Genomic DNA, 64,199 nt, shown 5'->3' on the forward strand with positions numbered 1-64,199 from the left:
CCCCTCCCCCCCGCCCCTTCTCATTTTGTTAAAGGGTTTATTACTGAAATGGTTCCTCAACTATTGCGAAATTAATAATTTGGTCCTCGACAATTTTTCGTACCCGATTAAGTCCTCCGACTTTGAAAATTTTAACCAATTTAATCATCCGTTTATTTTGTCGTTAAAATTGGGACCAAATTGGTAATTAATTTTTCACTGAAATGGTCTCTTGACTATAGCAAAACTACCAATTTTGTCCCTTGACTATAGCAAAATTACCAATTTGGTCCCGATTTTAACGGCAAAATAAACGGAGGACCAAATTGGATAAAATTTTCAAAGTCGATGGACTTAATTGGGCACGAAAAATTGTCGAGGACCAAATTGGTAATTTCGCAATAGTCGAGAGACCATTTTGGCAATAAACTCTTTTGTTAAAATATAATGGTTAAAAGATGTATGTTGGAAAAGGTTATGGGTTCTTAAAGAAGTTGAGGTTTTACATTCCTAAAAAAATTTCTATTCTTAAAAGAGGTTTCTCATTCCTTTTGAAAGAGACTTTCATCATATCTAAAAACATAATAAATGTGAATGAAGGTTATACCCCTCATTTATGTCCATTTTTTCCGTTAAGTTTTTTTTGTACATTATGCTATAAAAGTTGTACTACATAATATTTTGGACAAATATACCCCTACCGTTATAACTTCCGTTATCTTTTCCACTATTATTACTAAGCAAATGCATCCACCATATATTTTCTTATCTTCTTCAATAATAATAATAATATATGCACATTAAATATTAGAGTTATATGTTAGTTATTTTTTAAAATATAAATTAAATATCTAATTTATAAAAATATTTTACATTATTATTATTATTTACAATTTACAATATTAAAATTTAAATAAATTTAAAATTTGAATACAAAATACTAATATTGGGCACTTATATTTTGCGCATCGCGCATAAGAAAAACTAGTCTTATAAATACATAGGAAAACTCTAGGGATTTCTAAGGTTTTTCAGTCTCTAAGTTTTCTAGTTTCGAATACCATCAGGAGGTGATTAATGTATATAGATCAAGTGAAGCATTCTTGATTATTCAAGTTAGAAATTACTTCTCCAATGGAATCAAGTTATAAGTCTATATCTTTATTCTTGTTTTAATTAAAAATCCATGATCATGAACATTGTTTAGTTGATTGATTTGATTAAATGCAGTTTATTGTTATTTGTGCTTTCGCATTCAAGTTATAGTGCATAAAAGTTGTGATTAACATTTATCACTTTCAAAAGTTGTTCACTTTCACATTACATTATAATATAATAACAAATTAATAAAAAACCAAATTAATGATAAAAAAAAAAAAAGAATAGTACACAAGTACAAAAGGCTGTCGCATACTGCCCTGCGGTAGAAAACTTGCAAGCCGCATGACTTACAAAATACGGAGTAAAAGAAACAAAAACCACACAAACTTCTCCCCTGGAAAATTGGCAATTCTTCTCTGGTACATATATTCCGTGAACGAAACACTGTTACGGATTTTTTAACAAAACATGGGTGTAGTTCTAGGGAGACCAGGACTTTTTTTTTTTTTTTTTTTTTTTTGAAATAAGAGAGTGAAGGGAGAGGTAAAGGAAAACAAAAATAGAGAGAAAAAAATTTAGCATAAAACACACTTGCTAGGTGTTTGGTGGTGTGCCTAACTCACACCAATCAAATTTTTTTTCTATCTCCTTTAAGATCTTACGAAAAATTCAATTCTTGCAAAAGTTTTTATTTCTTCTTTTTCTTACTCTCTCTTTCCTCAAACTCACTTCTTTGTTAGAAAAAACTCCACAAAAAATATTATTAGCCATGCTCTAAACTAATTTGGGCATTAATAAGCTTGCGGCCGGTTGAGTTCCCCTTGATTGAATCTGGGCCTTTAAAAAAAATCTAATTTGGGCATTTGTTTAGTTTCAGACATGGGCTTTGAGTTCCCCTTGATTGATTCTTCAGACTTATCAATCCGGCAAATTATGCTATGGATCCAGGTTCACCTTGCAATGTGGACCCAGATGCATGTTTACAATTTAAAAATTTTATGTGAATATAGAATTATGAAATTGTAAATATAGAGTTATGAAATTGTGAACATAAAATTCTGAAATTGTGAATATAGAGTTTTGAAATTGTGAACATAGAATTCTGTGATTGTGAATGTAGAGTTAAAAAATTGTGAATGTAGAGTTCTAAAATTGTGAACATAAAGTACTAAAATTGTGAACATGGATCTGAGTCCACCTTCGGATCCATGCATAACAACTCACTAATGTTGATTTATTTTCAATACATTAAATGCTCATTTTTTAAATATTGTAGGTTTATTTTCACAATACTAATGCAAATACGTCATTATATTGATAGACATCATATAAGTTTATTAACCACAAGATTCATTTTCAAAATACTAATGGTTCATTTGTACAATACTAAAATAGATTCATATACATACATACATACATATATATATATATATATATATATATATATATATATATATATATATATATATATATATATATACTAGTTATCAAACGCGCGTTGCGCGATTAAACTAATGCCAATGCGTATTTTTAAATTAGTGTTCCTTAATTGGTTAAAGTAGTCATATAATAATGAGAGAGAAAAAATGCTAAATTAATAAAAATAAAAGAAATAGTCTCTGATAAGCTTAATTTCTAGACATTTTTAGAGTAATTTTAGTAAGTGTTTTGCATTAATAAATTAAGTTTTAGTGTCGATCTTATTATAAATATTATATTTATTTATAAGTTACTAGTTTAGATTGGTTTTAATAAATATTAGGCTAATGTTGCATTTTTATTAATATAAATAGAGATTTTATTTTAACTTTAGGATTAATATTATTTGGTAGCTTTATGAATTCAATTTTAAACTAGTGTTTTAATTATTAAGTTTATCTAAATTGGGTCATTAGGCTATAGTAATCTTTCTTTTAACTTTATTTTATTTTATTTGATTTGCTTGATTTCTTTTAGGGTTTCTACGCAACAGACTAAAGCAACTATAAAAAAAAAGGAGGAAAATTAATTTGGGTCTTTGGGTTCACAGTTACGGACGAAAGAAAAGGGACGAAAAAAAGATAAAAGAAACCAATTTCAATTGGTATTTATTTGGGGACGGCAGAACACGGACGGAAGACAGATGCGAAGAAGGCAGAAGCAGACGAACCAGCCAGGGTGCGTAGCAGCGGCGTCAGCGAGGAAGCGAAGGAATTTCCGAGCTTTCAATCGAGGCTATTAATTCTCTAGGCTTGAATTACTTTCTTCTGTCTCTATTTTATTCTTGTTCCTTGTTAGGTTAAATTTTCAGATTAATATTTTCTTGAACAATTTATGCATTGAATTATGATTATTGGTTAAAACTTTAATTAGGGATTTGGATTAGCCTTATATTAGATTAATTGACTACTCCCTAGGTTTGATTCTTCTAATTTCAATTAAATAATTGAGAGTGATTATATTTACCTTATGTATTTTAGTTGTGGATCATGTGATTGGCCATTGCATATTTTCCATTATTAGGGTTCATAAGAAGAACTGACAGGTGAATTATGAACCTGGACCTCGTAAGATAGAGATAATTGACCTAAATTAGACATAGCTTTAGGTATTTGTGGTGAGTTTTGATTGTTGCTTAATGGGTTCAATTAATGTTGGTGAGATATCGACGGATGATCACAGTTAATTGGATACAACCTAGTAGCTCGACGGAGTATTAGGATATAAATGGAGCAATCATCACTATAATCGCACGAATCAGTACTTAGGATGGTTAGTTAATTATCTAATAGGTGAACCCAAATCCCTAGTCTTTTCTCAATTAGAAGTTTTCTTAATTTTAAATTCACAAATATTTATTTTAATACATGAATTTCTTTTATTTGCGTTTTTCCTATCTACAAAATTAGTTATTAAGAATAGCAGTTAATTGTGTTCTTCGTGGGATCGACCCTGGAATACTCCAGGAATTTATACTGTGATTGTCTCTGTGCGCTTGCTGAAAATATCAATCAGTCTCGATACTTATATATTTTAATAAAACATAACGAAATTGTAAATAGCTAAATTACAACTAAAGTAAGTAGAAACAAATAAACCACTTGCATGTGAGCAAATGGCGTGTCATCATTGTCACTTATTTGGACACCGGTCCGATCATTTAAAGTCCATGTGTAATTGTATTTGTGATCAAGTACTTTATAGTTCGCCCGGACAGGTTTGACAATGACATTTGAGATGATGTACCATTTGTTGGTTTGTAAAGTGATATCATACATTCTAATGTCATTATCAAACACTATTGATTGAACCTAAATTCCTAGAATTTAGATATAGCATTTACAATGATGTTGGTGGTGAATGAGAGCATCTTCTTAATAATAATAATACTAATAATGATAAAAATAAAATAATAATAATAATAATAATAATAATAATAATGAGAAATTTTTTACTATTTACTTACCGTTTCATCCTCAAGGACGATGAGCATATACTTTGAGAAATATGTTCATAAAGGATGTTATGAAATAATATATTGGGAACCACAACATTACATGCAATGATACAAGTATATATGAACAGAGTATACAATAGATATATTTACATAACGATATGAGAACCACAACATTACATACAAGGATACAAGTATAGATGAACAAATTATACAATAGATATATTTACATAACGATATTGAAGTTATACTAATTAATGAGTATACCATCATTGTTTTTTTTTTTTTTAAAAAAACTGTAATCATTATGAGTACAAATACAAATAATAGAATTAGCATGATAGTATGTTGACAATCATACCTATACAATGTCAAGTAGATGGTGTGTTTGCAGAATATGTTAGGTTTAGTTTTGGTGAATACCAGTGAGAAGGGGAGGGGTTTATATACTGTTATTTTGGATAGAATAATGATTTAGTTAGGAATCTATACAAAATTGTATTATAGAATCCTATTAAGACTTCAATATTCTAATTTTAAGTTAGGAATCTATACAGAATTGTATTATAGAATATTGCCAATTTGTTTGAAAACTGCAATAAAGAAACAAATTGTCTAAAGAATTTAATGTTAAACTTCCGTTAACTTTAACGGAAAGAATTTGGTAAAATTATAAATGATTAGGATATATTAGGAATTTAATTGGAGGTTGCACAATAAGAAGAACACAAAGTAAAATATGTTATAGCAGACTATTACACCGACATTTTTTAGTTCCAGTTAGAGGTCTAACATTATTAGCTCTTATTATTATCTATACTATATACTATATATATACTAATAAGAGCCAAAGAGAGTTAGACCTAAAATGGGTAGAAAAAATGGTAGTCAAATTATTTAATCAAATGGATGGTTCAGATGAATTATTTAATCAAATAGATGGTTAAGATAATTCAGATTAATATTATTAATAGAGATTACCTAATTTAACCTTACTTTTATGATTATCCGTTAAGTTTTCCGTTAAATATTCTCTTCTCCGTTAACATTCCGTTAACTTTTAACTTACCGATTAATTTCTATAAGAAAGGTCTTAGGTTCGAACCTCATCTCAATCAAATTTGACATATAATTAAGTTTCTCACTCTATTTTACTCTTATTAAATTAAATAAATTAGTAGTTACAACAAAAAAATGATACATATGTATTTTTTAATTTAAAATTATGTGTCTTCAATACCTTTATTTGAAAAAATTATTCATTATCAAAAAATTAAATTAAATGAGAGAAATAATTTCATTAGTTATATTGTCTTTATTTTCTCTCATGCAAGGATTCTTTACATTAAAATTTATCAATTGATATTCATTACATTGTCCATTATCTTATTTTTACAATATCTTGTAATTAAATATCAAAGTTATAGTACAAAATAATGTTATATATTTAGTTACCAAGTATTTTATTAATACTATGAAAAAAAATTTTACAATAATTTGAAACTAATTATATTAACTACTTGGGGATTGATTGACAAAGAGAGTACTCAAATAATTACCCAAAAAATTGAAGCTGAATCACTCTATTTTTACTCTTATTGAATTAAATAAATTAGTAGTTACACCAAAAAATGATACATATGTATTTCTTTAATACCATGAAAAAAATAAAAAAGAATAGTTTGAAACCAATCATATTAACTACTTGGGGGATTTGTTGACAATGAAAGTACTCAAATAACCCATTACCCAGCAAATTGAAGCGAGAAACTACCTTTTAATATCTTTGAAATACATAATATTTTAAATTTTCAAATTTTTATTAATTTATTTAATCTTTTTTCTTAAACTAGGGATTTCTTTATCCACAATAACTCGTTCAATGGTTGAACCAAATGAACCCCAAGCAGAATACCTAAAGGAAAATCCATAGCTCCTATATCATAATCTCATTGCATGACGTTGTCATCTATGCTACCAACAATAACCGAATTGCAAATAACACACTACCAACAAAAAGGAAGAGAACAAATAGTAAAGATGAAGACAATGATAATGTTACTCAAAAGAGAATTAAGAACACTTAGAAAAATTCAAATTAAAAGTAGTATTTTATTTAGACTATCATTTTTAGACCAAATATTTAGACTATCGATTTTACAAGGTTGCAAACATTTATTTTAGTAATAATTATAATGAATTTTCTATATTATCTTGGATTCATATACTTTGAGTTAGATATTTAAATAAAAAAATTCGACATTCAATTACACATGTATAAACTTCTCCTATATAATCTTGCATTGATATACTTTCAAATATTTATTTAAATATAAACATTGGGCATTAACCCATTCGCGCAATGCGCGTATAAAACTAGTATTATTATAAGTGTAGATAATACTGACAGTTCATCTTTACAATAATAATACAACTATAACATAATACTAATGGACGTAAAATATGATCATGTAGAGAATTGAATATTGGAGATTTATTTTCACAATACAACAAGTTCATTTTAATGATTATGTAAATCTAATTAGTAAACAACTAATAATTAATGCTCAAATGAAAAACAAGCTAATTTCTGAGTAATCACCAATTAAATATCATCATAATCAAGATTATAGATTCATTAAATCAATACTATAACTTTATCACACAAATATTGAAAAAATATATTAATATGAGTTTCATGTTAACCATCCCAATGAGGTATTTTTAATAATATAGTTTTTAACATTAATTTTATTTATACAAAATGTAGTAACTAATATGTTTAAGTGATAAGAGCAACCCCATCAACGCATAAAAGGTAGTTTTTGGAACAGTGTTTTGCTTAATTGGAAGAAAGAGAGTGTAGGAGAGAGAATGGGGTGAAGCATCTGCTAATTTAGAGATATTAGAACAGTAAAAGGTTTGCGAAAATCGAAGGAGGAGCTGTGCTGTGCGCGTATCGCGCACAGCACAAGCGCCCAGCGGGCGCGTGCAGTCAGTTTCTTTGTTTAATTTTTTTTTAATCAAATTTGCTTTCTTTATTTTTTTTTCCCCATTTTCTCTTTCCTAATCATATTCACAAAAACTACTCAATTACCGCGAAAAAACTCCATTGATAAGGATGCTCTAATTGACAAATTGATATTATTTTAAAGAACCTACTAGATTATTATATTGAATCAACACTCATTGATCCATCCATTTAAATTTTTAATGAAATTACAATATTATAATAATATAATGGACCATGGTCCATGATATAATTTGTGGATTTAATTGTAGGTGTTAGGTGATGGATTTAATTAACCCGGGGGTCCGGACTAATAAACCCATTTAATGAATGATAATACGAACGAATAAGGAAGGATAAGCGAAATGAATGTGACAAGGCCATGGGGACCAAGTATTGTATTAAATCGTAGTCAATATGCTATTACAAGACGATGTAATGTTATTACAAGTGTAGTTTAGGACCAAGAATATAGAACCTGTCTTAATGAGACAATAACACGCCTACTTATACCCTCCAATACCCCTAACCGCCTCCCTAAGATGGGGGAACGGTTATAGATCCGATTTGACCACGCCCGCGCCGCGACCGGGCCCGTGGCCGAGCCCTCTCAGCCGAGGCCCTAGGCCGAGACCTCCTAGCCGAGGCCTCCTAGCCGAGGCTCTGGGCCGAGGCCTCCTAGCCGAGACCTCCTAGCCCGAGGCTTTGGGCCGAGGCCTTGGGCCGAGATGCTAAATGAATTAGCCTGGGTCAAGCACGGGGCTCCACCCCGGGTCCCGGATCTCCTCGACTTAGTCCGTTCCTAATATATTCATCATTAGTCCCCCACTCTCCAAGCTGCGAGAAGCCGTCAGCAAAGGAGAGTAGACACTCCGACCCGTCCTCGTACGTCCTCATATATTTACGACCATCGTGTGCAACACCATACAGCCGAGCAAGCATCCCGGGTGAGTCCCCTAGCGCGCATAACATATGATTTTATCACAAATAAACTCCTTCCCCTACAGAGGCTCTTATTGACTTCTTGATAAGGTAGAATGCCATCAAGATATGGTAGAGTCCCAAAAAGTGTGCAACTCCTCCCTATAAAAGCATAGGAAATCCCAAAAAGTGTGCAACTCCTCCCTATAAAAGCATAGGAAATCTCCCAAGCCACACCCATCAACATCCCATCACCTTTTCCTCCTCCCAAGACCCCACCCATCAACATCCCATCACCTTTTCCTCCTCCCAAGACCCATCTCTATCATCTTTTTCCCTTCCCAACACTTTTTCCAAGATTGAAAATGTGGTCCACCCCTTTTCCCCCCCTTTCTCCCCCCTTTTTCCATTCCCCACCTATCTAATCCTCCCTCAACCCCCTATTTCGGCCACCACCACCACTTCTCCCTGTAGATTTCCCCTCAAGCTCTCCTCAAGCTTACCCGTGCTGTTCCGACCTACCCGAGGTCCGAGGGGTTCCAGCGGGACGCCATGGCCTATACCCGGGGCCACCTACGCGCGCTGGCTACGGAGTGGGGTTGGTATCTCGTGATTTTGACGGGCTTCGGCCCCTTTTGAAGAGCTAGGCCTAAGCCCCGCCCTCGGCTATGTTGGCATTATGGGCCAAGCCTCTCGACCGGGAGCCCTTGGCCTCTTTCTTAGCTTTACCTGTACGCCCTTCGTCCCAAACTCGGAGTCGACTTGGGGTAGTTAACACCTTGGATCATTTTTTTTTTTTTGCATAGTCATTTGGCCGATGGTACTCTCGAACCAAACACTCTTCCGTCGGGGTTCGTGCGCGAGGACAAGCCTCGTGCCCCCTTAGGGTGATAGTTTTTCGACCCGGGTCACTCGATAACGGGCCGTTGGGCTCTTCCGTAGGGGTTAGTACGCGAGGACGGCAAGCATCCCCGAGCGCACAGGACTCAAGTTGAAGAGGAGGTCAACTCACCCCGACTGTCAGAGAGGCGGGGGGGGGGAGGGGATGTCCACCAAAACAGACGGGAATGTCGGGAGCCTGGTAAGGAGCAATCGACCAGATCCAAGTCTGCCTTGGCTTGGTTGGGTACCCGCGTACCGGCCCGAGACAAGTTATCTACGAGGCCCCCGGCAGAGGATTCGGCTGCGCCCAAGTCGGCGAGTCGTCATCCCCGACCCCAGCCGCGGCAAGATCAAGCCTCCCGAGCCGAACGGTCCGGGGAGACCAACGGTGGGGCCCCGAGCCCACACCGAGATGAGGTCGAGCAGCTCCGAAGGAGGATGGACGAGCTCCAGAAAAAGATTGACGAGAAGGACGGGTCTCTGGAGCTACAAGACGTGCTGACCACCCCGTTCACGGGGGCAGTCATGGAAGAACCCTTCCCCAAGGACTTCCGTTTCCCAACAATCAAGACGTATTCAGGGACTTTTGACCCGCGAGCGCATCTCAACAGGTACCGAGCCGCCATGTTGATGACGGGGGCTAGGGACGCTATCATGTGCCGGGGTTTCTTTTCGACCCTGGATGGCCAGGCCCAGGACTGGTTCGGATCCCTCCCGGAGGGCTCCATCTCTACCTTCGCGGCTCTTACCAATCAATTCATGTCGTATTTCGCCAGCAATGTACAAAAGAGGAAGGAGTTTGCAGACCTATATCACGTAAAACAGCGGCCCACAGATTCACTACCGGAGTTCCTCAATAAATGGAAACGTGAAGTATTGGGGGTCGCCAACTTCGACGACAGGGCAGCCATAATAATCTTCAAGAATAACTTGCGGTCCGGCCCGTTTTACCGGGACCTCATCCGGTACCCTCCCAAGACCTACAACGAGCTGATGGACCGGGCAACAAGGTTCGCAGAGGCCGAAGTAGCTGAGAAGCGGAAAGAGGAGGAGGAGGAAAGACAAAACACCCCAAGAGGAGCGCTGGGCACCAAGGCCACCCCGCCGCGAGTTTGCCGAGGGGCCTCGGTTAACCCCTACGCGTTTCCTCACCCCCTTAACACAGCCCGTAAGCACCATCTTGAACCACGCGGAAGGCCAAAGGGATCGTGCAGTACCTAGGGGAGTGCATGAAGATATCCCCCAAGGTGGACCCCAATAAATATTGCAGGTTCCACCGCCAGACAGGGCACGACACAGACGAATGCATCCACCTCAAACGTCAAATCGAGGACCTCATCCAAAGGGGGTACCTCGGCCAGTTTGTCAAGAGGCCGGGGGGCTAGGGCCAGGGCCAGAACCAAGGCAACGTATGGAAGAAAGGGGGTGGATCCGTGCCATCCACATCATCACACCGTAAACGAAAACTGGGTCAGCTCACTGAGGATGAGGAGAAGGAGCTCGACAACCCCGCACCCCAGAAGAAACAGGCCATCCACGTTATCTTTGGGGGGCCAGAAGGTGGGGACACGCCGGCAGAACGAAAGAGGTGGGCGAGAAGCCTATATGTTGGAGAGGTCGTGCGACCCCCGCACGAGAAGAAGCCGAGGCGTGAACCTATCGTGTTCACAGATGCTGACCTACCTGATGGCCCCCTCCACCATCGTGACGCCCTAGTCATCAAGGTGGAAATCAGTGATGTGATAGTGCATCGGTTGCTCGTGGACACAGGCAGCTCAGTAAATGTCATGTACTACGACACGTTCACCCAGCTGGGCCTATCGAGAAAGCAGTTGGGGCAAGTGTGGACCCCTTTAGCAGGCTTCACAGGGGACTCCATTGAGACGGAGAGGTCCATAAACCTAGAGGTGGAGATAGGCACCCCTCCCCATGTCAAGAGGTGCGAGGTCGAGTTTGTGGTGGTCAAGATCAATTGCGCTCATAACATAATACTCGGTCGGCCTGCCCTAGAAGATCTTAGGTGCTTAATCTCCATGGAGCACCTGTGCCTCAAATTCCCGACCCCAACAGGGGTCGGAACCGCCCGGGGGGATCAAAAGGTCAACCGTAGCTGTTAGGAGGTGGTCAATCTTATGCATTTCAATAAACGTAGCCAGCAATCCATTTTGCTAGGAGGCGGTCCGTCCCCTTCGTTTTAATAAACTCAAGAAAAATAACCTCACCATGGATGTCTCATTTTCATGTTCTTTTTCTTTTGAGGAGGGGGAGGGGGTACTTACCCGACCTTTCCAATCATACCCTAAGGGGGCACGAGGCCCGACCTCGCGTACTAACCCCGAGGGAGAGCCTAACGACCCGTTGTCAAGCGACCCGGGTCGAAAAGCTATCACCCTAAGGGGGCACGAGGAGACGTCCTCGCGTACTAACCCCGACGGAAGAGCCCAACGGCCCGTTGTCAAGCGACCTGGGTCGAAAAGCTATCACCCTAAGGGGGCACGAGGCCCATCCTCGCGTACTAACCCCGACGGAAGAGCCCAACGGCCCGTTGTCAAGCGACCCGGGTCTAAAAGCTATCACCCTAAGGGGGCACGAGGCCCGTCCTCGCGTACTAACCCCGACGGAAGAGCCCAACGGCCCGTTGTCGAGTGACCCGAGTCGAAAAGCTATCACCCTAAGGGGGCACGAGGCTTGTCCTCGCGCACGAACCCCGACGGAAGAGTGTTTGGTTCGAGAGTACCCTCGGCCAAATGACTATGCCGGGGGCCTCGTAGATAACTTGTCTCGGGCCGGTACGCGGGTACTCAACCGAGCCAAGGCAGACTTGGGTCTTCATCACTTGACCTTAAGTCATGGCTGGAGGCGGTAGAGTTGGGATTTAAACCCTACTTCAAACATCTTTGCACATCCACTGTAGGCTAGATTATTTTTATATATTTTTAAAGAGTTTTTTTCCCCCCAAAATGGTCCTTCAACTATTACTCAATCCAAAATTTTCATTTCGACTTTCAATTGCATCAAATCTGGTCCCTCGACTTTCAAAAACTCATCCAATTTAGTTTGTACAATGGAATGGAATGTCTTGTAGGCTAATTTAAGCTAGATTTCCAAAAATATTTTCCAATATTTTGTCATTGACTGAGAAGTGAAGTGTACTTCTCAGTTTCAAGAAGTTCCAAAGGCGGCACCTCTCTGATCGAAAAGTGCACCATCCACCTTGTGACCAAAATGTAAACTTATCTTCCGGTCACAGACAAGAGTTTACTTGTCAGCTTAGCCGAGAAGTTTACTATTAAAACTTACCTTCTAGTCCAACATTTTCTCTACATTTTGCACTCTTTGAGTGTCTAAACTCAAAAAAAAAATTATTTTCAATGATAAAAATAATATTACATATTGATTGATTGTCTATTGAACTTTTAGCATGAATATATATATATAAACACAAACACACACACACACATAAAAAGATAAAAATAAAACATACATGGGTATTTATGAAATTTGACTATTTCTCAGTGTATATTAGGCATACAATAGGCAAACAGATGAAAATACCTCTATTTTAACACCGAGTAGACGAAAAACTTAACGGGGACTAAATTGAGTGAGTTTTTGAAAGTCGAGAGACCAGATTTGATGCAATTAAAAATCAAAATGTAAATTTGAGAATGAGCAATAGTCGAGGGACCATTTGGAAAAAAACTCATTTTTAAAAATAGGCATTGTACTACAGAAAGTTTGAAAAAGAAGCATCAGAGAGACAGTGATTGTATTAGTTAAAGATACAGAAATGTAGTTGACATATTACAAATATCATATCGTTGAAGACAAAAACAGAGGTACCATTGTAGGTATTTGTCAGCTTAACTACACTAAATTCGTCTGAAATGTCAATGCTTCTGTTAACATACGGACTACCTATTCTCAATTCATGTTATATATTAATATCATGGGTTGGTTGGATAGTTGGATAGTGAAGGCTACTCCATAATGAACTACTGCAAAATTAGGTGACCCTAAAGCTTGCCATAATTTCTAATATTAATTTGGAGAGTCTACCAAATCTATTTGAAACCTTTGAGGAGAAGGTAAATCGTAAGATATTAGGATTTTTTTTTTTTTTGTGTGTAAACCTACTAGATGTTTCGGGTCTTTCTCCGTCCATTTAATTGTTGGGTCTACCCGACTAATTCATGCTCGATTCGAGAGGCACAAGAGCTTGCTTAAGGAGAATTGTCATTTGTGAAAATCGAACCCGAATTATCCTGAAGTTCTTTCTCACAAAGAAACTCCTTTATCACTTGAGCTACCCTTGGATTATTAGGATTGGTTTCAGCTGCCTATATGTAAGTTCTTTAAATTGTTTGTTTATTTGTACATTCTGCAAATGCCAATAAAATAATATGTATTAAAATTTTTAGACTTGTCAATCTGTTAAATTGTGTCTCAATCGCTAAAGCTAGTGATTTCTATCTAGATGGGGTTGGCTACTCAAATTTTAAGGTCGGGAAGTATTTTGACTTTTGAGAACACTAAGTAAGCATATATTTCATTTTTCACTCCATTCGTCCCGAATTTATTGTCACATTTAATTGTTTTTGCATGTTTGTTAACAAATTAATTAAAGTAAATGTTATGCTAGCTATTTTCTAATTATGCCCTTACTTTTCTCACTTTTGAAAATAAAAGCAATAAAGAAAACAAAACTTATAAGGGTAAATTGAAAAAAATAGAATGATGGTGATGTTCAATTTTAGAAAGAGGAAAACATTTTAAGACAAATTAAAAGAAAAATAAGACAGATAAAATGGAACGGAAAGAGTAATTTGATAATGTGTGAATAACTTGTAGTGCTTTTTTTTTTTTTATTCTAAAAAAAAACTAGTAGTGCCTTGGGATGCCTATTAGGATGTCAATTTCAATTCGCTCCGTGGATATCCATCCGAATCCACCCCACATGGATCGGATTTTTTTGAGTGATAGTGGGTGATGGGTTGGGGGTGAGTCTTAAAAATATACTTGCGGTGGGTCGGGTTGAATTCAAGTTTTATGTATAAAACCCGCCTAGAACCCCACCCGATCCACCATGTGTGCGTATACATATATATTATAATAAAATAAGTAGTATTAGTATTAGTATTAGTATTCAAAAAAAAAAAGTAGTATTAGTATCTAATTAATTATAAAAGTTTCAATAACTTTAGGTAACTTTTTACTATTTTTTATATCTAAACTACTAAGTTTATTTTTAAAAATTAACAATTTAGTTATTATATTAGAATATTTATATTATTTTATGTTTTAGTATAACTAATGAATTTTATTGTTTAATTACGTGTAAGTAATTTTGATATTATTTTTTTTTTAAAATAATAAGTTAATAAGTGGTGGGTACCCGCACCCGGTGGAGGTGGGAGTGGGGTTGGATTCTTAAAAAATTCACCCGATGTGGGTTGGGGATGGGGGTGGGTGGAGAAAATGTAAGTTAGGTCGGATGATGGGTGTAGTCCTTCCCGACCCACCCCAACGTCATCCCATTTATCTCGTATCATATCACCTAACATTTTATGTTATTCAAGAATTTAATTTGGAGAAAATCTAATACTATAGAACTACAAAATCATATAGTCAGAAATCTCATATTTTTGAAAACCAAATAAGGACATACAATATTTCTTTAGGTAATGTGATATTTTTAAATATTTAAAAGATCTTTGTGAAATGTAATTTAAGAGATGTGTTCGACGAAAATAACTTTGTTAAGAAAAAGTTACAGTACTGTTCATAACTACTTTCTCAATTTACTGAAGCACAACGAGTTAATACCGCCTTCAATGAGATTTGAACTTACAACTTTCCATACTGAGACTCAAACTTACAACTTCCCATATGAAAGAGCAATATGGTCCTCTAGACCATAAGGTTATTTGCCTGTATTTACTTCTTTAATTCCAAAAAATCACATTTCTAATTTATCTAAAGTTTCTCATATTAAAACATGCAAATGACAATAACATTCCTATTTTTTAGATTACTAGAAATTTAAAACCTCCTACTTTTTTAGATTACTAGAAACTTTAAACCTTTTTCACTACTAAATGGCACAAAAAGAAGAAACGATGAGAACTATATTTATGGAATAATAATCACAATAAGAGAATACATGATATATATACAAGTGGAGAAGTACTATTACAAGTATACTACAATTGTGCTGGTAGACTCTTAATACTCCCCCTCAAACTTAAGGTAGGTGGCCAACAAACTTGACCTTGTCCCGTAGAAAGGAAAATCGAGGAGCAGCCAGCGGTTTTGTGAAGATGTCGGCCAGCTGATCTTTAGTCGAGATGAAATTAACTTGGAGCTCCCCCTTACTGGCTTGTCACTGATAAAATGATAATCAATGTTGACATGCTTCATTCGGGCATGAAAAACGAGATTAACACACAGGTACGTCGCTCCTAAGTTGTCACGCCACAATTTAAGAGGAGTAGTAATCGACATCCCAAGCTCACGCAATAATGAAACGAGCCATGTTACTTTAGCCGAGCCATTAGACAAGGCCTTGTACACAACCTCTATAGAGGAATGGGCCACAATTCACTGTTTCCGACACACCCATGAGACTAGGTTGGTGCCAAGAAAAACAGCAAACCGATTGGTGGACTTTCTATCATCTAGACTCCCAGCCCAGTTTGAATCTGAGAAAGCATGCAAATCCATTGAGGTTGACTTTCCAAGACATAAGCCGAAGTGTAGTGTACCTTTAATGTAGCGATGTACCCGCTTCAGTGTCACCCAATGAGCCGTAGTAGGTGAATGCATATGCTGATATAACTGGTATATTGCAAAAAGATATATAAGGTCATGTAGCAATAAGGTACTACAATTGTAAATGCGTATTTCCAAAACCGAGAAGGAACATACGCCTGTGCCATTAGAGCTAGACATGTCTCAACAATGTGACGATGGTGACACTCAATGCGACAATTTTGTTAATGAGTATAGGCACATGATTGACTAAGAACAATGTCTAAAGTAGACAAGTGAGAATGTAACTTCTTGTATATATTCACCCCCCAAATCAAACTGAATAGATTTAATTTTACGGGAAAAGAGCAATCAATCATGGCATGGAAACGATAAAAAATCACAGACAGATCAATTTTAGAACGCATAGGATAATACCAAATATAACGAGGGTAATCATCCACAAAGAGCACAAAATAACGATAACCACTTGAAGACAGAAAAGGCACTGGGCCCCAAATATCCATATAAATCAAATCAAGAACACTAGAACTAGAATATTCAACATGGGGTAGGGGAAACTAAAACAACTTCCCCAATTGACACGCTGAACAAATTGACAAACTATTATTAATAGAAGATGAACTAACAGAACATGTTTGCAAAATGTGACGCAACACACACTAATGAGGGTGACCCAAGCGATTGTGCTACACAGAGGGAGACGCACGCGTAGACAGTAATGCAATAGGCCAACTTGGTTTGAGGATCCTTCACAAGAAAAAAAAAGGTGAAATTAAAAAAAAAAGACTTTATTATCTGCAACAAATTGTTAAACAGACAATAATGACGCAGAAAGACCCGAAATAGGATGACCATAAGATAATTGATAAGACTTAGAAGAGGTGGAAATTGAAGCATGACCAACACTAGCAATAGGCAAACCTAAGCTGTTACCAACACGTAACTTGTCAAACCCAGTATATCCAGAAGAAGATGACAAGGCAGAGATATCCGGTGTAGCATGATTTGTAACACCCATATCTAGGAACCAAGTGTGAGGGCCCATCGAGGTCAAGTCATCACTACCCGAAAAAACCATATGAGCCTGAGGACCTAGATTGTTAGAGTAGCAACGGTAACATGATAACACCATATGCCCCTGTACATTACAAATCTAACACCGCGGAGTAAACGATCGAGAGCGTTACCCCCAACCACAACCATCTCATTGATGCCAGCCTGCCATCGTCCACGCCCCTACTAAGAAGAAGAACTAGCACTGCCACCACCTTTGGAACTGCCAAACTCACGACCATGGTAGTGGGTTGCGTCGAACTTGCTATAACAACAAAATCTTCAGCGAAGATAAATTCTTATGAAACCAGGAAGTTTGAGAGCTCTTCAAGTGCGACAGGCTCCCCCTTTGTCATAAGCGAAGCAACCAGTGGACGATACTCCGGGCGAAGACCCCAGAAAACATATAGGTTCTAATCATCCATGGTCACCGACCGGTCAGAAAGAGCAAGGTTTTCTACCCGTACCTGTGCATGCCCAAGGTAGTCAGCGACAAACTTATCACCTTGCTAGAGTCCTTGAAGCTATCCGAGAAGGCTAAGAGCTCGAGCATGCATCAAGAAGGCTTCTTAGACTTAGCTAATTTGCCTTGGAAACTCTTGCTTATGGAATCCCTTAAGATTTCTTCTGATAGCCAAAAACCAAGCTGATACTTTGGTAACAATCAGTTGATAAGCTTGAACATACTCAAAATGATCTACAAGAAACACTAAGTATTTGGCCTGGACTAAAGATAAAAGAATTGAGGTATGTAAAGTCCTAATACAATTATAACATCATCAAAATCTAAGTAGAATGATTCCTAATAGTCAAGTGACGATACAATCTCACCCAAGTGATCCCCACAAAGTAAGTACCCAACTGTCCAAGGCTATAGAAGATTGTCGAACTCAAAGATCCATGGAATAGAAATCTAAAGAAATCCTTTTCTTGGAGAGCCACTTTGACATTGTTTGATTTGCTGACTCACTCTACACTGCACCACAACTACATGGTCTTCATGTCTAAAGATTAAACATTAGTGAATATCTTCTCTAGTTCTTCTTCTTAAATCTCCAGAACTTTTAGGTCTTGAGAAGATATGTTTATCAGAGTATAACTTTGTAAAACTAAGGGAGAGATAGTTTGTGATTCAAGTTAGAATGACTTCGATCAACCTCTCAATTCTAGAATTAACTCCCTTTATATAGACTCTGATTCTAGGTAGACACGTTAATCTTAATTTGAATGTCCATGTAAACAATTACCGTTATACCCTTTGAGGTGTCCAAAGAGTGGGGACTTTCTTCTAATATCATCTCTTGACTTGTAACTGCTCTGCCAAATCAGCGGAGATTAGTCGGTGAGCTCCAACGGATTCATTCTGGATGCTCTAGCGTAGAGCCTGATCAATCAAGTCTTCACTCTTAACATTGATAGACTCTAGACTAAAAGCCTATCTAATTTTCCATAATAATTCCACCAATTTCAAGTATGGGGTTTAGACTGAAAGCACTACCAGATTTCAACCACAGATGTTGTAGAGGTTGCATGGGATACACTTAATGACTCATTATGAAGATACATGATTTGTCAAGTTATGAAAATTACAGTTGCTCATGACCAAGTATGAAAGCCTAAGGATGGAAGAAGTTGATTCAGTCTCTCAGTTCAGTGCAAGGATAAAGAACCTGGCAAACAATGCATGAAATTTGGGTGAAACATTTGAGGAAGAAAAATTGGTTTGCGAAGTGTTAAGATCCCTGCCCCAACGATTCAAAATGTAGGCTGCTACCATTAAATAGTCAACTAATCTAAACACTCTAACTTTAAATGCTTTAATGGGAAACTTGCAGACCATTGAGTTGGGAATGGAAGAAGAAGACAAGTACCTGGAAAATTAAGTTCTAAAAACCCCAGTGGATAAACTCAAATCTATATTGGATGCTAAGGTGTCAAATGAACAATAATTGCAAAAGGAATTGGCATATTTCAAAAAACGTGTGAGAATGTTGAACACAAGCACTAATAGTCTAAATGAAATTCTTCAATCAGGAGTAAATATCCATAACAAAGCAGGTCTAGGCTTCACAAGTGGGCAAGGAAATCAGACAAAAGCATGGTGCTAGAAAGGAGGTCAAGGAAAAACACTGAAGGCAAAAGGTATGTGAACAACTTTTTTAACAAGACCTCATTTAGGTTTAACATGGGTGGAGGCGTTGTAGACAGACTAACGCACGAAAAGTATGGTGACCCAAGCAAACTTGTTTGACAACGAAGATAGAAATGTTAATGAATGTGGCATCCTCATGGTATTTTGATAGCCGGTGCTCTTGGCACATGGCATATATGACCAGTTGATGAAATATGGAATGCTGAAAAGATTTGAGTGAGATGTTTCTTGTTGTGTTTGGGTTGTTTGATCATTATATGCCAAAATGGAGAGATCGCTAGTACAAAATTAATATAAATATATTAATTTAGTTTTTAATTGGCATATATTAGTTGTTTTGATGGATTATTATAAGTATGATGGTCCAAATTAATTGTGAAACCGTTGAAGCTATTTCTGTCAAGACTTATTCTTGATGTGCAATGGAAGTAACTACCATGATGAAAGTGGCTAAATTTTCTCAACAAACATGTAGCTATTATTTACTTCACTCCGTAAATGGCGTGAGTTAATGGCAACAAAATGACCTAATATCATGGTGTCCTCACACTATAAATTTTGAGCAGTGTAATTAAGAAAATTAAAGTTTCAGATGTTGATATTCTGATAACTATACACAAAAATCGTGAAAGAAACTTTTAAAAAAATTGAGACAGATTGGAGTAGAGTATCTGGAGTAGCTGCTCCACTTAATACTTGTAGAAGCTGCAGAAAAGCTATAAGGGTAAAGAGCTTGCCTCAACAAGTGATTGGGATTGCCGACGAGGTCTAGAGCTTGAAGCTCACTTTTCACTATAAAGCAAAGCACGGTGCTAGAAAGAAGGGCAGTGGAAAGGTTTTTGGTAATACAGCCTACCCGACAGAACTAATGGGCAACATGTCTGCTCATTCATGTCCACCTTTAGAGGGAAAAAAAGAATCCATTGAGTAGTTCTAAACTTTTTCAAAGTCTCTTTATAAGATTAATATTGAAATAGGTGATAGACCTAATTTTGTAATTCATTGAACCTTGTATTGTAAAACCACGTTGATCTTAAGTAAAAAAGTTTTTGAACGTGACCTCGTAAATTGAGAGGTGTTCTCCAGATACATCAAATTCAACTGTGTACTTAATTTGGTACTTTATTTGCTTTATATTATATATGAAATATCATTAAAGATAATTACTCATGTTGATACTCCAACTAATATTGAAATTGTTTATATTTATTTGCATTACATAATTTCAGATAGTTTCAATTGGTGAATTTAGAAATGGTAGTTGAGAGCTGAGCTTTTATATAGTTTCATTGGATCAATGAAAACCACAAACAATGAAATTAACCAAGTTGACAAATATTTTTAAAAAGATCCAAGCCATGAGAAGTTGTCTAAGAAGAAAAAAAATGGTAATTGAAAAAAAAGAAGAAGATAAAAGTGAATTAGCACATAAACCTTGGACCAAAAATGGAATTAACACTAATTATATATACAAATATATGTTTATTTATTTATTTATATAGAAAAAAGTGTATTACTAATTAGTACTTCGTACATTGTTTAAATGATTTGTTATTGATTTATGGATTAACACTATGTATTTAATTATTTATTAGAACTTATTACTTTATTAGTTACTATTGTGCTTACTAAATTACAAATGCATGAATATACATTTAAACTATCTATCATCAATCAACATGTTTAAAGCTCTACATTTAAACTATCTATCATCAATCACCATGTTTAAAGCTCTTATAGTCTGTAACATGCAAATGCAAAATAGGAGGAGAAGCATAAACCTGTGCACTACTTCAAACTCACAGCACATCACAAATTTAGCATTCTTTAGAAAATATTATGAAAGTGCATGCATAATTCATTGCATCCAGACAGGCAGGCAGCAGACAGGTATTAAAAAACAAGAACCAACACACACTTGGTTCTTCAAATGTTATCCTGTATGTATCAAGATTTGTATTATGTGGCAGGCAGTTTTTTTCTGGGGTGAATGAGAGCTCCATTATACTGTTTGTTGCATACACATATAATCCCTCCCAGAGTAAATTCTGCAAGTGCCGTGTTGAAGAAGTATAGATTAGTTCACTGTAGTGAAGATACTAGATAATAAGTCAATCGGAGAATTTCTAATTTGCAGCAGCACAAGATAAACAGAAAGAAGGAAAGTGCATTCCTTTAATCAACTTTAAGCCAATACATACGCAGCATATATACTAGCATTTTCATTATATTTATCATGGTATTGAAAGCATGTAAAAGATGTTAAATCCCCACAAGGTTAATTATAATTTCGACTAGCAGTCTAGCACTAACTATTATCTCATAGAAAGAATACTCACATCTTTCATCGTGGTCCATTGATGCTTAAGAATCTGATGGAGGTTGCTGCTGTTGCTGAGGCCACATTGTCTGAGCCATATAGGGACGGGGCTGCTGTCCATAAAGAGTTTGGTCAACAGGCTTACCCATGTACATCCCCCCTGAGGCTCCAACCTGCGAAGCAGACTGTGGTGCCATGTAATAGTATGGAACATCAGTAGGACCTCCAACAGGAAGAGTCCCTCTAGGGATAGATGCAAGCACCTCGTCTTTCAAATCCTCTCTTGGCACAATGTCAACCAAGAAGTCAAAGATGTCAGTCCTCGTGATAGCCGCCGCAATGTCATTTTTCTGGAGTGTCCTCCTCTTATTCTCCTCGGTGTGGTTCCATGCACGCAATGTCAATTCAAGGATAAACATCTCACATGCCCGAGCAAAAACAACTGGTGCTTCCGCGGATATCATCCTAACATCCTCATCTGCCTTCATAATCTTCTTAATTCTAGCCAATGGCAAGCTGTGGTTCTTGAAATCAGAAACATGCTCGATATCTTGGTATTGATTTGCCCAAAACTGTTGGAGTTGCTGCTGCAACTGTTGTTGTTGCTGTTGCTGTATGTGTTGATACGCAAGCTGAGCAGAGGAGGTAGGAAGCCCAACGGTTTGAGGGGATTGGATAGCACCGGGAGATGCAGCAGGAATGGACACAGTCATCTGGTTTGACTGATATGAAGGAGCTCCATATGCCATCGCAGCACCAGAGCTGGTCACAATTCCCATACCTGGTGGTTGCCCATTTCCTTGATGATCCATTTCAAGCAAGTGTACTAGCTTCGAAACTTGGATATTTTAGTCACTGAGCCAAGTACAACCAAGTAATGTGGTTGGTTAGGTCTTTATGAAGAAGGTACAGGATGGATCAAAATAAACAGTAAGAAAATGTCATTTCTGTAAGAAAAGTACAACAATATGCTGGATAAATCTCACATGATCAAGAAAAAAACAAATATAAATAGCAAAAATGCAAATTTCAGAAATGTAAATCAATGCAAACACAGAGAACATTACTAATATATATATATATTGGCAGGAAACAAAGAACAGAGGACAAAGTTCCACCTTCAGACGTGAACTTTCACATAGAAAGAAACAAGCAAACAACGAATACAAATAAGAAATATATCATGCAACTTCTTTTATATTGGTGATAAGAAATAAGGGCGACTTATCAATAACTTAACTCTTAACACCCATCAAAGTAAAGAAAGAAAAAAGAGGACAGCTTTGACTATAACCTTGAAATTGGGCAAAGCTTTATACTCAATTTCCAAAAGAGGACAGTGACTCTACGTTCATCTAATGTAAAAGCAGCCATCCCTGGTTCAGAAATCCTCAAATTGTCAGAGTGTCTCTCCATACTGTGACAGCTAACTTGGTAAAAAGCACATGTCTAATCCATCCTCACAATTGAATTTGGATTTGTAAATTACCACTTAAACCCTTTCTAAAATAATTACTCGCAAACAGCCCATGCTCTGAATTACTGATTTCCGTAACCCAAAAGGTACTGCTCTCACCAGAAACAGCTAAAAGTAGAAAATGAATAGGCCTAAAAACTGTAGAAACACTTCATCTGTTCTATGCACAAGTGAATATAAGTCAAACACCAAGTTCAAGCCTCAAGGACAAAGACACCACAAGCTATACAGTGCATGTACCCCTAAAAGCCACAAGACCAACACAATCTTGATTAGGCACACCAGAACCAGGAACTTACACTTCCACAAAATAAAATTGAATACTCAAAGAACCCTCGACTTATGCAATCATATTTCAAATTCTAGCAATTACACAAAAAACCTGTAAACATACATACGCACAAGCATCCATATAATTGCAAAAATATTAATGGAAAAACCCATACCTGTTAACCTGTATGTAAGTTATAGTCGTTATATCTCCTCCAAGATCAGCTATTGCTAGAACTGAAGGCAAAGCAAAAAATACAACATGAGGATTTAACAAAATCATCCATGAAATTCCAAGAAAATCGCGATCAAGCAGCAAGAAGCATCGATCATGAGAAATTAATGGAAACCACACCGTAAATTACCAGAAAACGCGATTAATTAAGCAGAAAGCAGTCAGTGGTTTGAAATTAATGAAAAATAATCAATCATCAACAAGAATTAACAAAGCAAAATTTCATAAAGAGAAATTAAACAGAAACATAAAAGAAAAGAAAAGAATTGAGCAGGGTAAACCATAAAGAAGTATGAATGAACTAACCTGAGCTGTGATGATGGAAGGAGAGTGGGTGTTAGGGTTTGAAAGGTTGGAATAGTTTGGTGTGGCGAATAAATAGTCGCGGCCTAAATATTCGCTCGCTGGGTTTTATAGGGACCACTGACAAAAGCGGGAGTCAAAAGTCAAAACTGAGACAACTTTTTTTCACCAGAAACTTCACACCATCAAGTCTTCAACATTTGAAGTTTATGACTTTGTTCTAATGCTGTCTCCGGAAACCTCCAAAACTTATTCCTACCATTTTTTCCCTAAAATAAAATTCTATCTCTGTATAAATAAAATAAAATAATAAAATATAATCATAGGTGTTATGAGAGTTTTCTTAAATTAAATTCAATTGCCATTCAAGCTTGACGAATCCTAATCATATGAAAACTATGCCCCCAAGTGAGAACGTGAGGACAAATCTAAACCATTGATCTGCAAAATCTTATGGATGAGAAATCAAGTAAAAAATGAGCGGGATCATTTTCATAAATATTATAAACTTTTAAAATGAGCGGGTCATTTTCATAAATATTACAAAATTTTGTTTATTTCAACCGTTAGATCTACTAGATCAATGGTTTGGATTTGTCCTTACGTTCTCACCTGGGACATGGTTCTCACCTGATTAAGGACCGTTGATATGTGTGTGTGTGTGTGTGTGTGTGTGTGTATATATAAGCTGGTTTCCTCGTGCTTGTGGTCTAGTGGCACCCGGTATCCCGGTTTACACTCCCACATGGATGATAGGAGTGAGTTCGAGCCTCAGTGGAGGCAACTGTTGACTCTTTGTGTTTCAGTAGGTTGAGAAAGTAGCTATGAATATATACTACATTGTAACAGAGTCAGTAGTACTCAACAAAAAGTAAAGTTATAAACTATACATTTTATAAACTCCATAATTTAATTATATTATAATTATAAAATAAGAATAAAATATTACATATAAATTATATCAATGTTAAATAAATTATAAGTATATTTCAAACTATGACATACACACTAATAAATATAAACTTATACATAATTCAATTAATCTAAACAAGCATTTCTAAACTCTAACTAAAAATAATTTATATACTTACACAGTTACACTATAATATAATATTTATAGTAAGTTTTTAACTTTTCATTATTTATTATTATAAAAATAATTTATATTGTAATATATTTATTAAAGTTTTGTTTAAAAATGTATCCGAGTAATAAAAAAATAGATAAATATGAACTCTCCTATAAATTTCATGTATGTTATGTTTCATATCACTTTTATAATAAAGATAAAGAATAGTTTTCAATATTTTGGATTATTGGGCTAGCCCTATCGGGCCATAGCCTTGTTGGTTTCGGTTTTATCGGGCTAGCCCATTGGGTTCGGACCCGATTGACATCCCTACTCTTGGCACTTATGTTCTTTATTGCTAATTATACTTGTCTTGCTTGAGGACAATCAAGTTCAAAGTGGAAACTTGTGATAAGTGCCAAAAGTGTATCATTTTATAGGGGAATTGAAAGTCATTTTACACATGATTGAGTTTACTTTTGGTAAGAAATGAGACAAATGGGTGTGTTTTATCACAAGTGACAAGAATTGGAGTGGGAAGATACTTTCTGACCTTTTATAGGGAATGGAGGCTAAAAGAAGGAAAAAAGTGAAGAAATGAGCAAGGGAAGCTAGCAAGGCCTGGCCACGATCATGGTGGACTCGTGGCGGAGTAACAGAAGTTGCCACGAGCCCTACCATGATCATGGTGGGGGTCGTGGCAAGGAAACAGAAGCCATCACGATCTCCACCACGATCGTGATAGAGAAGCTCAAGCCGAGTAAGTAGCCTTGCTACAATCATGGTGGAGATCGTGGCCAAGATGTAGGAGGCCGGCGCGAAAGATGGGTTTTAAAATCCTTCTCATTGGTGATTGAAGACACCTTCCTCATTCTCATCATTCTAGATTAGAAGTTAATTCTTGTCTTGTTTTTTCTAGACACATTGTACTTGAATCTCTAGCAAGGAGTAGCCGTAAGTTCAAGATCTTGGAGTGATCCTTCAACAATTGTGGTTTGGATTAGCAAATTGGATTGAATTTTGTACTTTGTTTCTTATTTACAATTCAATTTCTATTTTCATTTGTTAATTCAACTTTGATTTCAATTCAAATGATTGTTAATCTCCCATGAACATGTGTGGCTAGATCCTCTAGGAATTGGATTGGAGCCTTTCAATTATGCATTCTAGTTCTTCAATTTGTTAAATGATGAGATAATTGTGTATGATTGAACTATCTTTGTTGTGAGCAAACTTTGAGTAGATTCTAGCTTATTGATGACCACAATAGGTTAGAAGTGAGAGAGAGTGAGACTTGCAAGAGATTGAGGTTTCATGGAGTCTTGTTTGTTCACAACAAACAAAGTGTTTGTGAAAATGCCTTGGACAAATTATTTGCCTAAGAGTCTAAGTTTAATAAGCTTAGTGTTTGTGCCAAGTCTCCCAACCTTAGAGAGGAATCTATGGTTTCAGCTTTTCATTCTGCTTAGAATCCTGCTCTTTATGAAGCTCAAGATGTTTCTCTTATTTCTCCCTAACGAAGGTAGCCCCAGATAATTCCCATCAGCTCCCTCCCTCCTCACTTCCACAATACTCTTAATTTTCTCCCTCACGTCAGCTTTCACATTTCTATTAAAGAAGATAGCATATTTAGGTAGCAAGTAATTCAATCCCGAATTTCAAGAAAAAAAGATGATGATCTTTGTTGACAAAGAAAATAAAAGGAAAAGAAAGAGAAGATAGCACAGAAAAAGAAACTAGTACAGAAGAAAGTGAAACTGAAGGAGAAAATAGAAAAATAACTAGGATAAATTATATAGAAGACATAGAAGATGAGAAATTACATCTTATAAGAGAAAATGAACAAATAATAAAAGCTTTAGGTAAGGAAAAAGACATAAAAGCAATTATTGAAGAAGAACCTAGTGATATAGAAGAAGAATATGAAAAACCGGCCATAGAGACAGAAGTAGAGACAGATGATATAGTAAATGAAGATACTAATGATTATCCAGAAGAAGAAATGATGATAGGAAGAAAGATTAATAAAACACCAGAACATATACCTATAGGATAACATCAAGAATTTAAAGAATTTATAGGATCGATGTCACAAGGAATAAACTATAATGGATATTTTTTAGACTTAGACAATGTTTATGATGAGCAAGAAATTAATAGAAGAATATCAGACTAGACATTAGGAATGTATATTGCACTTATGAATTCTAATAAAACTAATGATAAAGCATATATATATGAATTGATATCTAAAACATTAATAGGAAAGATTGGATATTGGATACAATCCATAGAAAATTTAGAAATAGAAATACTAAGCTTTGCATCAGATTGGAAACATTTGTTAGGGATATTTGAAGCATTAATAAGAAGAGAATTTCTAGGAGAAAGATGGTTAGTATCAGAAAACACGGTATTAGCAGAAAGAAAAATGGAAGCTATAACTAATTTAAATAATATGAGGTGTTGTAAAATTAGTAAATTACCTGAATATACTATAAGTTTTAGTAAATTTTATTATAGTGCTAAGATTTAATACAGAAGAAAGTTTAATATATCAAAAGTTATATTATGATCATTTAAGGGTCTGTTTACTAACAGAAAACTGTTTTCTATCTTCTGTTTTTCAATTTTTCAGTTTTCATTCTTTGTTTTTCATTCTCTGTTTTCTGTTTAGAAAACTTGTTTACTAACACTTATTTTTTCAAATTTACGTTATAAAATTAACAATAAGTTTAATTTCGAGTTATTTTTAGACCTTATATTTAAAATATTTTAAAATATATTTGGTTTAAATAGAATAAATATATATATTTTACTTTGAAGTCCAATATATGTAAAAAAAATAAAAAAATTTACATTTGATATCCGGACCAAATTTATATATGTATATAACATAAATAAAAATATACTTGAACCAATAACCTATTAAGTTCACACAAAATTTAGTTTAGATAATATTAATATTTTTTGAGCTAATATTTAAAATATGTTTGGATATATTCATTTGAATGACATGTATGTAATATATAATTTTTATTTTGAATTCTAATATAGTAATATATGTGTGAAATTTCGATATCTGATATCTGGACCAAAACCAATAATCAATTGAGTTCAATCAAAATATAAAGTGTGGTATAGATTTCAATTTTTAATTTAGATAATGTGAGTAATGTATAATTTTAAGCATAATCAAATAAGTTATGTTTAAATAAATAATGTAAATAGAAAAGATAGAAAATGATGATAAGTAAAAGAAGATGATAATAAATGTAATCATAGTAATGAATAAATATGTAAGTAGATAATGGTGAGAATGTGGTTATAATGACATATAGTCTAATAGATGATAGCTGATTCTGTTTTTCATTTAGAAAACTGTTTTTTATAGTGTTTCAGTTTTCTAGAAAACTGGAAAATTATTTCCTGTTTTCAAAATGGAAAACTGTGCTAGTAAACATGTTTTCTGTTTTCTGTTTTCCAGTTTTCAAAATTTCCAGAAAATTAGAGAAAATTTGTAGTTAGTAAACGCACCCTTTACCTTCCCCTTATAATACAGAAATATCAAAAGAATACAATAATATAGAACCAAAGGAAAATACTCTAGGAGAAAGAATTAGAGTACTAAGAGCATATTTACTAAGAAAATGTGAAGAATATAGGATGCAACAAAGAATCAAAAAAGATAAAAGAAAAGGACTAAGAGAAATATGCGGACTCACTGAGAAAAAATTAAGATTTGGATGTGAAAAAGGAGAATATAGACAAGGGAGAAAAAGGAGAAAACAATATAAGCCTTATAAAAAATTCAGGAAGAAAAATTATAAACCATACTATAAAAATTATAATAGGAAAAGATTTAGGAAATATAAAAACACTCCTGAAAATAGAAAAAGATTTAAGAAAAAGAGAAAGTTTAGACGAAGGAAAAGATATACCAGACCTACAGAAAATAATAAAAAACCATATGAATGTAGATGTTGGAATTGTAATGAAAAAGGACATTATGCTAATAAATGCCCTAAGTTAAAACAAAAGAAAGTAAGGTATATAAATACAGAGGAATTCATTATGAGTTTAGAATATATAAGCGGAGATGAAATACATAACTATGAAGAATTTTATATAAGTGAAGCAGAAATAGAAGATAATAATGAAGAATTTGTGGGATATTTAGAAACAGAATCCGAAGATAGTGACAGTTCAGACTAAGATATAGAAGAAGGATTTCTAGTACTACAACTAATCACCAATATGGAAAGGAATTTTGTAGAAAGAATGATGACCTTAAAAAGATTAGAAAATTTATTAGAAGAAAAATTAGGAGAAGATTTAAATAATGTAATAATGGAAATCTATTATAGATATTTGGAAAAAAACAGTATTAGAATGGTAGCAATATATATAGAAGCTAAGATGGAATATAGCAATAATAAAATGACAGCAAGAAGAATGTTTATAGATAGTGGAGCGGATATATGTTTAGCTATAAAAAGATGTGTTTGTAATGCATAAATGGAAAAAATCAAAAGACCATAGAATAAGAGTAGCTGGATTCAATGAAAATATGAAAGAATTAGATATTGTAGCAGAAAATACTAGAATAATACTAGGAAAATTAATGTTTAAAATACCAATCATATATCAAGAAGACAATCTTAAACAACAGGTACTATTGGAAAACAATTTTCTAGACTACTTTAAAACTCAAATAATTAGAAGAGATGATATAAGTTTATTGACACCATGTGGAAAATGGATTGTGTTAAAAAGGATATTACCTACATGCTCAGTAGAGATAAAAATTTTAAAATTAAATAGAAATCATAATTTAGAACTATTAAAGAAAAAATACTTAGAAAAATTAAAAATAAACTTTGGAGAAAACCCAATAGCACTATGGGATAGAGATAAAGTGTATGTTGAAATTAAATTAATAAATGCAAATGATATAGTAAGATGTACACCTATTAGGTATAGTCCAGAAGATCAAAAAGAATTTACAATACAATTAAAAGAACTATTAGATTTAGGAATAATATCTGAAAGTAAAAGTCCTCATAGTAGTCCAGCCTTTTTAGTAAGAAAACATAATGAACTTAAAAGAGGAAAAGCTAGAATGGTAATAGATTATAGAGAATTAAATAAGAAAATAATATTTGATGGATATTTTCTACCATATAAAAGAAATTTAATAAATAGACTAGCAGGAAAGAAATGGTTTAGTAAATTTGATTGTAAAAGTGGATTTTGGCAAATAAAACTAACAAAAGAATCACAACCCTTAACAACATTTAGTACAGCTCAACGACAATTTGAATGTAAGGTACTACCCTTTGGATTAAAAAACTCACCACAACAATATCAACGAAGAATGGATAAAGTCTTTAGAAACTTAAATGAATTTTGTATAGTTTATGTAGATGATATATTAATATTTAGTGATGACCTAGAACAACATATTCGTCACTTAGATATATTTATAGAAACAATTAGAAAACATGGTATATTACTGTCTGAGAAAAAATCTGAAATATTTAAAAATGAAATTGAATATTTAGAATACATAATAAATGAACAAGGATTACAATTACAAGAACACATTGTTACAAAAATAGTAAACTTTAAAGAAAAATTAGAAACTAAGAAGGAAGTACTACAATTCTTAGGAATAGTGAATTATGCTTCAGATTATATAAAAGATTTACCAATACTACGAAAATCTTTACAAAATTTAATTAAAAAACAAAATAAATTTGAATGGACAAAAAATCATACTTTAGCAATTCAAAATATAAAAGCCAAAGTAAAAAATTTACCAAAATTAAGACTACCTAAATCAGATGATCAATTAGAATTATTTACAGATGCTAGTGATGTAGGATGGGGAGCAGTCCTTATAGCACATGATAAACAGGATATAGATAAAGAAAAACCTTTAATATGTGGATATGCATCAGGAACATGGAAACCAAATGAAGAAAAATATCATATAAATGAAAAAGAAATGTTAGCAGTAAAATATGGAATTAAGAAATTTCATTATCATTTATTACCTGTACATTTTGTTGTTAGAACAGATAATACACAAGTAGCTTATTTTATAAAGAATAAAATAGAACCTTTACCAGAATTTAATAGGAGAAGAAAATAGCAAACATTTTTTCAATATTATAGTTTTGATATTAAAACTATCTCTGGTACTAAGAATGTATTAGCTGATTTTTTGAGCAGATATTACAAAAGATATGACACCAATTGATAAGATGGAAGAATACTTGGTGAAAAGTCTTAAGGAGTTAAAAGAAGGTAATAAACAATTAAGAGAAAAATTAGAAGAACAAGATAAAGCAATAGAACAAATGGAAGAAGCTCTAAAAGACTATAAACTAATAAAGAAATTAAAAATCTCTGATGAACCTACTACACCTGTAAGACAGTTTACAAGATTAGGAACACTTCCAAATAATGATACAAAACTAACAATGGCGGACAAATTAAAATATGATAAAAACCTACAAGAAGTATATGACGTTATTAATACCTTTTACAGTTATCAGTCTAATCAAACCATATATCGACCCATAAGAGACCCTAAATATCCAAGATATATATGTATGGAACATGCTAAGCCTGATATAGTACTAAAACTATTTACCTATGGATGTCTGGATAAAGTATTTGTAGATGAAACACTATATTCTATTAGTAAATTACCATCTATAATAGTTAAAAGTGTGAAAGCTATGATGGGTAATATAGGAAGTGGCTTATATGGAATACAAATTTTTGATGCTAGTACTGATCTAATAGGAAAACCAATAATAATATGTCAATTATTTAAAACTGGAGAAAAAACAACCATAGAAGGAAACAATATGAGTATAAATGCTAAAATTCCCTGTAAAATTGAACATTTTCATAATTGGCTATGTGAAAAAAGAGCTTTAGGAGTATTAACAATAAAGAGTAAAATAGAAAGTATGATAAATGAAAGAAAAACTTATGTATTAGGACAAGAGAAAGGTGGAGAAGTAGAAGAAATTATAACCTTATATTATAGTAAATATGTTACTAATGACAATGACAATCCAATTTTAGAAGAATTTAATGAAAGATTAACAAATTTGGAGCACACTCATGCACCTAAAACCATAAGGAATATAACTTTAAAAATAAAAGAAGGAGTATGACCAATATATAAATAAAAGAAGAAAATTATAGCCCTTTTATGAATATGTAAAAATACCACAAAAAGACAAAATTGCTACAGTAATTGCTACAGGACTTTGCTACAGTACCACTATTCATTATAACCAACGGCCAAATTATCACTCAATATTACGACCAAAGAAATATTACAAGAATTACTACAAAACTATATTACGAGAGCTGTAATCAGCAGAGATATTACAAAAAGCACCAGCAGACCAACTATGATAGGAATCAAATCAGATGTACAAAGCAAAGAATATGACTGGAAGATGTAAGCGGAACGTACACTTGGCAACCTACAAGAAGAAGGAATCTTACTTTACAACTCAGAGTTATCAAGAAGGACGAATGGAATATAAAAAAGTAAAGCGTGGCAGACAACGTACTGTATGTCTTAGACTATCTATGTAAAAAACAAATAAAGTGTGACAGGCTTTGTAAAAAGTAATGTAGCCTACTATTGTTCTTACTATTCTGTAAATATTTAAATACCTATTTTATCCCTGAGGTTATCTATATAAGGAGCCTCAATGTATTTGTAAGATAGGATCAAGATATCTATCTAAGCAATTTCCTTTTGTATCTCTCATGGCTCTCAGCTAAACCTTCCTTTCTCTCTATAACCAGATCCAAGCCTAGAAAAACATATCAAGAAGAAAAAATTATAGAATATCGAGCAATTATTAATGATAGATAAGTATCAGATCCCTTATCTTTAAAACTAGGAAGAGTCTGTTGAGTCCCGCAGAGCCTAGTCGATTTCCCGTTGAAATCAGTGGAACCTAAGGGAGTGGTTGGCAGGGCAAGAGGATTCCGGTGACCTAGTAACGGAGGTATAATTTCTGATCCTTTATCTATTTAAATAATTGTCCAATTATATTCTGTGATTTATATTCTGAATGGTATGTTTACATAGGATTTTGGTAAAGGTTATAGAGAGAACATTAAGAATTTAATGGATAATTTAACAAGTGTACTTGCATATATAAACATGTTAAACGAGATTATAATAGTAATAAATGATATGATATTACGCATAAATGAATTAGTAAGTATGATCATAAATTACTACCTTCTACCTCTGCGAGGTCTATAAAGATCCTTTTAAGCTTTATAATGTCGTGGATAAAATTTTTAGACATAAACAAACGGTGTCTTAGATACCATGAACAACAACTTAATGATATAATTGAAAGACTCAATACAACTGATATGAACTCTGACTTATTTAAAATTTCGATATTATTAATAAGTATATATTTTAAAATAAATCCATTCTAAAAATGATTTGGTACGCTTCACTCGAATTTGGTATATAGCAAGTAATTCAATCCCGAATTTCAAGAAAAAAGATGATGATCTTTGTACTAATTGTATGTTATCTTGCTTCAACCCTAGATACATGCAGTAGTAGCAATGGGACAATTCAACCTATGTTGCCCCTCAATAATGAAACCCTACCTTGAAAACATAATTACCAAATTTCTAAAATTAATCCAAGAAGAATAAACGATAGTAGTAGCTCTATACTCTTTACGTTCCTTTGCGATTTCAACCAAGTAACTTTCAATATACAAATTAATTGAAAATCCAAACCATAAATTGAATTGTAGTGAAGTTTACACTTAAAAATACAAACAACTAATATTTACAATTAGTTTTCTCTTTACAAACCACTAATGCAATTCGTCGGTAAAGAACGCTGACACAATCCGCTAATTGTTGATTGTCAAACAAATTATTTATTTGCTACATATATTGTTCATTTATCAAACTAATATTTTTTCGCTTATTTTCTAACTTTTTAGAAAACTTTGTTAACCTTTTGTATTAAAAGAAATTAATGTAGTTTAAAAAAAAAAAGAATTAATGTAATTTTTTTTTTTTTTGAGTACTACTAACTTTAACATTTGCCTCTACTGAGAATCGAACCCACTCCTATCATTCATGTGGGAGTATAAACTGAGACACCAGATGCCACTAGACCACAAGGCAGTTTATTGGGGAAAGTTACGGAAGTGATCAAGGACCTTGTGAACGATCCGAACTTCGACTGCTCATCCAACGACTTCTCCATGCAAGTCATGGACTCCAACCACATTGCCTTGGTAGCTCTGCTGCTCAGATCTGAGGGTTTTGAACACTACCTCTGTGATTGCAACATCTCCATGGGGATGAACATTAACAACATGGTCAAGATGCTCAAGTGTGCCGGAAATGATGACATCATCACCAACAAGGCCGACGATGACAACAATAAGGTCACTTTCATGTTTGATAGCCCCAATAAGTTTCAAAATTTTTGCGATTTTCAAGTGTTTTTCGTGCTTTGGAGCTCATCATCATTTTGTTTTCATTCCATGTCTAGTGAAGCATATTTCTAGTAAATTTGTTTGTTCAAGTATTTTTTTGCTAACTCGAAGCATTTTCAATTTTGAAGTGTTAAAAGTTTCTTGAATATGATTGTTACTATTATCCTTGTTACTTCAATTTTAGCTAGGAGATTGTCTAATTAAATGGAAAAGTAAGCAAAGCTATGCATTTAAGAAACATATATATTATAGTTTGTTATAGAAATACATGAAAGTTTATTTGTTTTGCGATGATTCAATATATATATATATCGCGTTTTATTTGGGTGCATGTTTCTTGAATAAGGGTGGAAATAGGCCAAGCCCCTTATAGGGGCCTATGTCCGGTCCTAATTAAAGCCTAGTTAGGCCTAACTCGTTTAGTAGAAAGGCTAGGCTTGAGCCAATTTTAAAAGCCTATTAAATTAAATAGGCTAGACCTATATATACCAGGCTCGGCCTTTAGACCTACATGCCTAGCCTATATATGAAGTCAACCCTATATATATATATATATATATATATATATATATGCGTCGGTCGTTGCTGATTACTAGATTCCATCAGTAGGCTGGGTCAGAGGAAAATTGACTGACCTTCTACCACCAGAAACCTTCAATTTACTGGATGTCATCATTCAAAGTGAAGAAGAAAGTCAAGAGGATAACATTGGTTGGGGAGCAGGAACTTTAGGAAAGTTCTCTGTAAGTTCAGCATATAAAATTGAGACAAATACCGCCAATGAACATGATTCACGGTGCTGGAACAGGATTTGGAAGCTTAAAGTCCCGACTCGGATTCATACGTTTCTATGGCTGGCTAGGCACAATAAACTAATGATGAATGAAAACAGGGCCAAACGCAGGATTACTGATGACAGCAGCCGTAATGCGTGTGGAAATAGGAGGGAAACAGTCGAGCATATTTTGGGCAGTTGCCCTGAGGAGAAGGCAGTTTGGGACAGAGTCTTGCCCGATATGTTGAGAGACACAGCTGGCCGCTCATTTCTTGATTGGTTTGATGCCGACATTAGAGGTTTTAAAAACGACAATAGGCTACACAATGGAAGCGTCATCTTTGCATTCTCAGCGTGCTGGTTATGGCGATGGAGAAATGACCGGATTTTTAATCAAAAGATATCAACCCCTGGTTTCAAAAGCTATTGGATTCAAACCGAAGTGGCAAAAATAAATTCTGCGTTTAGCAGATTAATTGGCCCCAGGTCGACACCAGCAAATAGATCATGGAAGCTATTTAGATAGAACAAGCCCCCGCCAGGTTGGGTTAAAATTAACGTTGATGGTAGCCACAACCCTCAGGCAAAAAAGGTAGCCTGCGGTGGCCTAGCCATGGATTAGTTCGGGAACTGGATTAAGGGATTCACACACAGTATTGGGGACTGCCCTATTGAAGTAGCTGAGGCATGAGCATTATTAAAGGGTATCCAATTTGCCAAAGGAATCAAGTGCAACAGGTTTTGTCTAGAAAGTGATTCTATGAGGATTGTGGAAGCGTTCAACTGCAAGACCACCGTTAGTAGCCCAGTAGACAACATCCTATAGGCATGCAGGCGAGAACTTGAGGGAGTCGTCGACTGGCATATTAATCATGTCGTTCACGAACAAAATCATGCGGCAGACTTCTTGGCTAAAACCGCGTCAACCAACCGAGGGACAGTTCGGTTTAACAAGCCACCTGATGGACTAGCTGTAGTTCTAGACGACGACAAAAATGGCATTCAATTTTGGAGGCAAACTGATAATACTAAATGATGTATTGGGTAGCACCCTTCCCTTTGATCCAAAAAAAAATAATAATAAAAAAAAAATCATAGCCATGAACTACAACTACTGAATGTGTAAACAAAGAATATAACCAACTTCATTACAAAAACAAGCTAAGTTAATGGTGAAATGCAAACATATTACTTAATGAGCATATATATATTACTTTATCTGTATTGGTGAAACTTTCAGATTATCCAAGAAACAAGCAATCATTATTACATAGACCATAAATTAAAAGTACACTTTTAATATATTAAAAGTACATTATTTCAATACAGAAAGTACATTATTTTATATATACTATCAAATAATGTACCTTCAGTACATAAATAATGTACTTTTAATATATTAAAAATGTATATGATATTCATGGTCCATGCACCTATGTGGACCATCACACAATAATTTACTCAAAATCAGCAATCATTATTGCATGGACCATGGTCCACATAGCTGTGTGGACCATAAATAAAAAGTACATTTTTAATATACAAAAAATACATTATTTGTGTACGTAAAATACATTTTTTTAAGCACATTATTTCAAGAGGCCAGGCTAGCGAAATAGCCCATGGCCTGTGCACTGCACACACCATGTTGATTTTTTGTGAGGTCCACATGGTGAGAGAAATAAGCCAAGTTTCGCGCGTTGGCAGCACTTCTACGTTCAGCATGGCCCATACACTGCACGCACCATGTTGGGCGGGGGAGACAATTTTTTTTGGATATGTCAGATTTTTATTTTTATTTTTTGCTTTTTTTTTTTCTTTTTGTTCCCTTCTTCTCTTTTGCTTTTCTCAATCCTACTTAGAATACAAAAACCAAGAAAAAATCTAAACTAATGAGGTTCCTCTCACATTGCAACTCAAAAACAAGCATGTAGTGATGATGTTGAGTTGAGAATTATTCGGATGTCATTTTTTGAATTTTCAAACGGACCTTAAATTAAAAATATATATATTATGCAGTGATAACAGGGATTAAGAAAAGAGGGATATAATTTTCTTCTCTAAAATATGACATCATAAAAAACTCTTATGATATATATAAAGAGAATCAGTTTAAAGCATTTGCACACATGTATACTACATTATTTCTAGTTTTCTTCTCCCAAATTATTTCTAGTTTTCTACTAGTTGTGGTTGTAGGCAAAGAGTGAAATTCTGTTGTACAATTCTGATACAGTGAACATTGAATTGTCACAGACTCACAGTACAAATAGGTAGGTCTAGAATCTCGATCTCCAGTCCCAAGAATATGTTTGTATTGAAATTATACAGAAGGAACACAACTGAATATATATGCATTTTGCAAGAGTAGTTGCTTCAAGGGCAAGGATGCCTTCATGTTCATGACACGTAAAATTCTGGCATTGCCGGGTCATTAATGCCAGAGATTAAGGTGGGCATTTCGAGTTTCGGTTCAATTTTTTCGATTTCGATTTTGCTTTTGATTTTTCGGTTTTAAAAATTTAAACCATTCTGTTTAACATTAGGGTTCGGTTCGATTTCGATTCGGTTTCGGTTCGGTTTAAGTTCCCAAATTTCATCTTTTCTTAACTTTTCGAACATACTATCACATTATTCATATCCAAAATCTAAACATTATATAACAAAATAGCAATTCATACTACTAAGTACTAATTTTGAGGTAAAAAACAATTGCAGCAAACAACAAAAGCGCAAAGTAAAAAACAAGCTATAAAGAAATCAAATAAAAAATTTAAGAGAAATACTTGAGAATAAGAATTAAACAACGGATCGGAGCAGGCATCAAGGGACTTAGATTTACTTTATTATTATTTTTATTGTTGTTGTTATTGTTATTGTTATTGTTATTGTTGTTGTTGTTGTTGTTGTTGTTGTTGTTGTTATTATTATTATTATTATTATTATTATTATTATTATTATTATTATTAAAACCTAACAAAGTTTGGTTTGGTTCGGTTTTTACTAAATCGTTCGGTTCGGTTTTTAATAGAACCGTTCGGTTTACAAGAATCACGAACCATTAGTACTAGTTCGGTTCGGATTAGATCGGTTTGATTCGGTTCGGTTCGATTCGATTCGGATAAACAGAACCGAAATGCTCACCCCTACCAGAGATTGGTCCACCTCAAGCAGCCAATGATCTCTTAATGCAGAAAATTTAAAATGATAAACCAAAACAAAAGACAATAGTTAAGAGAATAAATACATGTATTATATATAATGTATCAGACCATTTCATTCTAAAAGTACAAGTTAATTACCAAAATGGTATCAAACATTTAATTCTAAAATTACAAGTTAATTATCAAAATGGTCTTTTAATTATAGTGAAATTATCAATTTGATTCTTGACTATTTTTTTTTTTGATTAATTAAGTCTCTCAACTTTAAAAATTTTAACCAATTTGATCATATTAGACATCCGTTAACTAGGGATCAAATTGGTAATTTCATTATAGTAAAGAGGCCATTTTAGTAATTACCTTTTTGGAATTACTGGCTGAAATTCTTTCTCTCTCTCATAGTATTAAAATATACGGGTTAAAAGATGTATGTTAGAAAATGTTATGGGTTCTTAAAGGATGTTTCTCAATCCTCTTGAAAGAGGGTTTCATCACATTTACCTAGGAAAATTTTAGGATCATATATATTTATTTATTTATTGTTTAATTAAAAATTCATGATCATGAACATTGTTTAGTTGATTGATTTGATTTACATGTGATTGAATGTTAACTGTACTTTTGCATTTAAGTTATAGCGCATAAAGATTTATTTAATATTTGCTACCAGAGTATGCTTATAAATTGATTAATCACTAAAATTATTTTTAATAATATTTGAAAATTTTTAATCATAGGGTTTTATTAATTATGGAATCAATCATTATCACTGTATAATATATATATATATATTTTTGGAATCAAATGATTTGGAATCAAAACCAATCCGCGGCAGCGGAGCTGGTTGTGACATACCATCGCCTTTCCATTCGATCGCTTCAACCTGCTCCTGTTTTTCTCTCTCTCTTGCTGGAATCAATTTAAGAGTAAAGAGATGAAGTTTGGGAGCAAAAATCATGGATCGACTCTCACGAGCGATAGTGTGAGGGCAACCTTTTAAAGTGAGGAAGGTTCCTTGTGCGTAGTAAGCAAAGCTCTAGCATAGTACGTTACCATGATTTACTTCCTTCCAGATACTTTGTTGGGTCGGAGTGTGGGGGACGGCGAATTATGCTATGACCCGAGTCCACCTTGCAAAATGGACCCAAGTCTATGTTCATAATTTTAAAACTCTATGTTCACAATTTTAGATATCAATATACAAAATTACATTACTGAATATTCACAATTTTTGAACTCTATATTCACAATACTGTTATATAAATTCAAAAATTGTGTTATATTGTTGAACATAGTGTTTTGATACGGTTGAATATAGAGTTATGACATTGTTAACATAGAGTTATGAAATTGTGAACATGAAATTAGGAAATTATGAGCATGAGTTGTAAAACTGTGAACATGGAGTTATGAAATTATGAACATGCAGTTATAAAATTATGAACATGGATACGGGTTCACTTTGCGACGTATACTCGGGTCCATGAAATAACAACTGGGGGCCCTTGGGATTGGAGATTCAACCTTTTGGGAGCAAAGAGTTAAAAGAGATGAAGAATATAATGATGGATTATTTGGTTTGGGCAGGTCTGGCCCAATTTGGCCAGACCTGGACCGTTTAATAATAATAACAAAAAGTGAGCCTACTTTAGTACTTGTGTTGATTTACAGTGTCCATAATTAATTAAAGAAAATGATGGATTATCTTGTTCGGCCACGTTTGGCCCAGTTCGGCCCTTAAAGAAAACAAATTAATTTGGGTCTATTTGGTTTATTTGAAGTATTATGGACTTGTTTTAAATTTTAGGTTATTCAAAATTAATTTGGGTCTAATCCGAAATGATGTCGTTTTAGTGTTAGTGGATGCGGACGCGAATGACTCTAGGGAATTCATTATCTATAATACACATAATCATTATCTAGAATACATAGAACGTTTGCCTAGAATACACAGAACGTTTGCCCGGAATACACAGAATATTGACACAAAATACACAGAACTCATCCTCTTAACATTCGAATGCACAAACACATCACAACCTGTGTTGATAACATGAATACACAGAATATTGACACAAAATACACAAAACTCATCCTCCTAAACATTCGAATGCACAAACACAACACAACATGTGTTACTAACATGAATAAACAGAGCGATTGCCTAGATACCCAGAATGATTGCTTAGAATACACATAACGATTACCTAGAATACACATAACTCATTTTGGTACGGGGTGCACAATGCATTGTGCACCGTGATCCACGATATAAATTGCCGAGAATGACATATAAAATAAGATTTATTTATATAAATGAATTATTAGCTAGCATAAGGTGAGTGTGTTAGTCACCTAAGTAGCCCACTCAAGGTAATAGCTAAATAATTATTTATGTTCACAAATGTTTATCGTACACATGTATTTTGCATCATTGAATAACACTAAGGGATTGATAAACATTTGTGATCATTAACACACGGTTCTAGCGGTCATCCAAAGGTGGATCAGACATGTGATTGATTATAATTTGGGAGATTGTGATTCTTGTTTTGTGAATATGTAGCACATGTCCAAAGATGACCTATATATTAAATTTAAACTTGATGAATAGTCTCGTTTCAGTATGTGTGAATGATGCAACATTGTATTTAAATTTGACTAAAGACGGATTTAAATGTAAACTTAAAGTCTATCAAACAAAGTCTGAATAAATATTTGTTACTCAAAGCAATTGTTATGTGAGAAAAATGTTTGGTGAACACTATGGTACCACGCCGTAATGGTGGAGGCATCAAGTTCAACGGGCATAATTGTGATGACTAGATCAAGTATGTCAAGTTTAATGTTGGCATGTATGGACTCGAGTTTGCTCTTCTTCAGGATAAGCCCGTTAAACCTACTGTTGCTAGCTTAAAAGGTGATAAAAGGTTGTAGAATCGGTTGTTGCTTAGCTTCTTTTTTATTTTTTATTATTTTTTATTTTTTATTTTTTTTAAGATGAGCATTGTGCCGAGTATCAAACCCTCGATGCCTAAAACAGAAAATGTAAGAAAATTCATGGCAGAGATCAAAAGTTTTGTCAAAACGGACATTATGGAAAGTCTGTGGTGGCAACTCTCATTAATGAATTGTCTACCAAAAGGTAAGATATAAGTAAGTCCATGGATGAGCATATCACGCATATGGTTAACATTTATAACCGACTTAAAGTCCTTGAGGTTGAACTCGGTGAAAGAGTTCCAGGGAGGTCTCAAGTTCCGAACCCGCTATTGCTCACTTGACTTTTCATGGCAGTTCTAACGTCGGTGGTAATGGTAGCAAGTTTAAAAGTAAAAAAGAAGGGCAAACATTCTATGAAGGTGCAAGGTGCTATTCAGAAAGTTCATAAATGCTATTTCTATAACAAACATGTGCACAAAAATGCTGAATGCCTAAAGAGGAAAGCATGAATGAAAAAGAAAGGTGTACATTTAGTTTCAGTATGCTTTGAATCTAATCTTATTGAAGTCTCTTCTAATACTTGGTGGTTAGACACTGGTGTTACAACTCATGTCTCTAACATTATACAAGGTTTTATGATGTTTCAACCTCAAACGGAAAATGAAAACTTTATTTTCATGGGAAACAGGATGAAAATTAGAATTGAAGGCATTGAAACTTACAGAGTTAAGCTGATACATACTTTTGCCTTGATCTTGAGAATTGTCTGTACATTCCAGAATTGTCTGTACATTCCAGAATTGTCTTAAATGATTTCACTTGCAGTTTTTACTTGCATACTTGCACTTTTAACACATGCTATTTGCACCAACGTTTGAGTTATTTACAAAAATATCACGACGTATTTTTCTAAAATAGATCTTAAATTATAATTAAACACGTATAGTTACGATTGGTTCTCAGTTCTTTCTTGGACATTGGTTCTCACATGTGAGCACGCCCACACACACACACACACACACACACAATATAATTTTTGTACCAGAAGGTCACAAGTTTGATTCTTGACAAATACTCTCCTGGTTTTTCTTGTGTGGTAACTAAAATAGATGAATAATTTAAAATTTTTGCTATTTTAATTTATATAGTGCCTAAATATTCACCAAAAAAAATTTATCAAATGATTATTATAGTGACCGATTTCCAGAAGATTATAAGAACGGTTCAGTCCATAGTCCCTACAAATCGAAATTATGATGAATGCATATCATATCATATCAAGAACAGCCCGAGATATGATTAGCATCCTATTCCATAATAATATACTATTTAGCCACATAATATTAAACAAGAAATTCAATGAATAAATCCCACTCCGGCCGATCCATAGTATTCATCTGTTTGTCCTTTCTCCTTTGCCAATTTCCATGTTGGCTATCATCATTTTTCCATGTCTTCCGCTAGGCTTCAACTTCACATGAACTGCTTCGTTGCCACCATACTCTTGCTTCTGTACGTTTCTATTATTTGTTTGCTATGTAGAAATGATACAATATAGTGCATTGTCGTATTGGCTTTCATGCGTCATGCCCAATCAAGGCCAATTATTTTATTTATTTAAAATCTTGTTTGGTAACATAGTTAGTTTATCAGCTAATTTTTGACTTGTATAATCACTATTAGCTGTTTGACTTGGTTAAACAATCAATAGAGTGTTTGATTAATTAGCTTTTTTGTAATTAATGGATTTAGTCACATTCACAGTAGAGAGAGATGAGAGGAAGAAGATATTCTGTATTCAAGTTGTTAATGAAAACAGATCACCAAATACAATATAAAGAATTGAGAACGGTTGTAACAGAATGCTTAGTAGGAATATACATAAATGCCCTCACTATTTTCCTTTTGCTTTTACGCTGCATGCCTCATCCTCCAACACCCCCCCCCCCCCCGTAAGTTGGCGCGTGCAAATCCTGCGTGCCCAGCTTAGAAACAAATGTCCAGAACTGAGTAGTAGGAAGGGGTTTCGTGAACCCATCAGCCACCTGATTAGCCGAAGAAACAGACAACAGTTTGATGGTTCCTTGAGCCACTATGTCACGAACAAGGTGATAATCAATTTCGATATGTTTAGTGCGCTCATGGAAAATGTTGAACAAGGTGATAATCAATTTCGATATGTTTAGTGCGCTCATGGAAAATGTGGTTCTCAGTTATCGCGACTGCAGACTTGTTATCACAAAAGAGAGCTGGTGGCTTCTTCATTTGTATGTGCATATCAGTTAAGAGGAAAGTAATCCAATGAATTTCGCATGTTGTGGCAGCAAGCGCTCTGTATTCGGCTTTAGAGGATGACCTGGAAACCGTAACCTGTTTCTTTGATTTCCAAGAGACCATAGTAGACCCAAGAAATAGGCAATACCCAGTGATGGATCGTCGTGTCTTGGAGCAGGAAGCCCAATCCGAGTCTGAGAACACATTAAGCTGTAAATCATTAGTCTTGGGATATATAGAACAACCCCTGACCGGAAGCTCGTTTTATATAACGCAGAACACGGTGTGCTGCACTCATGTGTTTATCTGTGGGGCAATCAACGAATTGACTTAGCTGCTGCATGGCGTACGCGATGCCTGGTCTTGTAGTAGTTAAGTATAACAAACGGCCAACCAATCTCCGGTATGAACCCACATCAGGTAATGGCTCGCCATCATTATGGCTCCGACGAAGGCCGGGCACCATGGGAGTAGACACAGGTTTGCATTCAAGGTAGCCTGTCTTCGCCAAGATGTCAAGAGCATATTTGCGTTGGCATAAGTTCACCCCAACCTCATTCCTTATTGCTTCTATCCCCAGAAAGTAACCTAATTCACCCAAGTCCTTGATTTTGAAAGAATTATCAAGATATGTTTTAAGTTCTTCAATCAAGGAGATATTTTGACTGGTTACCAATATATCGTCCACATAGACAAGGGCTGCTATGAAACTGTCTGCTCATCCTCTGGTGAACAAGAGGGATCAGCCTTAGATTGAGTAAAACCCATTTGTGATAAGGCACTGCTCAATTTTGCGTTCCATTGCCGGCTAGCCTGCTTGAGGCCGTAAAGGGAACGGATAAATTTACACACTTGCTTAGGCCTTTCAGTTTCAAATCCCGGTGGCAAAGTCATGTAGACCTCCTCTGTTAAGTCCTCATCATGTCAATAACCGGAGAGGGCAGCCTGTTGATAAGAGGCGTGCATTACACACTTTCCCCAAAACTCAAGAGGTAGAGAAGCTTGGAATCGGAGGGCTCTAGCCACATTAAGTATGTGTTGATGTTTCCGTTCGACAACGGCATTCTGCTGTGGTGTGTAGGCACACGACCTCTTATGGATAATACCATGTTCTTCAAAGAAATCAGACATGTTGAACTCAAGACCGTTATTTGTTCGAACAGTTTTGATCAAGACCCCAAAATGAGTGAATATCATAGTGTGAAATTTCTTTATGAACTGCCTAGCTTCAGATTTGTTCTTCATTAGATACAACCATGTGAACCTAGAATAATCATCAACCAAGGTTAAAAATATCTTTCTCCTTGCAAAGTGGGAATAGAAAATGGCCCCCATATGTCCATATGCATTAGCTCAAAGCAAGTTTTGGAAGATGTGATGCTTAAAGGAAATTGGGATCTCTTTGGCTTTGCTAAATGACAAACATCACAAGCAGTGGATTTAGTACTAGATACTCCAATATCATCTAACAAGTGTAGTTTATTAAATGGGAAGTGTCCCAATCTTTGGTGCCACAAGTCACCATTATTACAATGAATAGAAAAAGTTTGGTGAGCAGCATTTTGTGTAGGTTGCATCAGAATGTAAAGACCAGTCTCTTCTCTAGCTATACCAATCTCCTTCCCATAAGTGTCCTGAATCACACATTGTTCGGGCAAAAACATTAGTTTGCAGCAATCGTTTTGTAAGAGTCTGCTTACCGAGATGATATTGAACTTGAAAGCAGGTATGTGAAGAACATTGTATAGGCTTAATCCACTGTTAAGATTGACAGTTCCCACATGCTTAACATCAATACAGTTCCCAGTAGGTAAATTCACTTCAGCTCCGTAGACAGTATGAAAGTTATCAAACGAATCAATAGAGAAAGCAATATGATCGGTGGCCCCCGAATCAATAATCCAAGTAGATGCGCATAATGAAATGGAATTAATATGAACATTAGAAAACTTGCCTTCATTTTCATGATTGAGTTCATTAAACCTTGGCAATAGAGACACAGTAGCAACAGTGGTATTGCCCTTCGAACTTTGTCCAACCTGAACTTGCAAGAGAGATATCAGTTTTTGTAACTGTTCAGATGTAATCCAGGATCCATTGAAGCATTTGAGACTCCTGCAACTTCCTGTGTCTGTTTCCCTTTCATTTTGAAGCCCGGAATCCATCCCGGTGGATATCCGTGTTTCTTGTAACATTTATCAACGGTATGACCACTCATTCTGCAGAAAGTGCATTTGGCACCTCTATTGTTATTGTTGTTTCGCTTCCCATTATAGGTGTTCAAGGCTGCTATCATATCACCAGACTAATCTGCATTTGTTGAGCAGTGTTGCATTGCATTGGCTTGAGTGAGGTCAAAATTGCCTATGTTGAGATTATTCAAGGCCACTTGCCGTTCCACTTTTTCAGCTATCACGAACACTGTGTATACCTCTGGTAATGGATCGAGGATCAGTACGTTTGATTTGAGACTATCATAGGTATCATTCAGCCCCTGTAAGAAGCGTATCACATGATCCTCATCACGCTCCTTTATAATCTGTTCAATAAGATCACAAGAACACCTTGGATCACACTTGCATTGCAGAATCGGACGCATTGAGTTCATTTCTTCCCATAGAGTCCTACACTTCATGTAATATTCATTTACGGAAACATTCATATGCTTTAGATTGTAAATCTCGTTTTGCAGAGCTAAGACTTTTTGTGCGTTATGCTGCGAGAACCTCCGCTTAAGATCCTCCCACACGTCACGGCCTTTGTCCAAATGCATCACACTTCCAGCTATTGAGTGATGCACGGACTTAAACAACCAAGAGCAGATCATCAAGTTACACTGCCTCCACGTCGCGTACTTCTGGTTGTCTTTGCTTGGCTCAATGATGCTGCCATCGATAAATCCCTATTTATTCTTCACTTACAGCGCTATTCTCATCGAGATGCACCAAGCGCCATATTTTGCGCTCCTTGTCAATGGAGGACTGACGAGGACAACACAAGCATTCTCATTTGGACTCAAGAAGAAAGGATTCTCCACATCTTCTGATATGTGGCTTCTTTACGGATGCGAGCTAAGGTTCCTCTGCGGAGCTGTTGTTTGCGTTGTGCGAATGGGCGATCGTGCGATTGGAGAAGTTGTGTAGATTTCTTGGTTGGTTTCGCCGGAGACGGCAGCTGCGTACGTACTCCGGCGTCCCTACTCTGATACCATAATGGATTTAGTCATATTCACAGTAGAGAGAGATGAGAGGAAAGAGGAAGAAGATATTTTGTATTCAAGTTGTTAATGAAAACAGATCACCAAATACAATATAAAGGGCTGAGAACGGTTGTAACATAATGCTTAGTAGGAATATACATAAATGCCCTCACTATTTTCCTTTTGCTTTTACGCTGCATGCCTCATCCTCCAACAGTAATCGCTTATTGCTCTAAAATGTTAAAATTTAAAAAGATGCTTTAAGCATCTTTTTAGACCAACTTCTTTAGAAAGTCATTTTGCATGTAATCAACTATCAGTTAACAACTAATTTACCAAACATCTTTCTACAACCAACTAATACTATCAATTAATCAAACTCACTAACTCAATCAGCTAACAACTATTTACCAAACACTCCCTATTCTTCTTTTTAGATTCGTATGCCTTTGGGAATGAAATAAAATTACAATTTTTTTAAAGTTATGTAAATATACATATACCGTTATATTACAAATTTTTTTTTGCGGATTGGGATCAAATTAAAATTAAAAAAAAATAATTCTGAGAAAATATAAATGAATATTAGAAGTGTATAAGGAATTATTAGAGGATACTAAAAAACTACAAGAATGGTTATTAATAAGATGAGAAGTAAATATGCATATTCATCACTTACCTCTTTAACACGTTACAGAAATTTTTCGCGGATTGGGACCAAATTAATCACTGGCTAAAATGTGATGTACTCCATATCTTTTAAAACCTTTTGTTGCTAAGCTAATAATAATTTATTATGAATTCTTTGGTCATATATATCTTTTAACGAGGTTTTCTCCTCGCCCTGTGACCCTAGCCGGCAAAGAACCACAAGGAGGTAAACCAGCCTAGGTTATCCATAGCTGACCGGCTCAAACCCAAGGATTTGAGAATCGAACCTCCAACCTCTCGGTTGTAGGTATAGCACTCTTACCACCTGAGCTGTCCTTACGGACATATTAATTATAAAGTTGGTCCGGAGGAGTGGATGTCATTTCCCCCTCCCTATGTTGTTACTTTGCTAGTTTCGCATTTATGATATATGAATTCCTTCAAAAAACATATGTGCATGCTCATATTATTTATAAAATCATTACATTGAATTCACTCTTTAAACTCACTTTTTACTTTTATTTTTCAGACGTGTCTTAGCATTTAGTTATTGGTCCGATTAAGTATAATGAAGCAAATACTTTTTACAACAATAGGCCAAGCCATTCTACCCATTATAGTCCCCCAAATAGGTAATCAAGTTGTTGTCCATTCAAAGTTGAAAACAAACATTGATAGAGATAAGAATCACTAAGCTGCCACTAAATGCTAATGGAGTATGAACAAGCTTTTAAGTGAGGCAAAGAATTGTAGAAGCTGAGAGTTGTTAACGGAAGGGATGTTACACGTACTATGTAAGAGAAAGAAGCAGTGGGTAGTGTTTGAGGAAGAGAGAGCCCACTTCCATACTTGCGATCGATTAGTCACATCTGAATAATCCCGCCAAAAGTGGTGGTCCATTCAAGTTTCACTCCCATTATCGATCATGTGTTGTTCTTTATTGACTATTGGTGCAGATCAGAGCCCGCAGATTTTTTGGGAGTTGAAAATCTTCTGAATTCTAAGATGAGGTGAGATATATAGTTACGTCATTCAATTGGGGAGGGATAAAACTTGCGCAAATTATATTGTGGACCATGATTATGGCTGATACTGCAGTTATGTTAAACAGATAGTGCAGTTGTGTTGAAAAGATACTGTAGTTGTGCTGAAAGGAAACTGCAGTTGCGCGGAACAGGGACCGTTCATCCGTTCAACACAACTGCAGTATCTGTTCAACACAACTGCAGTTCCAGACGGATGACACGACCCTGTTCCGCACAACTGCAGTTCCCTTTCAACACAACAGCAGTATTCGTTCAACACAACTACAGTATCAACCATGATCCATGGTCCACGCCTCCACGGTATAACGACCGTAAAACTTGTGTGAGATTGACCGCCTCACGGGCCGGGCTCAATTAATGAGACGGGTCGGATCTTTAATTAATTGGTCAATTTTTATTATTATTATTAGATTGAATCTTTAGCCTCATTTATCAATCTGACCCGTCTGACAGATTGATCTGTGAGACGATCTCACACAAGTTTTTGTCATTAGGGAGAAACTAAGGTGAATTTGGTTAGAGTATTCTGATTGAAATTTAAATTATTGAGTTATTTGTGTGATGCAAATGAAGTTGAGAAAGTAATATAATGACGAAACCCATGTCGTAAAATCATCACGATGCTAAAATAACAGAATGTATAGATTAGCATATAAGCATCATGATATTATCTGCTGATGAACATTAATTAATATATAATAATCAACTAAATATTGTAGACATGACACACGGTGGGGTATTTAGTACCTTTAGGTTTAAGCATCATTTACAATCAAATATAGATTATATTGTTTTCAATAATTTGTGCAAGTGGCAAGAGTACGGATTGGAGTCACACTGAGAGTAATATATTCTGATGAGATTATTTTATATATTTGATAATATAATCTCTCTTATGCAGGTTTAATTATTTTTCCTTTATTGTTCGAGGGTTTGTCATCTTCAGTTTCTCCCGGTGTCCGGTCTATGATTGAAGGGACGTCCGAACAACTATTGCATCAAAAAGTTTAAGCCATTAGAGCATTTATATCAGGAAGTTTTTTGAAGGTTTTAGTACAGTAGATGGTGAGTTGGATGAGAGAGAAAGCAAGAGAGAGAAGGATTGGGTTTATCTGCAAGAAATGGTTATTGGAATAGTAATGGGAGGCACGGAATCCAAAGTCCAGCCGCTACAAGGCTCACATGAAGGATACCTCTACTTTTTTTTTTTTTTTTTTTTTTTTTTTTTTTTAGCGAAGGATACCTCTACGTTTGTTTGTTTGTTTTTTTTTTATTTGCATTAAGTAAAAAAAAAAGGATGTACAACTATGGTAGCGAAGGATACCTCTACACGTTTTTTTTTTTTTTTTTTTTTTTTTTATAATTTTAATTCAGAACATATGACGTCGGCTGGAGAACCGATTTCGTATGTCTTTAATTTTTTTTATAAAATTTTATTTAGAGTAGGGCTGTGCAGCGGACGGGTCCGCCCACCACTTTGTTTCGGACTAGAAAAGCACAACCCAACACTTTGTTTATTAGACCAAAATCCTTTCGGATTTTGGCATTTCGGTTTCGGTTGGGTTGATTCGGTTATCGGTTTCAATTCGGATTGACAAAAGTGCAAAACTGAACAAGTGAACAACAAACATTTAGAAAACCATTCAAGTTCAAGTGCAACTGTGCAAGTGTTCAACTATAACATTTACTTTAAAACTTAAAAGCTAAAAATAAAAACTAAACTAATTAACTTACATCAAAATTAACATTTACTGATTTACAATTCATAAAAACTGAAACTGTCTAAGAAAGAATAATCTAATAGGATTGTTACAGTTCACAAATGTTTACAGTTTACAAAAACACAAAATATCTGTCTGTCTAAGCCTCTAAGGACTAAGGTAGCAAAAGCCAGCTATCAGTAGTTCAAGGATTTCAACAGCAATCAGCAACCAGCAAGGCAGCAATCAGCCACCAATTAGCCACTCAAAAGTCAATTTTGTTATCCCTCTATTCTTCTTCCTGCTCATTAAAGCTTGAAAATCATTAAAAGACAATAAAGTGATAAACAATACACTGAATTGAGTAGAAAACTACACAGAACTTAAGATAAAAAAAAAAAGCTCAGAGTACTTTTTGTAATTTCATGTTAGAGTTGGGGGCAAATTGCTTCTTGAGTTCAATCAGAGCAACATACCAACCCAAACTCCCAAAGTCCTTTTAATTCAGACTAATGGTGGAAACATCATCATAGCCAAAAACAATTACATTAGACAATTGATTATTTGAGAATATCATAATATGAGATGAAGGAAAGTGATATACCAGAACCAGAAGTCCAGATTCCAGAAAGGCACAATTCCTTACAACTTACCAGATGAGAGACTCAGGGGCTTAACTTCCTAAGGGCAGCAACATTTATAAAAAAAAGTTACCAAGCCACTTAGCAGTTGTAACCAGTATGCTTGCCTCAAAGACCTCACAATGTCACATAGTTACATGCATAATGTATAGCAGTATAACATCTATATAAACTGAAAGTAGGGTGTTAATAAATGTATAAATGACTAAATGTATTACATGGATTGTTGGAAGTGTTCCAACATTACTTTGTGAAGAACCAGCAACTCCAGTGGATAATTCTGCACAAAAAAGAAACAAAACAGTTTAGAAAGTATAACAATTAACAATTAACAAATAACAATTAACTATTTAACTAGAAAGTTAGAAAATTTACCCTTTTCCAATCTTTCAACCTCATCCAAATTTTCCTCAACAGAGATTGGGTGATTAGGTGCCATCAACTAATCTTGTGCACAGATAAGGGCTTCCACAATTTTAGGAGTTAAGGAACTCCTAAAGGCATCTAATACCCTACCACTAGTACTGAATGCACTCTCAAAGGCAACAGTTGATATTGTAACAGTTAGCACATCCCTTGCCATTTTAGATAGAATTGGAAATCTATCACTGTTAAGCTTCCACCACCTAAGCACATCAAACTCTCCATTCTCTCCATCTTCCACTATGTTTTCACTTAGATAAATCTGCAGTTCAGTCTGCTTACTACTTCCACCACTCTCCATTATCTGTTTTTTCAGCTGGCTTTTCAATCTAGACTGAGGTCTTCCAACTGAACTTACTGAGGTCTGAGAATGGACATTAACTGGTTCAGAGGTGACAGTACTAGAGGGGACAGTATAGGTGGCTGCATAATCATTAAAAAGCTCAACCATAGAAGATTGAACCTTATCAAAGCACGATTTTCCTTTTTCTTCGCCATATAGTTGGGCAAATTGGGCAGACATATACTCAATCTTATCCCTAGGGTCCAAGATATTTGCATAAAATATCAAGAAGTTCATTTTCTCTGGATCTCCCCAATATTTCTGAAATTTTTGTTTCATTTGGGATCCCATTGCCTTTAAAAAAAGCAGACAGAACACAGAAGAAAAAACACACAATCAGTCAAATAAATCAACAAACATACAAAAATACAGAATGCACAAAACCTTTAAACAAAAATACAGTTTTCCTTTTCAGAGCTTGTATCAGATGTAATCATGTCATCCAGCATGCAACCCAAGTCAGAAATCTTAGAAAAGAAACTATTTGAAGTGACATAGAGAGAACAAGATATTCTCACAACCATCTCATAGAATCCTTTCAGAAGGAGGACTAAGCTTTGCACAGAAAGCTAGTTTAAAAAATTTGGAACAGAATCAGATAAAGCAGCAGACAGTGAGGGATCATTCTCCTCATAAGCTTCAAAGACCCTTTGGTATTGAACAGGCAGTGTTGAGCATGATATATGTTGTTAATAAAATTACTAAGTAAAAAAAAAAAAAAACTGTTTTGAAACTCCCTGAAGTTGTACCAAGCTCTTGTAACAATTCTGTTAGTTCAGCAGATAGTTCAAACACAGGTTCTCTGTTAGTGTTCTAGGTTTATAATAGTTTAGTTCAGTAAACAGATCAGAAGACTTGGAAGACTTTGAAGACAACTCACTGAACAAGACACTGTACAAAGGCAAGAAAGAGGATCAGGGTTAGTAACGGAAGCTCCAACAACTTACCAGAACCAGAACAAGATATATATGAGACTAATCCCTTGTGATTGGTTTAGAGAGATTTTACACTGAAGATCTAAATGTGAAGTTTCCATATATGTGATTACAAGAAATCTTGACAAAGCTTACCTTTGATTCAAGATACATCTTCTACGTGAAGTATAGGGCAAGTCTTCACTCTGAATGCCATTCGTGCTATCATTGAGGGGGAGCCTCAATCCAAGAAGATCGGGAGATCAAGTTCTTGTCAACTCTTCAAGGTTGAACTCTAGAATGGTGCCAGTGATGATTTTCTAGAGTTGCCGCGTGAATCTCAAACTGTAAATTGGTGGTACATTTCACAGTATTGATCAATGAAGAGTTGGGCAATCAGAGTGATGCCCCCCAGACGTAGGAATTCAGATTCCGAACTGGGTTACCAATTTCTGGTGTTCTTACTGCTTTAATATCTGTATTTCATAATTGCATTTTTTACACTCATTGTTCTTATCTCTGCACTAGATCAGCAAGCAGTTAAAGGGTAAACTAATAAATCTAACAAATAGGTTTAATCATTGGGAGACTCTTTCATTATCTTAGATCATGAGTACGGTAATCTAAGATTTCATATGTGATGTTCCATCTTGTTGGAACATCAAGTTGTAATGCACATTTGGCTTCCACCCCAACTAGGTCAGCAAGCTCTCTAAACTTCTTGAGTCTTTTTGCAGGGAATTCCTCACCAATCTCACAACATCCCTAACTTTTTTATAGAAGGATCTGCAAATCTTAACCCATCTTGGACCACTAAGTTCAACACATGGGCTATATATGCACCTCATGTGCAGATACTGAACCCTAACAGAAGACCCACCCCAATATAAAAACTTACTCTTGAAAACCCCCAAGGCTATGTCATTTGAAGAGGTATTATCAATAGTAACTGAGAAGACATTTTTTTATTCCCCACTCAATAAGACAACTTTCAAGGGCTTTGGCTATGTACTCCCCCCTATGAGAAGAAACTAGGACAAAGGAAATGATCTTTTAGTTCAGCTTCCACTGATCATCAATGAAATGCTCAGTAATGCACATGTAATTGATCCTTTGGACAGATGTCCATGTATCAGTGGTCAAGCTAACCCTTTGGGTGCTTAGCATAAACAGCTTTTTGAGGCTTATTCTCTCATCTAGGTAAATTTGGTAAATATCTCTAGAGATGGTCCACCTAGAAGGGAATTTGGAACCTAGGACAGGCAACAAAAATGAATTTCCTAAACCCATGTCCCTCAACAATCCTAAAGGGAAGCTCATCTACAATGATCATCTCACATAATGCTCTCCTAATTTCCTCTTGGTTGAAAACCCAAGTCCCCAAAACCCCCTCAGATGCTTCTATTCCCGAGTTAGAAACAACATTGAATGTGAGAATGGTCTGCCTTGTATCCTTAGAGTGAGGATTTTTGAAGCAGCCCAACATATGGTTTCTCAATGAGGAAGTTCCATGCTTTTTACTTTCACATGCAAAAACCTTTACACAATAAAGGCATTTTCCCTTGAGTAATTTGCCCTCAGCATCAAGGATCTTTTCAAAATGATCCCATACTTTGGACCTAGATTCTACCTCTTTCCTTTTCTTAGTATAAACAGCAGGATTAGAAGGCATAGGCTGCTGATGATTTCTCTCAGTGCCTTGGGCTTCTACTCCGTGTTCCTCTTCAGTTGAGGTTGGAGGGTGTCCAGATGCACTGATGCTTTCCATCTATACAGATGGGCATCAGTAAACAAATGTCCAAATAAACAAATAAAGCAGACAGATTACAACATCACACACAACCACAGACTGCTCAGCAGACATTGAGACATATAACTTCCACCATTCATAATTTATAAACATACAAACAGCCAGACATATAGATATGGACTTCCACCATAAAATCCATTATCATGTTAATGGATTAATAAAACAGATTCATCATAAATTCATAATTAGGGCAACAAATTCATAAAACAACTTCCACCAATATGTACAAAATGAAACATATTACATAAATACAATATGTACAAATTTAAGGGTCCTATTACCATAAACTTGAACCATATATCAGGAATTTGCATAAATTCATCATCTGTATGGTTTTGCCCCAAAAAATAGGGCTTAGTGAGTGTCTGCTAGTGAGACAGTGAACCCAAAATTAGGGCTAAAAAACTCACAGCTTCCCAGACTCACCATTACAACAAATTTACACACAAATCAGTATAATCACAGGATTCACAGCATCAATCATAAAAAATAGTATAACACATACTACACAAGTACACAAGAACCCTAGAAAATTTATAAAAGTAAAAATTACTTGTTTTCTCCAATTATTTCCCGAAGAACTAGGGTTTCAACTTCAACAAATCAACACAGGGACATCGGACACGGACACACCGCACACAGGCTTCCACCACTGGCCTGACTGCTTGAGGCTTCCACCAGACCACCACTGGACACGATCACACCGCACATGGGCTTCCACCACTGGCGTCTATTACGGACAGCGAACACAAGTACGGGTTGTAGGGTTAGGGCTGTGTAGAACGGGTAAAACCCTAGAAGTCTCGAAGAGTCAGAGACAAAAGAGTGAGTCAGTGAGACACTAAGGCTCCAAGAGAGTAAGAGACTCTGTCTCAAAGATGGAGGCTGGACAGAGAAGAGAGAATGAAGAACTGGAGAAGAGAGAAATCACAGATGAGACTTGAGAGAACGGAGGGAGTGACTAGTGAGGGAGAACTGGAGAAGAGTCGCGACTGCGCAGACAAGAGAAGGGTCTCGAATGACCAAACCCTAACCCTACATATATATATATATATATATATATATATATATATATATATATATATATATATATATATATATATATATATATGGATTTCGGACGGGTTCGGGTAGCGAAATACCCAACCCTACCCGATGCCAAATAAACCGGAGATGGGGGGTTAAATGGGTGGGTTTGGGATTTGGGTTCGGATAACCTTTCCGTGTGTGTATTCCGGTTTCGGGTCGGGCGGGTTTGACGGGTTGGGCCTGCATAGCCCTAATTTAGAGCATACCACATCAGTTTTATTGATAACCGACGCCGTAAGTCTTTACGTATTTTTTTAAAATTTTATTTAGAACATATGGTGTCGGTTCTAGGGAGAACCGACATTGTATGTATTAATATTTTTTTTAAAAAAATATGACGTCGGTTTTTGCCCAGAATCGACGTCATAAATATATATATTATTTTTGTTTTATTTTACTAACATTAAACGTCGGTTTCTTAAAAATCGATGTTAATTGGGCGACGTAGTATCGTTTTTCTGTAGTAGTGATATTTGAGTGTATAATGTTGAATGAAACTATAGTTATGTCAAAAGGAAACTGTAGTTCTGTTGAAAAAAAATTGTAGTTGTGTTGAAAAAAATTGTAGTGTATATAACATGAAACTGAATAACAGTTTCACATATATATTTGAATGTATATTGTTTAATGAATTGTAGTTATATCAAAATGATACTGTAGTTTTGTTGTAATAAAACTATAGTGTATATAAAATGAAACTGAACAGTTTCACATATGGGTCTATAATATCAAATGAAATGGTGGTTATATCGAAATGAAACTGTAGTTGTATTGAAAGGGAACTGCAGTGTATATAAAATGAAATTGAATATATTATACACAGAGTTGCTTTTTGTAGAACGGCGCGGAATGGGTGCCGTTTCTTTTCATTCAAAGAAACGACACAGTTTTGATGCCAGAACTATCATGTTTGGTGGACCATGATAAAAACGGTGTCGTTTCTTTTCATTAAAAGAAACGACATCGTTTTGATGCCAGAACTGCCATGTTTGGTGGACCGTGATCAACAGTAAAATTTGCGGTTATTCCTAATGTTAACAATGACTCCAAGTATGATTATACGGCTCTAGGCCTAATATATATATATATATATATATATATATATATATATATATATATATATATATATATATATATATATATATATATATATATATATATATATATATATATATATATATATATATATATATATATATATATATATATATATATATATATATATATATATATATATATATATATATATATATATATATATATATATATATATATATATATATATATATATATATATATATAGACCCCATACATGAGAGGGAGACAAACAATTCTGAGCAATACAATACATATATTATCTCTATATTTTACGATTTCCTAGATTCTCATTACTTGACCGATCGTGTTGGCCAACCATTAGCTATCCATAAGTCATAAAACCAACAAAAATAACAATGATGATTGTTGGTTTTATCTCCCACGGAATGGTCGAACGACAGACCAACACCACCGAGAAATTGACTAACACTATCGGAAAAACAGAATAACCTTTCGGCCCTCTTTGGATTACTTGATTGCTTTGAATACAATGAGTTGCTTATAAGTGTGCTAGATTGCTTGTTGTCTCTCTCGAGACCTATAACCCCTATTTATACAAGTTATGACTTTCGAGACTTATAACCCCTATTTATACAAGTTATGAGAGATCCCTCCCTTAGGAAACTACTAAACTACTTTAGGAACCCTTTCTTTATTGCATTTTAGGTACTTTCCTAGCTAATCAATCTCGACCTTCCTTCCATATCTCTTACCTTCCACCGCCGAGTTCTTTTAGGAAACTCCCATATCTGCTTGCCTTGCCCCATTCTTCTCACGCCGCCTTCCTTGCGCCGCCTTTCGTGCACCGCCTTTCTTGCCTCGGCCCCACACAAGGTCGATCCGGTCTGACCCATACTCACCTTGTTTCACTACCCCGACCTTTCCTCCATGGTAATTAATCGTTTCAATAGCTATGTTCAATCACTATGAGTCTAATATCTTCAGCTGCCTTGTCATCTTTCCTATGATCCTTCGGCCGATCGATCGATGGTCGACCGAGCTTCACCCTGTCCTCCTACCTTCCTCCGAGCCCTCTCTTCCTCAACATTGGTCGTCTCTTTCGTTCATGTCGAGCTTCTAACCCCGAGCCTTATTCCATCCCCATCAATGATGATGATAATAAGGTATGAAGAGATATTCAGATCTATGCTGCTTAAAACTAATGCCTCTAATAAAAGGTGAGCATTAAACAAGATGTCGCTCATTACTCGATCAAGTCTCCATGGTGGTGGCGGCTCCACTGCACTGATGGTTGAAAATTTTTCATTAAGTGCATGCCTGCACCAATTAGAAATATGGACGTCGTTTTCCATCACTAAATACATTTCAGTGTCTACAGTACAATATAATGTTTATAACACATTATTTTTCATTATCATCTGTCAATGCCTCAATCTATCTAGAAACAAAAAATAAGTGTTTTTATCTCTCAAATTAAATATTATGCTTTAACTTGCATTTTTTTGAAGGTAAACGTAGCTATTCCATTAATTCATAACATAAAACGTTTACATCAACGATCAATGAAATGGTAAACCATTCCTTACAGTCAGACTGGTTTAGAAACAACTTTTCTAACTATGCTATAGAAAACTTGAATCGCAGACTGTTTCATAACTAAGAAGCTATGTTCCTTCAAGAAGCTTAAAGCTTCATCAAAGATCTGGGTCTTCATCATCATTCTTTTTTGCTCGTCCCAGGATAAGATTAACACTTGCCGAAACCAAACTAAACGATTTATGCTAATGATAATGAAAAGCTCGTGAAAGTAACGAGAGGAAAAAGCCCGTGAAAGTAACGAGAGGAAAACACAATAATAGAAAAAATAAAAAGTGGTAAAGCCAAAGTAGGGTTGGGAGTTCAAGACTACCAACACAAATCCCAATACCTACCTACTATTATTTTATTAAAGAGAAAGAAAACGGAAGAAGAAGATCTGTGACGGTGGTCGGAGGCGGACGGAGCTGCGACGGTGGTCGAGGCGGAAGAAGAGCGAGAGTAAACGTAGAAGGTGACCAAAACCGCCGGCTCAAAGCTCCATTAGAGCTCCGGCCGGAGGCCGACGGTAAAAGCCGAAGTTGAGCAGCAGAGAAAAGCTTTTTGTTTTAGAGAGAAAAGGGAGGCAGCATTAGGCTTTAACTTGCATTTTAATTCTTCTCTTTCTCCTATTCCCTAATACACCCATAACTTTATTTATAATAAAAAATTGTAATTTTTGTCTCTTGAGCAACAAAACCGTAAGCCTCAATTTAAAAGAAATACCATTCATATGACTTTTAATTAGTAAAAAACACTTGCTAATAATCAGATATGGACTATATATGAACCAGATTGCATTAAAGTTGACGTTTACAGTTCCATTGCTAAAAATCAAAACTTTTTTTTATAAAAGTAAGAACATATTCTGCAATAATTAAAAATGGTGACTAAAACTACTAGAGCAACATAATTAAAAGACTAATGATGTATTTGGTTCGCACATGAAAATCGGAATCAAAATGGAAATCAAATACGGAGTACTTGGTAATGGTAATGGGTTTTGGTAAAAGTATAGATTTTGCATGTTTGGTAGTATGGTTGAATTGGAATGATGATGTTTAGTTATGTATAATCCTATAATGGAAATAAAAGCTTTAAAATTACAAAATAAATAAATAAATAAAATTAAGACAATTGATCTAATATATTGACATCCAAAGCACCAATATGAACAAAAAAAGCAAAACAAAAATCTAAAAGCAACTAATCAAACTTAAAAATTAAATTACCAATAAGATGGTATGATATATGTTTTTAATTAGGCATGTGCCAAAAATTTTAATTGAAGGGGTAATCAAATCTCATAGTTGTGTTTTAAAAAATTGACAATCAAACATTAACTATGATTTTAATTTCCATTCCTAGGGCGTAATCCCATTAACCAAATACAGGCTAAGAATACACTTATTTCTCTATTTAATAATCAAATTCCTAACAGCGCTGTTTGTATTGTATTGTATAAATTAAAGTAGAAGAATTGCAAGTAGGTAAACATAAGCAAACGGACTGGTGAGAGGTGTGGTGGGAATGAACATGAAAGAAGCCCTGAATGCATGCACCGTGTACAGAGGTTGTTGAGAAGGTAGGGTCTAGGTTCTATCAATATAATGAATTGGTATGGGTTGTTGAATTGAGGGCTAATTCAAAAAGGCCGAAAGATTAATTATTCTTTTCATCCCGCATCTCTGACAAATTATACCATGGACCAGGATCTACCGTATAAATGTATAATGAATTTTGTTCCAAAATAATATTCAGATGATGTGTCATACAGTTAACAGTTTCTGTGTTTATAAATAAATTAAATGCACATAACATATTAACTATAAACACGTAATATGGTAACTAAAAATACATAATATGTTACAACATATTATGTGTCTACAGTTAACAAATACTACTTCCGTCCCATTTTGGTTGTCTGGTTCGTTTAACGAGGCTTGACTGAACTTTTTTTTTTTTTTGAAAAGACTGAACTTATTTTTAATCTAATTTTTCATAATATTAAGTTTAGCATTAATATATAAAATTTATATATTTAGAAACTACATTAAAAGTACTATTAAACACAAAAAAATTAAATTTAAAAATAATAAAAAATTACTAAAGAAAATAAGCAAGGAAGAAGAGTTGATTTGACCAATGAATAGTAAATAGGACAGGTAAAATGGGACAGAGGGAGTATGTTATATATTATGTATGTGCAATTATCACATTATGTGTTTGCATTTAACCAATTATGTCTTTAATTACTACGTGCCTTTAATTTATTTATAGACACATAAACTGTTAACAATATCTATATAATATATCAATTGTAAATGTAATTTTTGGACCATGATCCACAAGGACCACGACGTAAGATGGACTAGAGCATAACAATTCGGACTTCTCTTAGAGAGGAGTTACATGAAAGTTATATTATTAGAATAAAAATAATATAATTTTAAAATTGATTACAAATATGTTTCTTTACATTTTGATGTATTTAAAAAGAAAAAAAAAAGAAAAAAAAAACCTTTAAAACATGTTAATACATAATCACGTTAACACTATAACAAAGTCAGCAATTCCAAGTGAATTGATGGCCGGATTGAATAATTAAAAAAAAAAAAAAAAAGTAACCCACATTCATAGCATCTACTCAATAAACAATAAGCATTCGTCTGAACCCTAACAATAAATTCCTGCCGCTAAAGATGTTTGGTTCTGGATCTTAGGTGATATTGTTTGATCAAAGTCAGATGGCAACAAAGTTAGACATTCTCTAAGAATCCAATTAGTTAGAGTGTACAGTTCATTCATGCTATATATACGTCCAACCCACTTTTAATAAGTTTATTTTTTATTATCTAAAATATCATTCTTTTTCAATAAGCTAAAATAATTTAAAATATTTCATTTTCAAAAAAAAAATAAAATATTTTATTGCAGTTTTAGTGAAATCATAATTTTAGATAAAATTGATATAATTAATTTATAATCATTTTAAGTGTTTATGGTAACTTTCTAAAAAAATTAAATTCTATACTCAAAAGGCTTCACTATCAATTCAAATTTTTGCCAAAAGCCTTGTGGTCAAGCAGTATAGCTGTGCCCTTCCCAAATGAGAGGTCATAGGTTCAATCCTTAGTCAGGGTGTTGGCTTTTTGTGCTTCAGATACTAAATTGTAACAAAGTTAATTTTATTTTTGGTTCTAGATGAATATTTGGTAGTCCACTTTTAGTCCTTTTTTATTAAAACATCCACATTTGGTCCTAATATTATTGTGGCATGACCATTTTTTGTTCTCCTTCAACAAAATCGTTAAAATGACGTTAAATACAAGGACATTTTGATGTTTTTTTTTTATAAAGTAAGTTGATCCGCTATATTTTATTTTTACTTTTTTGAAAAAAATTCCTATTTGAAGACCGAAATGCCCTTGCATTTATGATAGTTTTAACGATTTTGTTGATAAATAACAAAAAATGGTCATGCCACAATAATAGTAGGACCAAAATGTGATGTTTTGAAAAAAAAAAAAAGACTAAAAGTGGAATGGCGCTTATAAGTCTTGGACCAAAAATGAAATTAGCTCTCTCAGAATTATTAAACTACTAATCTTATTAATATGAGTATGATACGAACTTAAAATTGCCTTTTACAAAAAAAAAAAAAAAACTTGTTATCTTAATTTCAACTCAAACTATTTTGTTCACTGTCATAAGTTCCTCACTTTTCTATCAAAAAATGACACCCAAACCTCATCTCTATCGCATTCACACATGTCAGCAGTAACAGGCACTATACCACCAGCTCAACAGTAGTCCAACAAATCCCATCATTTGAACTTAAAAGTTTATTAAAATATATTTGGGAAGAAAGCTAGGAGCTTTAGTCTTTTAGAAGTATGTATATATATATATATATATATATATATATATATATATATATACATGTATTCAATAATTAAATATATTATGAAATAAAACATACCAAGACTGAGTTCAATTGATATTAAAATTGCAATAAATATAAAGGAGAGAAGAGAAACAAAAATATTAGAATTTAGTGTACAATAATTCAACATACTTCATATACATTTACTATATATCTAATTAAGAGCTACCTCTTCTTTTAATTAGTGTTGGGAGCTACCTCTTCTTTTAATTAGTGTTGGGCGGAGGTCGGTAAATGGCCAAGTCTAGCATCCTATCTCTCGAAAAAGTGATGACAATTTATAAGGAAATAAAGTTACGCATTTTCTACTAGCTATAGCTTTTGACGTAGTGGTAAGCGCTTGATCCTAACAAGTAGTATCAGAATCAGGTCATTAATTTGAGTCTAAAGAGCAAAAATTGTGCAGTTAAGACATGGTGCATACGTAGGGAATTGGTGGGCTTCGCTACTATATAAATGTTACTTTTGGCGTAGTGATTAGCTGTTGATCCTAATAACAATTAGGATATTCAACTTTAATATTGGCTATATGTTGGTGCACGCCAAACTATTAAACCTCAATGGGATATGATTGCACGATTCAACAATCACCATGATAATACTTCAATCTACTATACAAATACTCATCCTTCATAGTGTAGAGTAAGACAAGATAACAACATTTTGTCCTTCAAGTTTCATATGCACCATCCAGTAGGATAACACTTATATGGACTACTTCAATACCATTTTAGTGGCACAACAAATTCCCCATTTTATTGCTAAAGGTACACCAAAAAAGAAAAGAAAAATAAAATATCGTAAAATTTAAAATTTATTTGATATTGAAATCTTTACTTTCTTTTTTGGGTGTAGCTCAGGGTTTTCACCGTCGAACACAGTGACTAATTCCCTCGCTGAATTGTAAGCACTTTTACTGGGTGGGACAACTGATGATCTGGAGATTTAAGGTTGCTCCATATCCAAAGTCAAGGATCGAACCCTTGATCTTTGGTTAAGGATGGATGATTGAAACCTTCACTTTAATTAATTACCTCAAGAAATCACCACATACTTCATTGAAATTTGCACATATCCCTTTGCAACAAAAGCTTCTTTTCCTTCAATTTGAACGTATATGATCATCATTTTGCACACAATCTTTACTATATTGTGTTGGAGTACAGTACATGTAAAAACTTGAAAAAGGGTCAACAAAATGCACCTCATCATTAGTTAGTTCACTTGCAAATCTCTTCAACATTTTGGACTTCACAGGTTTTGTGGTATAGAGTGGTAGTAAAGGTGACTCTTCAGGACCTACCATTAGCTTTATGCCTTTATAGAAGCTGCATATGATTTCATATAGCTATATATCTATCATGTTCTATGGATCCACATAGCCATGCATTGGCCCCTTCCCATTCTTAAGCCATATATATATTACTAGAAAATATCAATGTTTCAACGCACTCTTCTAACATACTCGATTAGTATAGGAATTAGCGACGTATGACCAATAAATGAACAAAATCAGCCACTCTTTTTTGCGTATAAAAATAGTTAATTTGTCAGAAATTTCATATAGAAAACGTATTTCCAACATATTGGTACGTTGGAACAATAAAAAAATAGGCAAAAACTTGTGTGAGACCGTCTCACCATGAGACGGGTCGGGTCGGGTCGGGTCGGGTCGGGTCGAGTCGAGTCGAGTCGAGATGCAAATGTAACACTTATATGCACAAATGTCATACTTATATGTTCAAATGTAATACTAATCAGGAATAAAATTTTTGTTACTTGTAAGGATAAATGTAATACTTTTAAGGGAAAATACAATACTTTTACATTTCGATTTAAAAGTATTATATTTGCCCTTATAAGTAAGGGGCACTTGTAAACATTACTTATTATGAAAAATGTATTACTTTTCCTCTTATAAATAACAAAAATTGTATTTTTGATTAGTGTTATATTTGAGCATATAAGTATGACATTTGCATAGTACTTTGACCCGACCCGACCCGTCTCACGAACAAGGATCCGTGAGACGGTCTCACACAAGTGTGACCCTAATATATATATATATATATATATATATATATATATATATATATATATATATATATATATATATATATATATATATATGTTATAAA

The 64,199-nt window shown here is 34.7% G+C and overlaps 2 protein-coding genes across 2 annotated transcripts; both read right to left on the minus strand.

Moving 5' to 3' along the window:
• Positions 1 to 21,012: 21,012 nt before the first annotated feature.
• Positions 21,013 to 24,017, minus strand: LOC116017884 (nuclear transcription factor Y subunit C-9-like). The gene is made up of 4 exons (XM_031258542.1): positions 23,914 to 24,017; positions 23,549 to 23,609; positions 21,645 to 22,480; positions 21,013 to 21,353 (listed from the first exon to the last, which is right to left on the minus strand). The coding sequence occupies exon 3, from the start codon at positions 22,435 to 22,437 to the stop codon at positions 21,670 to 21,672; it is 768 nt and encodes a 255-aa protein (XP_031114402.1). The 5' UTR covers positions 22,438 to 22,480; positions 23,549 to 23,609; positions 23,914 to 24,017; the 3' UTR covers positions 21,013 to 21,353; positions 21,645 to 21,669.
• A 27,327-nt stretch (positions 24,018 to 51,344) lies between these two features.
• LOC116015904 (zinc finger BED domain-containing protein DAYSLEEPER-like) lies at positions 51,345 to 52,756 on the minus strand. The gene is made up of 3 exons (XM_031256068.1): positions 52,739 to 52,756; positions 52,061 to 52,237; positions 51,345 to 51,962 (listed from the first exon to the last, which is right to left on the minus strand). The coding sequence occupies exons 1-3, from the start codon at positions 52,754 to 52,756 to the stop codon at positions 51,345 to 51,347; spliced, it is 813 nt and encodes a 270-aa protein (XP_031111928.1).
• Positions 52,757 to 64,199: the final 11,443 nt, after the last annotated feature.

Source organism: Ipomoea triloba, chromosome 4 (genome assembly GCF_003576645.1).
Source record: "Ipomoea triloba cultivar NCNSP0323 chromosome 4, ASM357664v1".
NCBI classification, from domain to species: Eukaryota; Viridiplantae; Streptophyta; class Magnoliopsida; order Solanales; family Convolvulaceae; genus Ipomoea; species Ipomoea triloba.

Coding starts and splice junctions, on each gene's coding strand:
- LOC116017884 (XM_031258542.1), bottom strand. CDS start 22,437: ATGGATCATCAAGGAAATGGGCAACCACCAGGTATGGGAATTGTGACC.
- LOC116015904 (XM_031256068.1), bottom strand. Junction 51,963..52,060: donor AAAAGGAAAACTGTATTTTT/GTTTAAAGGTTT, acceptor CTTTTTTTAAAG/GCAATGGGATCCCAAATGAA.